We start from the raw sequence: 71,427 nt of genomic DNA on the forward strand, positions 1-71,427 counted from the left end.
TATCCATTGAAGTGTAGATACTAACATATCCTGTGCCATGGCAGTCCTTTAAACATGGAAACTGATCAACTATTGATGATGCCAAAATTGCCCTTATTCCTGAAGTTGGGCTGCAAGCAAAAACAGTTGCATTTCATAAAATTGGATAAACAAAAACTTTACTTTTCTGTAGATTTCTTGTAAAATAAACAAATACAAAGAACAGAATTTAAAAAAAAAAAAAGAAACAAAACATTTTTAATTGATCCTCTTTGTTTTCACACACACACTTTAGGAGCTGCCACTGGAATCATTTTATTTGGGCCAGGACAGCACAGTGTCGCTGACATTCTGACCAAGAAGCCCAAATGCAGCCACAGTGAAATTGACAAACAAACAAACAAACAAACAAACAAACAAACAAACAAACAAACAAACAAACAAACAAACAAACAAACAAACAAACAAACAAACAAACAAACAAACAAACAAACAAACAAACAAACACCAACAACAACAACAACAACAAAATAAAAACATGATTGATTTCATTATGTGCAAGAAATACTCACTTTTCTCCATAGCGCTGCATTAAGTTAATTTGGACCCTCCATCCTTCATGTATGGATATGTGCTGGTGTTCTTCAAGACTGGCAACCTAAGATATCCCCCCAGGTGTACCTCACGGATGTTCTAAAGTTAAATAATCAAAGTTAAAACACTTTTAATGGTCATTTTAGAATAATTGAATCTACTTGTGATGGCTGCAGTTACAGCCACGCAGTGTCAATATCTACCAAACATCAGGGCCCTGTTTCAGGAAGCCGGTTTAGTGGAAAAACTGAGTAAGTATACCCTGAGTTAACGAAAACTCTGGGTTTTCGGTTTCACAAAGCGAGTTCAGCTGCAGCCTGAGTGAGTCACTATGACGACACACTCCGTGAAGCTAACCTGCCCCCTAGCAGGTTTACTACAACTAACCCTGACTGTCTCCGCCCCTTTGTCGGAAACCTGACAGTAGGAAGTGTCGGACATGGCGTGCCACTTCCTTGAAGAGCCAGTAGATCGTGAAGCCCAAATTCTCCGCAGAGCTCTCCGCCGGGAGAGAGTGATCAGAGCGCGTTTGGACATTTTATCATTTCCTGATGATTTCCTGTGCGAACGTTACCGTTTCTCAGCACAATCTATAAGTTATGTGAATAACATCCTCAGGCCATATATTACGCATGTGACACATCGCGGACATGCTCTCAGTTCATTACATATTATTTGTATTGCACTTCGGTTTCTTGCAAACCGGAGCTTTCTGTACAATATTGGTGACGCTGAGCACGTTTCCAAGGCTACTGTCTGTCGGGCAGTCAGGAATGTTACAGTTGCACTGAAACGTCTCCTGTACTCGTTTGTGGTGTTCCCCGGTCACAGACCCACAAGATTCATCAAAGAGGGATGCCACAAAATTGCAGGTATCAGGATGAACGAAACTTAATTCATGATGTGGTGATACTTGGACTACTACTTAAATTTTACATTTATTTTCAGGGTTCCCAGGCGTGATTGGCTGTACAGATGGTACTCACATTCCAATCATTGCTCCTTCAGTAAATGAAGGAGACTATGTGAACAGGAAGTCTTTCCACAGCATTAATGTACAGGTACATAGTTCCCTGTAGCATTTCAAACTAACAAATTATTTCATCATAGTAATGGATGCTAATTTGTGTTCTCTGCACTGTGAAGATCATATGTGATGCTGCCAACATTATCACAAATGTGGAAGCCAAGTGGCCAGGCTCTGTCCATGACTCACAAATATTCCATGAATGTACACTGAGCACAAAATTTGGACATGGTGAGTTGAGAATACTTTAAAATATATAAAGACCAATTGCTTCAGGGACATTTGAACTGAAGTGTATCCTTCTGTCTTAGGAGAGTTCACTGGCTACTTGCTTGGTGATAGGGGGTATCCATGTTTACCCTATTTGCTTACCCCTTACCCTGACCCTGACCCGGGCCCACAGCAGCGATATAATCTGGCTAATTGCAGGACAAGAGCCAGAATTGAAATGACTATCGGAATGCTTAAGGCCCGGTTCCAGTGCCTGCAAAGACTCAGGGTCACCCCAGAAAGGGCATGTGACATTATTGTGGCATGTGTGATTCTTCACAACATTGCCACAATTAGAGGAGAACACTGTCCTTCTGAACCAAACATCAGCAGTGATCCAAACCATGAACATCCTGACCCTCCCACGGACATACAAGATGGAAGAGCAGTCAGAGACACCATATGTCACAATCATTTCTTTTGACCCATCACCTCAACATGTTGAAAGAAGAATAAACAGATTTTTTGTTCAACTGGCTTTATTGGTCGCCTGTATTTCCTGTACACAAAGTATTAAAAGATGTAAACCTCATAAAGTGTCTCTGTTGCTTCCTCCTCTGTAACAGCTGTCAATGTTTCTTCATTATTTTCCTGTAGTAAAGAAATAAACAACATTGCTGTTCTACTGTAAACTCATATAATCTGTGGAGTATTAAGAGTACTCACAACTGCATGTTGGTCTGGCTCAACAGGAGGCTGCACCAGATGCAGTACACCATCACCATCAACTGATAGAATATGAGGTTTATACAGGTCACTTATAACTTACAAGGGACCAAATGGCAATTAACAAACATACCAATCACCTTACACTTCATTGTCATTATGCTCTCAAAGACAACCAAGACTGAGGGAAGGCAAAATCAGTCGGAAAATAACTTCACTACAAAATAATTCATTATGGTAAAGAGTTTATCAAATGAATGAGTAGCACTGCAAAGGTGACTGTGAAGAAAGGATGTATGCACATCATGTATTATTTTGAATTTACCCCCTATGTAGGCACTTGTGTCTTGCGGGGTTACTGACTCAGAGGATGTCCCCGCAGAGATGCCTTCAGCCACAGGGCGCCCACTGTTTTGGCTGAGGGCCAACTGCTCAGCCTCTGTGAGTGGTGGTGGTGGAGGACCCCCACCTGTTTTTCGGGCCTCCGCTTTTTTTCTGTTGGCTATAACGGGCCACATTTGAGCATACAGAGTAAGCAAATATGTACTTGTAATGTGCTCAGATAATTTCAATAAGTGCTTACAGAAAGAAAATTAATGTAGCCTCTAACTGCAATTGATTTACATCGGACAAACAGACCAAGCACTATGGCTCATAATACAATTACACCTTACCTGTTTGGACTATATTTTTATATTTCATTTTTACTTGCTGCCAGGAACGTTTGGGGCCTGTTGGGTTGCACCTGCGCTCAAATCACATCACAAAATAAAATGTATAAAATAAAAAATAAAATAACATAAAATAACGTGTTAAATGGGTGGAAATCCCTAGATCAATGTTTAAATTAACACTCACGCATTGACTCTGTCGGCTTTGTTTTGCCATGCATGCTCCCTTTCTTTTGCAGCTGTGGCTGTGTTACTTTTTTCCGCGGAATTTGCATGTTATCGGCATATGCTGCCATCAGAATTTCGGCCTCAAGCGCTGTGAAATACATTGACCGCGCCTTCTTTCCCTCCGTCTCCATGGTGACTCGCTTAATCTGTGCTCCGCTTATCAGGGCTTTATGTATCCTCGTCCGCACGCTTCACTTGGGGTTAAAGCAACTCCGCGTTGACTGAACTAATTGTTATCAGCCTTTCTGAAACGGAATATTCCGAGTTGGACAGTTCGGGGTTACTCAACCCTGCGTATCGTTTTTCACTCTGAGTTTTCCAAACCGGCTTCCTGAAACAGGGCCCAGTATTACAATAGAGGCTTAACCATAACACTTCACTTACATTTTTCTTTCTTTAAATATAGGATTTAATTTACAGGAAAATAAAGAATTGGTTTTGCTGTAGAATTAATTTACTTATATAATCAAATTATACTGTATTCTAAAATAAGTGCACACATTTTAGTTTACACTGTTATGTATGTATGATTTAACCTTTCTTTGTTTTCCGAGTTACCTCAGTGGCAGCTGCTCCCAGTCCCTTGGTTGATGAGCTAAAAGTTGGAGCAAGTCTATGTGGGGACCTGCAAATTGGGTCATACCACATTTCTGGATCATCGGGGGAAATGGAATTTGTGATGTTAGTTTTAGTTGGGTTTTGTGTGTTCTACGCCTTTCTGTGTTTTTGTTGGCTGATCAGCCACTGTTTAAGTTTCCCCTTTGTCTCCTCTAGGTAGGTTAGTTTGCTTGAGTTAGTAGTATTGTTTTTTACCAGCTTTTGAGTAGAGTTCTGTTACTTTGACCTCTTTTATGGGCCCAAGATTTTGAATTTTCTGTATAATTTAACCAAGTTTGTTGTAGGGTCAAATAAAAAAAATGTTTTTTTGCACTTTAACCTGTGCCTGACGTTCCTTCACTGCTCGGTCCATCACGATACTAAAAAGTTAGCAAGGATAGCATTTCTCATTTTTAATTTTCATTAAAGTGAATGTAGATAGATATAAGTTAAAAAAATATATATATATATATATAAGCAAGTGTGATTGCACAGCTTGTGTACCCTGAACCGATCATTCGGGCAATTAAGTCGGTGACTTTCGTCTGCTTTCGCACAGTGTCATAGAGTAGCTAGCACTGCCTCCATCTAAGTGAAGAGTAGATTAGCTGTATACTGAGAGGGTCTGAATGCAGCCAACATTCTCAGCCCCGCGAGGTTAACCCTTTCACAACTGTAGTGGGATTTCTCTTTAATGTATTGTCTTAATGAAGATGCTTTGATGTCACTTGGTTTTAGGCTACGTCCACACTAGCCCGGATAGATTTGAAAACGGCGTTTTCATCTGAAAACGCTCTGCATCCACACCAGCATTTTCAGAGTTGTGTGTCCACATTGAAATGGCTCAAAACTCTTAAGATCCAGTACTGCGCATGTGTGAAACGCAAGAAGATTCGGCCTGCCTCATTTCTGTCTGCCGCTTATTTACTTTCTGGCTCGTTGAAACATCGCGGCAAAATGTTGAGGAAAAGCACCGAGTTTTTTAAATGGACTAACAATGAGGTGGAGTTGTTGCTGCGAGTAACAGAAAAGTACAAAGTTGCAAAAGCGAGTGAGAATTAAAGAATTTGTAGAAACGCTATCTGGAGCATGTACAAACTGATATTAATCTTTAATAGGGCTGTCAAAATTGAGAGCAATCAAAACAACTGCTGCATAATGCACTCCGCTATCTTTGTTTAATTGGTCACATGACTGCATCACATCAAAATGCGTCATCGTTTTAGAAAGTGTGCTTTTTCGAGTGTCCACACTGCGACGGGACAGCTCCATTTTGAAAAATATCCGTTTTCGAGAGCGTTTTCAAAACGCTGGGTTTTCCTTGGGGAAAACGCCGTCTCAGTGTGGACGGGATGCCAAAATGGAGAGAAAACGATGCGTTTTCAAACGAAAATGCATTAGTGTGGACGTAGCCTTAGTGTGTCCTGTTCACACCTTATTCATGCCGGTAAACAGATGGCGGGAGCCTGGTGAGTCCCAGGAAATGGAAGTTCATATGGGAAAGTTTGAGCCCAGAGTGGGCGAGATTCTCACAGGTGATAGAGGTTTTCTGTTTAGAGCCAAGGTGTGAACTACAACTGTAAAAAGCCTTTTGTTCCGTGACTGTTTTAAAAGGGACCTGAACTGTTCATTGTCAGAGACGACTCTCAGTGCCCCCTGACTGACGTCTCTCCTCATGCATGGGAAATAAAGGCGTAAGTTTCACAGAAATTGCTTATGTATAAAGAAGGTTAATAGTTGGTTTGGGCGTGATAATATAGGCTGTGAGCCCACGTTTAATAATCACGCTAAGAAGTTCAGTGAGCTATCTGCAAAAGCCTGGTTAGTCTACCAGCTGTACAAGGTATTTGCTATAATTGTAGTGTAATATTGTGAAAATTTGTAATGTATGGCGTTCTAATATTTTATGTTTTAATTTAGAATGCACAAGACTGTAAAGTTATTCTTCTAGGACCTCCGAAGTGGCAGGCGGCCAAAAGGTAATTTTTTATTTTTATTTTCTGTTAAAGCACAAGTGTTACTTTTAATAGACTGAAGCAAGCCTTTGTGTTTTAGGTTTGTAGTTTTCACGGTGTTCAATAAATGCAGCAAAGCGCCCATCTTGAAGAAGCCGTGCCTGTGTTGTCATTTCGGAGTTACAAAAAGTGTTGGGTTTTAACTGCTCATCATGTCTGCAGGCTTTGTTAACGAATTTCCACAACACAACTTAGCCTTGTGTGTTGACTAAGAACCAAAAGGCTTAATACAAATGATATTTAGAAGGCAGTAAATTAGTGTTTTTTTATTTTACTTTGATTACACGTAAATTTTGGAGTGGCGGACCTTAAAGCTACTGAGGTCTCAGAGTGAGGATTGAAGATGGTGGCTAAATATTGGTGGTGGCAGTATAAATACTCAGGTATGTTGCTGTTGCCATCCCAAGTGCAGGTATGCTCGTGCCTTTTGCGTGGTCTAGTGAACGAGAGAAAGAAGGGGATCAAAGTATTAGCGCAATCTATCTTTAAAAAGTCGAAATGGGACAAATTATCATTTCCTTTAAATTTTAAAATAAAAATATGTTGTTATCAACATAGAGGTCATTTAGGTTAAATTAAATAATTGAATTTAATTAAATAGTTAGACTGTGTTCCTTTTTCTTTAACCTTTCCCCCACAAATGCAACACCCAATCTCATAATTTCTTTGTTCTGTATACAGTGATCTCTAAATAATTTGTCAAACACAGCAACCTCAGCCTCATTTCAAATAATAACTTTAAAGGATGATATCAAGCATTTTTAAGTTGAAATAACTTTCTTCATCACAAGCTGGCTGGTGTAATCTGTTAAAAGACCTTTGACGAGTAGGTAAAGTTCTAGAATAAACTAATAAATTGCATTATCAACCATATGATTTTCAAACTGTTAGAATTCACCTTTTACTTACCATGTTTTATTTCATAGTAGTGGAGAAGTCCAGTGATATCTGATCAGGTCACAGTCTAGTTGAAAAAGGCAGTTTGTGAAGAATGATCTGGCTTCTTCTGAGGCTGATGTTCAACTCTAACAAATGGGTAAACTTTTTACCCAATATTTTATCAAAGCTTCCCAACCTATGACCTAACAGAATGAGTCAAGCTGTGGAATGAATTGAAGAACCCGTCACATTACTAACCCAACTCCTGAGTCATGACTTTTGAACCAATATTTGGTCACAATAACCCAACTTACAAACCTACGGCTTTTACCCCAAAGTTGAGTTATGAAAATAACCCAGCATATTTTTAGGTTTTAGTAACCAGGGCAGCACAAGCTGAGATTACTCTTGTGCCAAAGATGAAATCAGATTTTGAACTTTTCTTCCTGGATGCCATCATGAAATTCATCCATATCAGGAGATGTTCCAGATCAAAACTCTTTTTTACATGCAGATGCAACAAAAGTGCTGCAGTGACAATGTCACAGCCCGGAGGATCAGCAGGCCGCTGATTAGTAGTTTTGTCTCCCTCTCTCTCCCTCCCTCTCTTTCTCTCGCCTTCTCTCTCTCTCTCTCTCTCCAGGGCCGAACTCACTGCAGGTTCGCGCCCTCGGCTCACGCCCCTCTGAAGAGGAAACACCTGGGCCTCATTAGTGCAGCCGGCATTTAAGCCAGGGGAGTGACTTCTAGTCATCGCTGGATCGTTATGTGTGACTTGTATCCCCTGGACCCGACCTTGTGTTCCCTGAGTGGATTCCTATTTTTGTGAGTGTTTGGAGAGAGACTGATCGCGAGTGGAGACTGTCTGAAGAGGAGCAAGTGTCTTTTCCCCTACCTGGATTCCCCCGGAGCCTTTTTCACTGTCACTGCTTTAGATATAGCACCACCCCTGTACTATTTGTATATACACCTGGTGGAACTGTAATAAATACCAACTGTGTGCCTCTAACCTTCTGAGTCCTGTGTGTGAGTCTTCAAGAGAACCGTGACAGACAAAGATGGAGATAAAGATACAGGATTAATTCATCATGTAAAAGAAATACATATTTAAGATACACAGAGCAAAACATCTGCATTAAGCATTAGGGAGTACTTTAAATTGATGGAGTCAAGTGACAGTTTGGATTTATTTGTGGAAGAGAGGAAATGAAAGGGCTGTTGAAAATCTTTGAGCACTTAAGCCTGACATGGTGAAGCTCTAAACGGGGCAACCCTAATGTGTCTGAATAAATGGTGAGTCATTTAGCATAAATACCACGAGTGATGATCATTTTAATAATGAATAGATGATTTTTTTTACTCAATGTGTATTTTTAATTCTGTCTCTGTGCTTTTTGTTCTTAAGGCCTTTAGTGAGCTGTCCATGGTGCTGAACAAGCATAAATCACTATTTAACTACTTGGAATTTTCCTTTGGATTTTATCCTTGCTCATCCAGTCACTTTTAATTCCAAAACACAATAAAGTGTTACTTTTGTTAGTTTGAGGAAAGGGTAGGACTGAACTATTAAAATGAACTCCCCGATCCTCCACTGCCTGAACAGCATCTTTCCTCCCTCTGTTTTCTATCTTTGTCTCTCTGTGAGTGTGGCATTTGTGGTGTGTGTGATGTGTGTCGGTGGGGTTTGGCAGTTCTGCTGGTTCCTGCTCCTCCTCGGCTGGAGCACCTGCAGTAACTGATAATCAGTCCAGCACATCAGTTTGGAAGAATTTGACTCCATTTTTGACACAGAGCAGCTTTAATTCTGACATGTTGGATTTTCTCACATGAACTTCCAGCTCTTTCACACCATTTCTGTTGGACTCTGTTGGACTCGGTTGTTCCAAAGCTCTATTTTTAACAGCAGGCATGGACGCTGTGTGTTCCTACGAGGCTGCTGGAGCTGATTGAGGCCACTCAGTACAACACTGATGATTCCAGCAGACATGCCACAGCACATTTCAGAAGCATCCCTGAAGCATCTCTTTGCTCTGCACCACTAAAAATAACTCTGGATCTATTTTTTACAGAAGCTCCATCAAGCTGCACAAAACAGAGGAAAATGTGCAGGACAGAAGAAACAGCAAAGGAAATCCTGTCAGTGTTGAAAATAGAAGAGCCTGTGCAGACCAACATGTTTCTCTTCTAAAATACACCAGGTGTGGTTTGAAGGACGCAACAAAACCACATCAGAAAGACATCAGAGACTCATCACATCACTCGCTGGATTCACTGGATTCTTTTTCTTTCACCATTATTTGGAACAAAGAGAACAAACGTGACTGGTTTGTGTCATTGTGGTGCTGCATGGCCCACTTTCTCCTGAGATTCAGTTCACAGACAGATGTTCTGATAGTTTTCTTTACAATTTGCTGCTAGAATTCAAAATTGATTGTGTGATTAATGATGGTGAGCCAGATGGGCCAAACCATGATCCTATCAGCAGCATGTTTCATTGTAGTGGTGCATCATTGATGGGATAAATGGACTGGTGCTTATATAGTGATTTTCTATTTTCATGTGGACTAAAGTAGTGGACTGACCAACAGACTGACATTAACATCAGAGCCGTGCTGCTAGTGTGGCTAAAAGAAAAGAGAAGAAGAGACAGTCATGTTGATATGAACATTAGAGAAACACATCATGGAGCTGAAATATGATCCTGCTTCCTCATTTGGACTCATTCACCTCAGCTGACACGTTCAACAGCAGACAGGTTTTTGTAGCAGTCTGTCTCACTGTGGGAGGAACAGGCTACCTCTACCTCATCTTTGGCTCTGGAACTAAACTGTCTGTAACAGGTAAGAACAAACATTTATTTTCCTTCAGTTGTTTTATTGTAGAAGCTGAAAATGTGTTTAAAGTCAGTTTGTGCTGCTTCAGGCTTTACATGTTAGTTTTTCATCATTAGTAGAGAATTCATCTGCAGCCATTGTTACATAAGAAAAGCTCAATAATCTCTGAAAACATGTTGAAATCTCACTGAACAACTAAAGTTATTCTTTATTTCTGCAAATATTAGTGATGTTACAAATATTTAGGATTTGATCCTCTCAGTGATTCTGCTGGTTTTTAACACAAGATCATATTTGACATTAGAAGTAATCTCGAAGCAGTAAATTTGTAAATATAAATAATGCTGAAGTGAAAATGTAGACATGGTTTTTGATAATTGTCGAAGAGACATTTTCCTGGTTCAATCAGTCTTTAAAAAAAAATAAATAAATAAATAAAAAAATAAATAAAAAAAACACCCAGCGCGCCCCTGCGGGCGGTTTATCCTTCAAGCTCGGGTCCTCTACCAGAGGCCTGGGAGCTTGAGGGTCCTGCGCAGTATCTTAGCTGTTCCCAGGACTGCGCTCTTCTGGACAGAGATCTCCGATGTTATTCCCGGGATCTGCTGGAGCCACTCGCCTAGCTTGGGAGTCACCGCACCTAGTGCTCCGATTACCACGGGGACCACCGTTACCTTCACCCTCCACATCCTCTCGAGCTCTTCTCTGAGCCCTTGGTATTTCTCCAGCTTCTCGTGTTCCTTCTTCCTGATATTGCTGTCATTCGGAACCGCTACATCGATCACTACGGCCGTCTTCTTCTGTTTGTCTACCACCACTATGTCCGGTTGGTTAGCCACCACCATTTTGTCCGTCTGTATCTGGAAGTCCCACAGGATCTTAGCTCGGTCATTCTCCACCACCCTTGGGGGCATCTCCCATTTTGACCTCGGGACTTCCAGGTTATACTCGGCACAGATGTTCCTGTACACTATGCCGGCCACTTGGTTATGGCGTTCCATGTATGCCTTGCCTGCTAGCATCTTGCACCCTGCTGTTATGTGCTGGATTGTCTCTGGGGCATCTTTACACAGCCTGCACCTGGGGTCTTGCCTGGTGTGATAGACCCCAGCCTCTATGGATCTTGTGCTCAGAGCTTGTTCTTGTGCTGCCATGATTAGTGCCTCTGTGCTGTCTTTCAGTCCAGCTTTGTCCAGCCACTGGTAGGATTTCTGGATATCAGCCACCTCCTCTATCTGCCGGTGGTACATACCGTGCAGGGGCCTGTCCTTCCATGATGGTTCCTCGTCTCCCTCCTCTTTCTTGGGTTTCTGCTGCCTGAGGTATTCACTGAGCACTCGGTCAGTTGGGGCCATCTTCCCAATGTATTCTTGGATGTTCCTTGTCTCATCCTGGACTGTGGTGCTGACACTCACCAGTCCCCGGCCCCCTTCCTTCCGCTTAGCGTACAGCCTCAGGGTGCTGGACTTGGGGTGAAACCCTCCATGCATGGTAAGGAGCTTTCTTGTCTTTATGTCAGTGGCTTCTATCTCCTCCTTTGGCCAGCCTATTACCCCAGCAGGGTACCTGATCACGGGCAGGGCGTACGTGTTGATGGCCCGGATCTTGTTCTTACCATTCAGCTGACTCCTCAGGACTTGCCTGACCCTCTGCAGGTACTTGGTGGTTGCAGCCTTTCTAGCGGCCTCTTCATGGTTCCCATTTGCCTGCGGGATCCCCAGGTACTTGTAACTGTCCTCTATGTCTGCAATGTTGCCTTCTGGTAGTTCAATCCCCTCAGTTCTGACTACCTTCCCTCTCTTTGTTACCATCCGACTACACTTCTCCAGTCCGAACGACATTCCAATGTCATTGCTGTATAGCCTGGTAGTGTGGATCAGTGAATCGATGTCTCGTTCACTCTTGGCATACAGCTTGATGTCATCCATGTACAGGAGGTGGCTGACAACTGCTCCGTTCCGTAGTCGGTATCCGTAGCCAGTCTTGTTAATGATCTCACTGAGGGGGTTCAGGCCTATGCAGAACAGCAGTGGGGACAGAGCATCTCCTTGGTAGATCCCGCACTTGATGGTGACTTGTGCTATGGGCTTGGAGTTGGCCTCTAGTGTTGTACGCCACATCCCCATTGAGTTCCTGATGAAGGCTCTTAGGGTCCCATTGATCTTGTACAATTCTAGGCATTCCAGTATCCAGCTGTGGGGCATTGAGTCATAGGCCTTCTTGTAATCAATCCAGGCAGTGCACAGGTTGGTCAGTCTGGTCTTGCAGTCTCGGCTGATTGTTCTGTCTACCAGTAGCTGGTGTTTTGCACCTCTGGTATTCTTGCCAATTCCTTTCTGTGTCCCGCTCATGTATTGACCCATGTGCCTGTTCATCTTAGCCGATATGATGCCTGACAGGAGCTTCCATGTAGTACTGAGGCAGGTTATTGGTCGGTAGTTGGAGGGGACCGGTCCCTTCTTGGGGTCCTTGGGGATCAGGACCGTCCGGCCTTCAGTTAGCCATTCCGGGTGTCTCTCGTTAACTAGCAGCTGGTTCATTTGTGCTGCCAGACGCTCGTGGAGTGCAGTCAGCTTCTTCAGCCAGTAGGCGTGAACCATGTCGGGCCCTGGTGCTGTCCAACTCTTCATACTGGAGACCCTTTCTTGGATATCTGCCACTGTGATGGTTACTGGACCCTGTTCAGGGAGGTCGCTGTGGTCTGCCCTCAGATCCACTAGCCACTGAGCATTGCCGTTATGGGTTGCATCCTTCTCCCATATGCTCTTCCAGTATTGCTCCGTCTCCAGCCTTGGTGGTGCTGTTCTCTTATTGTTCCCTTGCCACTGAGAGTACACCTTTGCTGGTTCTGTGGAGAACAGCTGGTTTATTCTCCTGCCTTCTATCTCTCTGGTGTACCTCCTCAAGCGGCTGGCCAAGGCTGTGAGTCTTTGCTTGGCAGTTTCCAAGGCCTCAGGTATGGACAGCTTGCTGTATTTCTTAGGCACCTTATTTGTCGCACCTTTCTGCAACTCCGTTAGTTGGCTAACCTCCCTCCGTGCTACTTTGATCTTGCCCTCTAGCCTCCTTCTCCATGGAGGGTACTGCCCCTTGTGGCTGTTCAACTTGTAGCCAAGCATCTCACTGATCACTGCTGCCGTATTGTAGATCAGCTTGTTAGTGTCGGTAATCGTGGTTGTAGGTATTGCCCGTAGTGCTGCATTAACATCATCTAGCAGACCTTCTGAGGGTACTTCACGTAATCTTGGTAACCGGCTACGGGGGATCCAGGTTTCAAGCTTGGCCATGATCCTATTTTTCAGGTCAGCTCCTCTCGCACTCAACGATCCTTCTCCTATCGCACTTGGGGCTATGTACCCAATCTCGGGTGGGGGTGATGATATCTCCCCCCTGACCTGGCGTCCTGACTCCTCCTTGCCGTAGCATTTGTGTTGTACCTCGTCAATCTCTAGCTGTGAGAGCAGTCCCTTCTTTCGAATGTTGGAACACTGAGCTACTAGTTGTTTCGCCGTCATTGTGGATGTTGGGTATCGAAGAATCCATAGGTCCCTCATCCTATTCATGTAGCCCCTTCCGCCAGGGTTACTTGCGTAGTAGCATTCCAACAACGCCCTGTTTTCGTCCCTTGCCCACCGATGCCTTCTTGTTCCAGTAGCCCACTTTTCGTCAGGGTGCCCTGGTTCCTCAACACCTGACGCGGACCTTGTTGATCCGGGCGACGTCCGAGCCGGCATGCCTTCATATTTATCTGTCTCGCTCATGTCTGCGGTAGGCTTGCTTAGCATAGGGGGTCTAGCCTTAGGACCCTTACTGGATACAGACGCCCCAGGCAGGAATCGAACTTGCGATCCTCTGTTCCAAAGGCGTGTAGTTTAACCACTACGCTATCCAGCTGCTAAAAAAAAAAAAAAAAAAAAAAAAAAAAAAAAAAAAAAAAAAAAAATATATATATATATATATATATATATATATATATAGATATATATATATATATATAGATATATAGATATGAATATGTTAATTGTCATAAAAACTGAGACATTAAAATTTGTGTAAAATGTGATTAAAAATGCAGGATAAAATATGAGATTGTTACAGTCTTTCAGTATTTCTTGCTTGTTTGATTTGTCTTAATTGCAAAATTCAAAGATTTTGGCAGAAAACACAACTTTGTAAAATAATTTCACATTCTTTAGATATTATATCATAAACACGGATTAATAAATTTGTTTTACTCTACTATAAATTTCATATTAATTGCATTTAAATGTGTGCAGTGATACATTCACATATTTTTAAAAAGTATAGCAAAAACAAATAACTAATGTTCTGCTCTTGTCATCATTGTAATAAAATAGTTCAGAATCATTCACTTTGTAAAACAAGTATGTTATTTATTATAATATGTTTTATATATCATTTCAGTTGTATTAAGAAAAAATTATATTTATTGCCCAATAATATATAATATATATGAAATCACACCGAGAAAAAGTTGAAGAAATGTCAGTTTGGTTCAGCCGTGTCTCGCTCTTGTGTGCAGTTTCCTTATTTCCCTATATGTATTTATAGTGTGTTTTCTTGAGTTCGTCACTGGTCCGTCTGTGTTACCTCGATGTGTTATTCTGTGTTTCACCCTAGCATTATCCCGCACATCATCCTGCGCGTCATGCTGTCAGGTTTTCGTAGTTAGTACCTGTCCTTGTGTTACTCTGCATTTTCACCCAGTGTCAATAAAGCGCACTCTTCTCATCTGAGTCAGCGCCTACATCTTTGGGTTCTTCTCTCACTCCACACGGCTCGCCTTAGCTGTAACTCATTTATCAAAGTAGTTTTCTTCCAATTTTTGAACTTAAAGAATTAAAGAAAAAACAACATATGGTCTTTAAAATAAATTGTATTATACATGACAAGAATGTGAATTTTCTTGGATGAATTAAATTATGTGGAATTACTTGTTATTTCCTTGTTAGTGCAAAATATTATGAATTAAGATTAATGCATTTTTATACAGAAGAGGATCTCTGTTAGAAATCCTGTAAGGACTAATATGGAAAATACATTTTCACTTGTATAAAGACAAATATATATATTTTAAAATTGGACTGAACTAAATTTCTATAAAACAATAAAAAGCAAACACATGACGAATTAAACTGAATTTAATTTGACTTTAAAACCATGCTGAGTGTTCCTCATGTGAGCCATGATGACATGAGGTGATGACTGTGTTTGATATGAAGCTGAATCCAGTGTATGTAGTGAACTTTGTGCTGATGAGTAGTTTAGTGATCAGAGTCCATGTAGTTTCCAGGATCAGACTGAATGCAGTGCAGTGCTGGAAGCTGCTGCTGACTGTGTGAATGTGTGTCTGTGCTGCTTGTTGCTGCTGTCAAACTTCAGATGAGCAGGTAGTGAAGCCCGTGGTGAGCGTGTACCCAGCAGCATCCAGAGCCCACCTGGAGGGGAACAGCTCCCTGCTGTGTGTGGCCTCAGCCATGTTTCCTCCTCTGGTCCAGTTCTCCTGGAAAAGACAGAAGAAGAACGGCGGAGAAGCGGAGGAGCTGCCCCCTGCTGAGGGAGAGCAGCTGGAGCTCAGAGAGGCGGGACGCACCATTGCCATCAGGATGGTTGATGGGAGCCATTCTGACACATATAAATACAGCTGCTGGGTGAAGCACGAGGGGGGCACAGTGGAGGCCCGAACACAACAAGGTAATGAAGGCTTGCTGACTGTGTTCAGCAGTGATTCAGCTTCATGTGGAGATGCTGTCAAAGAGAGCAGAGCAGCAGAGGACTGACATTTCTCACTGCAGCTCCAAACATTTGACTCCTTTTCTGTTTCAGAGCTTCCAGCTCCAGCAGCCTCCTGTCCTCCAGAGAGAGAGCCAGCAGACCTGCCAGCTCTGCAGCCAGCTGACTGTAAGATCACCTGCTGCCTCTCTGCATGGACAGCTCCAATGTCCAATGAGGCAGCTGGAACAAGTTTAGGCTCTTAAAGTTGCACTAATTGATCAAATCTTCATCCAACAAGCTCTGATAAAGCCACTGTACACTAGCTGCTCAGCACCAAACAGCAGACAGACCATAATATGTCAGAGATCAGTTTGTTAGCTGCTTGTGGAGTTCTTCTGCCCCCAAGTGGACACAAACACTACATCAATTCATCCACTTGAAGAAGAAGCTGTGACTGTTTCTATTTGGACTTTTTCTCCTTGATCTGAGAGGAATAACCCGACTGTCTGTCTGTCTCTTTGTGTCTGTCTGTCCTTCAGTGTCCTTCCAGTCTCAGTGCAGGGTGAAGCTGCTCTGCCTGCTGTACACAGTGCTGATAGTGAAGAGTCTGGTGTACTGCTGTGGACTCTCTCTGCTGATGATGCTCACAAACAAGGGAGCGTCCACCAACTGCACACATGCTGACTGACTGTTTCCTGCTCGCCTTTTCTCACCATCACATCTCATCAATTCATCTCATTCATCACTTTGATCACAAATGTTAGTTATGATGTGTTGAGCTTATTTTGCCTTTTTCTTCAACAGTTAGAAGATCGTCTGAAATAAATACATCTTTACATGTATTGTTGCTCTGAGTTAGAATTCTTTTTGTGCTTATTGTGACTTTTATTGTAGTAACAAAAACCATCAGGAATATTTTTATCACAAGTTTTTGTTTGATTTTCAAATGTCAAACAGTGTAGTTGTGTTTGTGTGAACAATAAAGATTTGAAGATGAAGAGTTTGATTCTACTTTCATTGTGTGATCAACAACAACCCGTGTGAGTGAAGCACAAACTGACTGTATCCAAACTTGCTCTCCTGCAGCAGACGGGCTGTGTGGGTTTCTGCTCTGCAGCCTCCACACCGTTAGCTGTGGCTTTCACTTTAATAACACAATGACAGTTACAAGCAGGAACTCTGCTTCAAGAATGATTCCAGGAAGGATCTGTGTTCTTCACCTGTGAGAGAAACAGCTCAAATCCTCAACTCACAGCTGACAAATGAACTTTAATGGAATCAAAGGAGAGACCATGAAGCCCCTGCAGTCTGCTCAGCTCCCATTTTATTACCTGAGCTGAGTTTTTCATTCTGGATATCACACACGTAAGAACAGATCAAGTCTGAACAGCAAATGTTGGAGAATCATTTTGAAGTCTTGCTAAATGTCCTTATTATTACAAAAACTACTGAATGATTCAGAAAATCCTTTCCAACAAGCAGAAATATGCAAACAAAGTAGAAACAAGGCAACATGAGTCATTCAGATGCAGATAACATATTCTCCTTATTGTGAAGAACACAGTCATGAAATCTTTCTGTGTGTCATTCATTGAGTTGAAGTGCCTAATAGAAGAGGAAGAGCAGCAATAATCAATGATAGCTGAGACATTGAGAACATGGCTGTATGCCTGCTATCATAACAGCAAACAAAGCACACAAACAGCAAACACACAATAATGTGCTCGCAGCTTGTTGTGTGTTGTGTCATTTTTGACATTTCATGAAGTCACAAAAATGTGTGCGACTCATTAAAGGAGTGTGTACGTGTCAGTCAGTGCTCTGTATTCATGTGTTCACCTCATTAAAGTCACTCAGACACTTTTCTCCTCCAAACTTACAGCACAGCTTCATATTTCACTGACTGATTCTTTCATTACATCCATTAAGGGTCACACAGTGAAATTAGTGCAAACTTACAAATGTGTTGCAACAATTTTGGCCTCCAAACTGAACTTTGAGACAAACAGTGAAGCTGTGAGCAAAAAGAGGCTCCAGTGTGTGTCATGGTGGAGGAAACTGTTGTATTCCCACATTCAAAACATGCTGATCTTATTGGATTTGTCCCTCAAAGTCTTTTTCCTCCTTTTTCTCTTCATCCAAATGTTCTAGCAGGCTGACTGTGAGTCCCTGTTGAACCTGTACAGCAGAAAGTAACAGCAGTCAGCGGCCTCCACTTGACTTCATGACTTCAACGCCTCGCACAGTCACTTTCACTTTCTTCCTTCTGTCTTTTAGTCCTAAAATGTAGAACAACACCAGATCCAAATATTTGTGTCCTTCACTCACATCTTCAAATGATCCCTTCCATATCAGAGATGATACAAAGGCAACATTTGTCTTATTTCTCTTTCAGGAATCAAAAAGTACTTTTGTACTGTTGTGTAAATGTGTGTGTAAAGGTGGATGACTGCCTGCTGCAGATGAAATCTAACCATGGGTACAAATAAATGAAGCTGACGTGAAACACAGCCCTGTTTTTATTACTGTTTATAGATATTAGAATTGATGATCATCATTTTAATGATTCTTAAAAAGGCTTTAATGAATCCTTCAGTCTGAAACCAACTTGGAACAAAACACATTAGAAGATGTGGGAAAGAACCACAGTGTGCACATATTTAAACACACAACAGAACCACAGTGTGCACATATTTAAACACACAACAGAACCACAGTGTGCACATATTTAAACACACAACAGAACCACAGTGTGCACATATTTAAACACACAACAGAACCACAGTGTGCACATATTTAAACACACAACAGAACCACATGTGTTTGTTTCAAATAAGATTTTTACTCTAAATGTTGTTAAATCTTATTTTATTTACAATATTTTCTTTATTTTTTAATGTTTTTACAGCATAATAATGTTTTAGATTTTTCTATTTATTTGTAGTTTAGTTATATTTAGTGTTTTCATCACAGCTGTTAAACCACAGATAACAGTGTGTGTTACTAAATTCACAGCAACATGAATGTTTCTGAGTGTTTGTGCATCATGTGACCCAGATTTTTGGATCTGCTGTCAGATTGAAATGAAGACGATGAAACCACAGCAGCTTCAGCTGAGCTGTCAATCAGCAGCAGCAGTCTCATCTGTGGGCCGCAGGGGCTGATGGGAGCTTTGAGGACCTGTTAGAAACCACGTGGCCCTCGTCTGATCTCACAGCTCGTCCTTGTTTGGCCTCAGCTGCATCAGAGCGCCACTTCTCCCCAGGTTCACCAGAGGAAACACCACTGCACAAAATGCTTTTCCTCCCAGCTGCTGCTCTGTGCTGTCTGTGTTCAGGTGAGTGTTTCCAGCCAATCAGGAGCCAACAAAGTCAACCTGTAACAAACACTGTCACACTAACCTTCATCTATCTGTCTGTGTCTCTACAGCACTGGTTACCATGGCAGCAGAACAGCTGATTCAGGACGATTTAACATTGACCAGGAGAGTTGGACAAAGTGTCTCCTTCAGCTGTGGAGGGACTGAACAGTTTACATACATTTACTGGTACCAGAAGAAGGAAAAAGAAACATTCAGAGTGATTTTTGATATTAATAAAAATAATGGTAACATAGATAGAAGTTACTCTTCTCATCCTCAGAAAGATGAATTCTCTTCTGTAAATACAAATAAAGGCTGGGAGTTAGAAGTTAAGCAAGTTAAACTCGATCATTCAGCCACCTACTACTGCTCCTGTTATAAGTCTGCTCCCCACAGTGAGAAATGATCCCTGCAGCCTGAACAAAAACCAACAGATGAACAGATGTCAAACAGTGTCTGTGACAGGAAGAGAGCAGTAAACCACAGCCCAGCTTCACATGTTTCACCTCCATCTCAGAGTCACAAACATACTGAGCTCAGGGACCATTTTTATTTACTGCTGTCAGAAATTCAATTCGATTTATTTCTGTTTAAACAGATTTTTCATCCTGTTTTAAGACAGAAACAAGAGGAACAGATGACATCAAACTTCCAAATGTAAACAAATGTATCCTCAGTCCCACAAAAACATTTATTCAAAGTGAAAGAAAAACAGATTGTGTCAAACTGAGTCAAAGTCCATCCCTCATTCACAGTCTTAATGTTCTCTTCATGAAAACTCTTCCAGCAGCACTTGTTGTTTAACACCTTTCAGTACATTTAACCAGACACTTGGACTGATGTCAGGTCAGGATCTTGTCCTTCTAGCAGCGGCTCATTAGGACGCTGATGTTGTTGGACAGGTTTCCATCAGTTTCCTGTGGATGTTTATAGAGGATGAATCAGTCACGGTGCCTCATCTTTCTGTCACCTTCTTTTCTCTCTGATAGAAAAAAACACATTTTGTATCTGAATATGTCAAATCTGGAATCACAGGACAAGATTTCTGCTCTCTGTTTGTGTTTCCTGACCAATCACATTTGAGCAGCTTTGGCTGCTTCATTTCATTTCCAGCATCGCTGCTGAAGAAGAATCAGAGTCTGACTGGATCAAACACACAGATTTAACAGCAGAAAAAGTGATTCCATGTAAAACACTCTCGTTCACCAGTTTTAACTCACATAACTTCATTTCCTCAAATTGAATCTTAGTCATTTAATCACAGGAAGTTTCTGGGATTTTCTTCCAGTCCTCCTGACAGAAATGCTGGAACTGGATCAGCTTTTATGAGTCTTTGTTCAATTTTGCTTCTCTCCATGAATTTTTACTGAACTGAGATCAGATATGTGATGGTCGCTCTACTAACTTGACTTTGCTTTCTTTAAACTGCAGTTTTTGTCTATTTGTTCACTTCCTCACTCATGACCTTAGAACACATTAGTGTTCTTCTTCATGCCACCTTGTGAAGTAAACTTATACCTTGTCCTTGTTTCAGCATCTTCAGAAGCTCCTTTGCTGTTTTTCTGGGACTGATTTGCACTTTTCAAAACAGAGTCTGTCCATTTACAGGAGACTGAGCACACATTTATGATATGACGGCCATTAGCCTGTTTGTTTTGTTTGTTTGTTTATGTGCTGAGTTTATAATTCTTGTGTTTTCATTTAGTTTTGGTTCCTGTTTTGATTTTATTACTTCTTCTAATGTTTCTGGTGTCCTCAGTGTTTCCTCCAAGGTTAGCTGCACAGAGATAATATTATTAATATAATAGTAATAAACTTTATTTATAAAGCACACTTAAAAACCAAGGGTATGCCAAGGTGCTTAACAAGTAAGATAGAGAATAGGAGGAGGATAATAGAAATAGGACCAAAGCAAGTACTAAGTATGCAAGCAGGTAGCTGTCACTGATACATAGGAAAGCAACAGGTACAGAGCAAACAAGAATTTAAATGAGCATAAAAGTGCATGATATAAAATCATAAAAGAAATATTAACTAGAGGGAAAGGCAAGATTGAATAAGTGGGTTTTTAGTCGTGATTTGAACAGTGCAATGGAATCAGATGCGCGGAGGTCGAGAGGAAGGTTATTCCACAGTCCCGGGGCAGCCAGAGCAAACGCACAGTCACCCGGGACTTCAGCCGAGATCTGGGTTGGGTCAGAAGTAGTTGAGTGGCAGATCTGAGTGTTCTAGCAGGAGTATGTGATTTGAGAAGTTCACTAAGATAACTTGGCGCTAATTTATTAATAGTTTTGAATGTAAGGAGTAATATTTTAAATTGAATACGGTACTTTATGGGCAGCCAATGCAAGCTAGCTAGGACAGGAGTAATAGGGCAAAATTTCCTGGTACCAGTCCAGAGGTGGGCTGCTGCATTTTGGACTGTTTGCAGTCTAAGAAGAAGAGAAGAGGGAAGACCATAGTACAAGGAGTTACAGTAATCCAACCTGGAGGTCACAAAAGCGTGAATAAGCTTCTCCAGGTTCTCATGCAGAACATAATGCCTAGCCTTAGAGATAAGGCGCAGTTGGTGGAAGCTAGATCTCACTACAGCAGACACTTGCTTATCGAGTTTGAGCGAGCTATCCAGCAGTACACCCAAGTTACTGACATAGTCACAGGAAGAGCTAGCAAAGGAACCCAGGGCAGCACAGAGCTGGGCACGAGGGATTTTACTGTTGAACACCACAGTCTCAGTCTTCTTATCATTCAAAACAAGAGAATTACTCAGGAACCGATCTTTGACCTCCTGCATGCATCTAGACAACTAAAAGGAAAAAAAGGGAAAAAACAAAAAAAACGTAGCACAAGGATGGTTTGTATTATAGTTATGAGACCCTTCAGATTTACAGAGAATAGCAGCAACAGCCTTCACTGTTTTATAAGACACTAGTTCAGATCAGACAGACGAGCCACTCACTGTTGTCACGTTGTGTTGTGAAAGGACAGCCCGTCACATCCTCCTCTCCTGTCCACTCCACAGCCTGCCTGTTCAGAGAACCTGTAATATTATCACATGAACTATTACAGTGGAGCCTGAACCCACAGTGGGTGGAGCTCTACAGCCAGATGTGAACAGATGTGATGTTTACTGAGTGGCCCTCTGGCAACAACATATGCATCTCTTACATTTGCTCACAGTTTGTACAATGAAGGATGAAAACTAGGAATGATGTGTGCTCCTCGTGATGATAATTGTTTTTAACCATAAAAGGTGATATTGTTCAAGAGAGTAATGGAACAGGAGCGCTGAGGCTTCAGAACTATATGAATCCTCATTTTTTTAAGATTTCTTCAGCATTAAAGTAATCCAGTGACAGCTGTCAGTGCACAGCCGTCATTATCACACCTGTATTTTTCCTCCTGTGAACTAAAGACATCTGCTGTGGAAGAGGTCTGTCTGTGTCCCACATGTCTGTCTGTGACTCTCAGGTGCATCACTGTTTACAGGATCACAAGGATCCACCTGACAGCAAGAACACAGGAGATGGAGGCGAATCCATCAGCAAACCATCTAAAAATCCTTTGTGAGAAAGACGTCTTCTGCAGGTATGAATGCACACTGTAACGTGTACGTCATCACTGATATGTATCAGCTGCTTGCTGTGGTGGATGTTCTGACACACAGTAATCTGCTGCCCTTAAACGATCTTGATATATAACTTGGAATGTAATTTAGGAAAGTTTGAGCAGCATTGTCACAGCCACACTGTGCTGCTAACTTTAAATGACTGTCAGGTGATTTGTGACAGAAGGACAGCAGCAGAGTGAAAGGAAGGTTTACAGGATGTTGGTGAGAGCTGCTGTGATGTCTGGTTTGGATCCTGTGGCTCTGATAAAAAGACAGGAGGCCGAACGGAAGATGTTCAGACTTTCACTGGACACGATTAGAAATGAGTTCATCAGAGACAAAGTCAGAGAGGCTGACATCCTAATCTTTCCTGGGAATAACACTCCAGGAAATATAAATCTAATAAACTAATAGTTCATAAAGGACACAGATTCATTACTGTAAGATTATTTTTTTAATACTTTAAAATGATAAATTTAAAAAATGCTGGAGCTGCAACATGTTAACATGTAGTTAACAGATTAAAATTGAGGCTCTCATATTAACAGCTAACTTTCTATGCTGTGCTGATTTATTTGTCACAGTCTTGGTCATTTATTTTGAACTTTTTTGTGGAGGTTAAACTTTCTGTTATAAATTTACCTGTATGTGTATTTTAAATATGATCTGTGTCATTAAATGCAACAGTTTCAAATCCACCTTGAAGGCTGAGTTCTTGTTCTGAAAGATGAGGATGTGTAACTGTGACACTAGAAGAGGTGTGGATCTAATTCTCTGAACTTTCTCTAAACTTATATTTTATGTGACAGTAACTTTGTATTTTCTGTTAACAACACCAGGAGCCACTGGGATGATGTCCATTAGCTTGGATATTCTCTTCTGCCAAGACTTCTGCTGCCGTCCTTCCTCCATACCTGACAAAGACGACTGACTGTTGTGTTCTTTCTCAATCCAAGTGTCCACATTATTCAGCTCATCAACACAGAGATTTTTAAGGAGAACATCCCACAGATGATGTTCCCACATGCTGGGATTGTTGTGTGTGACCCTGGTTGGACATCCACAGAGAAAGGTGTGTGTTATTATCTTTATTATCATATCACCACCAACATCTGGTTTTTGTGATCATTAAAATCTTCTAAAATCTTTTACATACAAAACATTTTTACGGAGCAGGTCGCTATGATCAGCCAGCAAGACGCTAAGCCGACCATAGAGATGAAGGCTGTCGTGACGTGACCAAGGATCCATCCCAGAGCTGATTGGCCGCCCCACACTTTCCACAGAGGTGGAGGCCAATCCATGTTGAATTGGTAAGTCCACTGTCTGGGCAGCTGCTTGATGTCTCTGGTGTCTCTGCCAGAATTTCCAAAGGTGAATTTCTGGTATCCGATCATCTGAACTGCTCATCACACAGAACTGCTGGAAACAGAACCTGAACATCTCTGAGGCTCCAATTTATGCTCTGACAAGTGCTCACTCACCCCACCTCTCCTCCCTCTGGTAGGTCGTCACCAATCACTGTGTTTACAGAAGATCAGCAGTTATTTTACTTACTACATTTATTATTTAACATATTGATCAGGATCATACTTTGATTATAACTGTGAATAGAAATAAAGATGATTTACTACGAGCACATGGGGAAAAAGCTCTTTTCTTACAGTGATGCCACAAATCTGGGTCTAACACATGAGGCTGGATGTTAAATTCTTTTACCCGCAAAAAAGATGTGATGACAGGGGAAAGTGAAGGAGACTTCAGCCTCTCTGTCTCATTTCTTCCATCAGAAACTTTTTGTTTTTTTATTGAGCTGAGATCAGATTTGTGACGGTCACTCTGATAACTTCATGTTGTTTCCCTTAAACCATTTTGCCAAAGTTTCTGTACAACTGTGTGTTTAAACTTCAAGTTCAGCTCTTGAAGCTCTTCAGCTGCTCATGTTGCAGATCCACTGTGAGCTGAAATTCCAATGAAGCTGTTAGAAAAATCAAAGTGATGTTTCAGATTAGTCAATGAGCTCATTAGTTAATAACTGTGTAAGATGGTGTTATGGTCCCCTGATCCTCTGCTGCCTACCCACCATCGATCTTACCTTTCTTGTCATTGTGGTGCTGCATGGCCCACTTTCTCCTGAGATTCAGTTCACTGACAGATGTTCTGATAGTTTTCTTTACAATTTGCTGCTAGAATTCAAAATTGATTGTGTGATTAATGATGGTGAGCCAGATGGGCCAAACCATGATCCTATCAGCAGCATGTTTCATTGTAGTGGTGCATCATTGATGGGATAAATGGACTGGTGCTTATATAGTGATTTTCTATTTCCATGTGGACTAAAGTAGTGGACTGACCAACAGACTGACATTAACATCAGAGCCGTGCTGCTAGTGTGGCTAAAAGAAAAGAGAAGAAGAGATAGTCATGTTGACATGAACATTAGAGAAACACATCATGGAGCTGAAATATGATCCTGCTTCCTCATTTGGACTCATTCACCTCAGCTGACACGTTCAACAGCAGACAGGTTTTTGTAGCAGTCTGTCTCACTGTGGGAGGAAGATGGTACCCCATCTTTGGCTCTGGAACTAAACTGTCTGTAACAGGTAAGAACAAACATTTATTTTCCTTCAGTTGTTTTATTGTAGAAGCTGAAAATGTGTTTAAAGTCAGTTTGTGCTGCTTCAGGCTTTACATGTTAGTTTTTCATCATTAGTAGAGAATTCATCTGCAGCCATTGTTACATAAGAAAAGCTCAATAATCTCTGAAAACATGTTGAAATCTCACTGAACAACTAAAGTTATTCTTTATTTCTGCAAATATTAGTGATGTTACAAATATTTAGGATTTGATCCTCTCAGTGATTCTGCTGGTTTTTAACACAAGATCATATTTGATGTTAAAATTAAATTAATATAGATTAACAACAAATATGGTTTCAGGAAATATTTGCTTTATGTTGAGGAACAAATATTTTTTAATAGTCAAACATTCATGTAGCTGCTTCAAAAAGGTAAATAGAAGTATAAAAACAGATACTGATTAGAAAACTCAGAAATGATATGACAGATAAATTTAGGATGAATATGACATCGTTAAACTCTGATATTTATTTCTGAGATGAAGTCGTGTGTGTGGATTTGTACGTGACAATAAAAAGTTAATAATACTTAAATTTTCCAAAATACTTTTCAAGACAAATTTTTATTAATTATATTTTTTCAAATAATTTGTATTTTATGACTAAAAATATCTTGAAGTATATCTCATATTATTGAAAACGTTTTATTCAACATTTCAGTTTTAGTGTTTTAAAATAGTTGCTACAGTTTTTTATTTGAATAAAAACATAAATTAAAATAATCACTGCGTTACTTTTCCAATTTTACACAAAAATATTTAAGAATAAATTAGTCTGAAAGACAAATATGGTCTTTATGGTAAAATATATCAAAGACAAGAAGAATGGAAATTTTATCTGCTGAATTGAATTTTGTGAAATGATATTTAATTTTATTAATAGTACAAAACAATATGAAAAAAGATGAATTTATTTTTGGACAGAAGAGGATCTCTGTTAGAACTCGTGTCTAAGGACTAATAAGAAAAATACATTTTCACTTGTATAAAGACAAATGTAAATATTTTAAAATTGGACTGAACTAAATTTCTATAAAACAATAAAAAGCAAACACATGACGAATTAAACTGAATTTAATTTGACTTTAAAACCATGCTGAGTGTTCCTCATGTGAGCCATGATGACATGAGGTGATGACTGTGTTTGATATGAAGCTGAATCCAGTGTATGTAGTGAACTTTGTGCTGATGAGTAGTTTAGTGATCAGAGTCCATGTAGTTTCCAGGATCAGACTGAATGCAGTGCAGTGCTGGAAGCTGCTGCTGACTGTGTGAATGTGTGTCTGTGCTGCTTGTTGCTGCTGTCAAACTTCAGATGAGCAGGTAGTGAAGCCCGTGGTGAGCGTGTACCCAGCAGCATCCAGAGCCCACCTGGAGGGGAACAGCTCCCTGCTGTGTGTGGCCTCAGCCATGTTTCCTCCTCTGGTCCAGTTCTCCTGGAAAAGACAGAAGAAGAACGGCGGAGAAGCGGAGGAGCTGCCCCCTGCTGAGGGAGAGCAGCTGGAGCTCAGAGAGGCGGGACGCACCATTGCCATCAGGATGCTTGATGGGAGCCATTCTGACACATATAAATACAGCTGCTGGGTGAAGCACGAGGGGGGCACAGTGGAGGCCCGAACACAACAAGGTAATGAAGGCTTGGTGACTGTGTTCAGCAGTGATTCAGCTTCATGTGGAGATGCTGTCAAAGAGAGCAGAGCAGCAGAGGACTGACATTTCTCACTGCAGCTCCAAACATTTGACTCCTTTTCTGTTTCAGAGCTTCCAGCTCCAGCAGCCTCTTGTCCTCCAGAGAGAGAGCCAGCAGACCTGCCAGCTCTGCAGCCAGCTGACTGTAAGATCACCTGCTCTGCATGGACAGCTCCAATGTCCAATGAGGCAGCTGGAACAAGTTTAGGCTCTTAAAGTTGCACTAATTGATCAAATCTTCATCCAACAAGCTCTGATAAAGCCACTGTACACTAGCTGCTCAGCACCAAACAGCAGACAGACCATAATATGTCAGAGATCAGTTTGTTAGCTGCTTGTGGAGTTCTTCTGCCCCCAAGTGGACACAAACACTACATCAATTCATCCACTTGAAGAAGAAGCTGTGACTGTTTCTATTTGGACTTTTTCTCCTTGATCTGAGAGGAATAACCCGACTGTCTGTCTGTCTCTTTGTGTCTGTCTGTCCTTCAGTGTCCTTCCAGTCTCAGTGCAGGGTGAAGCTGCTCTGCCTGCTGTACACAGTGCTGATAGTGAAGAGTCTGGTGTACTGCTGTGGACTCTCTCTGCTGATGATGCTCACAAACAAGGGAGCGTCCACCAACTGCACACATGCTGACTGACTGTTTCCTGCTCGCCTTTTCTCACCATCACATCTCATCAATTCATCTCATTCATCACTTTGATCACAAATGTTAGTTATGATGTGTTGAGCTTATTTTGCCTTTTTCTTCAACAGTTAGAAGATCGTCTGAAATAAATACATCTTTACATGTATTGTTGCTCTGAGTTAGAATTCTTTTTGTGCTTATTGTGACTTTTATTGTAGTAACAAAAACCATCAGGAATATTTTTATCACAAGTTTTTGTTTGATTTTCAAATGTCAAACAGTGTAGTTGTGTTTGTGTGAACAATAAAGATTTGAAGATGAAGAGTTTGATTCTACTTTCATTGTGTGATCAACAACAACCCGTGTGAGTGAAGCACAAACTGACTGTATCCAAACTTGCTCTCCTGCAGCAGACGGGCTGTGTGGGTTTCTGCTCTGCAGCCTCCACACCGTTAGCTGTGGCTTTCACTTTAATAACACAATGACAGTTACAAGCAGGAACTCTGCTTCAAGAATGATTCCAGGAAGGATCTGTGTTCTTCACCTGTGAGAGAAACAGCTCAAATCCTCAACTCACAGCTGACAAATGAACTTTAATGGAATCAAAGGAGAGACCATGAAGCCCCTGCAGTCTGCTCAGCTCCCATTTTATTACCTGAGCTGAGTTTTTCATTCTGGATATCACACACGTAAGAACAGATCAAGTCTGAACAGCAAATGTTGGAGAATCATTTTGAAGTCTTGCTAAATGTCGTTATTATTACAAAAACTACTGAATGATTCAGAAAATCCTTTCCAACAAGCAGAAATATGCAAACAAAGTAGAAACAAGGCAACATGAGTCATTCAGATGCAGATAACATATTCTCCTTATTGTGAAGAACACAGTCATGAAATCTTTCTGTGTGTCATTCATTGAGTTGAAGTGCCTAATAGAAGAGGAAGAGCAGCAATAATCAATGATAGCTGAGACATTGAGAACATGGCTGTATGCCTGCTATCATAACAGCAAACAAAGCACACAAACAGCAAACACACAATAATGTGCTCGCAGCTTGTTGTGTGTTGTGTCATTTTTGACATTTCATGAAGTCACAAAAATGTGTGCGACTCATTAAAGGAGTGTGTACGTGTCAGTCAGTGCTCTGTATTCATGTGTTCACCTCATTAAAGTCACTCAGACACTTTTCTCCTCCAAACTTACAGCACAGCTTCATATTTCACTGACTGATTCTTTCATTACATCCATTAAGGGTCACACAGTGAAATTAGTGCAAACTTACAAATGTGTTGCAACAATTTTGGCCTCCAAACTGAACTTTGAGACAAACAGTGAAGCTGTGAGCAAAAAGAGGCTCCAGTGTGTGTCATGGTGGAGGAAACTGTTGTATTCCCACATTCAAAACATGCTGATCTTATTGGATTTGTCCCTCAAAGTCTTTTTCCTCCTTTTTCTCTTCATCCAAATGTTCTAGCAGGCTGACTGTGAGTCCCTGTTGAACCTGTACAGCAGAAAGTAACAGCAGTCAGCGGCCTCCACTTGACTTCATGACTTCAACGCCTCGCACAGTCACTTTCACTTTCTTCCTTCTGTCTTTTAGTCCTAAAATGTAGAACAACACCAGATCCAAATATTTGTGTCCTTCACTCACATCTTCAAATGATCCCTTCCATATCAGAGATGATACAAAGGCAACATTTGTCTTATTTCTCTTTCAGGAATCAAAAAGTACTTTTGTACTGTTGTGTAAATGTGTGTGTAAAGGTGGATGACTGCCTGCTGCAGATGAAATCTAACCATGGGTACAAATAAATGAAGCTGACGTGAAACACAGCCCTGTTTTTATTACTGTTTATAGATATTAGAATTGATGATCATCATTTTAATGATTCTTAAAAAGGCTTTAATGAATCCTTCAGTCTGAAACCAACTTGGAACAAAACACATTAGAAGATGTGGGAAAGAACCACAGTGTGCACATATTTAAACACACAACAGAACCACAGTGTGCACATATTTAAACACACAACAGAACCACAGTGTGCACATATTTAAACACACAACAGAACCACAGTGTGCACATATTTAAACACACAACAGAACCACAGTGTGCACATATTTAAACACACAACAGAACCACATGTGTTTGTTTCAAATAAGATTTTTACTCTAAATGTTGTTAAATCTTATTTTATTTACAATATTTTCTTTATTTTTTAATGTTTTTACAGCATAATAATGTTTTAGATTTTTCTATTTATTTGTAGTTTAGTTATATTTAGTGTTTTCATCACAGCTGTTAAACCACAGATAACAGTGTGTGTTACTAAATTCACAGCAACATGAATGTTTCTGAGTGTTTGTGCATCATGTGACCCAGATTTTTGGATCTGCTGTCAGATTGAAATGAAGACGATGAAACCACAGCAGCTTCAGCTGAGCTGTCAATCAGCAGCAGCAGTCTCATCTGTGGGCCGCAGGGGCTGATGGGAGCTTTGAGGACCTGTTAGAAACCACGTGGCCCTCGTCTGATCTCACAGCTCGTCCTTGTTTGGCCTCAGCTGCATCAGAGCGCCACTTCTCCCCAGGTTCACCAGAGGAAACACCACTGCACAAAATGCTTTTCCTCCCAGCTGCTGCTCTGTGCTGTCTGTGTTCAGGTGAGTGTTTCCAGCCAATCAGGAGCCAACAAAGTCAACCTGTAACAAACACTGTCACACTAACCTTCATCTATCTGTCTGTGTCTCTACAGCACTGGTTACCATGGCAGCAGAACAGCTGATTCAGGACGATTTAACATTGACCAGGAGAGTTGGACAAAGTGTCTCCTTCAGCTGTGGAGGGACTGAACAGTTTACATACATTTACTGGTACCAGAAGAAGGAAAAAGAAACATTCAGAGTGATTTTTGATATTAATAAAAATAATGGTAACATAGATAGAAGTTACTCTTCTCATCCTCAGAAAGATGAATTCTCTTCTGTAAATACAAATAAAGGCTGGGAGTTAGAAGTTAAGCAAGTTAAACTCGATCATTCAGCCACCTACTACTGCTCCTGTTATAAGTCTGCTCCCCACAGTGAGAAATGATCCCTGCAGCCTGAACAAAAACCAACAGATGAACAGATGTCAAACAGTGTCTGTGACAGGAAGAGAGCAGTAAACCACAGCCCAGCTTCACATGTTTCACCTCCATCTCAGAGTCACAAACATACTGAGCTCAGGGACCATTTTTATTTACTGCTGTCAGAAATTCAATTCGATTTATTTCTGTTTAAACAGATTTTTCATCCTGTTTTAAGACAGAAACAAGAGGAACAGATGACATCAAACTTCCAAATGTAAACAAATGTATCCTCAGTCCCACAAAAACATTTATTCAAAGTGAAAGAAAAACAGATTGTGTCAAACTGAGTCAAAGTCCATCCCTCATTCACAGTCTTAATGTTCTCTTCATGAAAACTCTTCCAGCAGCACTTGTTGTTTAACACCTTTCAGTACATTTAACCAGACACTTGGACTGATGTCAGGTCAGGATCTTGTCCTTCTAGCAGCGGCTCATTAGGACGCTGATGTTGTTGGACAGGTTTCCATCAGTTTCCTGTGGATGTTTATAGAGGATGAATCAGTCACGGTGCCTCATCTTTCTGTCACCTTCTTTTCTCTCTGATAGAAAAAAACACATTTTGTATCTGAATATGTCAAATCTGGAATCACAGGACAAGATTTCTGCTCTCTGTTTGTGTTTCCTGACCAATCACATTTGAGCAGCTTTGGCTGCTTCATTTCATTTCCAGCATCGCTGCTGAAGAAGAATCAGAGTCTGACTGGATCAAACACACAGATTTAACAGCAGAAAAAGTGATTCCATGTAAAACACTCTCGTTCACCAGTTTTAACTCACATAACTTCATTTCCTCAAATTGAATCTTAGTCATTTAATCACAGGAAGTTTCTGGGATTTTCTTCCAGTCCTCCTGACAGAAATGCTGGAACTGGATCAGCTTTTATGAGTCTTTGTTCAATTTTGCTTCTCTCCATGAATTTTTACTGAACTGAGATCAGATATGTGATGGTCGCTCTACTAACTTGACTTTGCTTTCTTTAAACTGCAGTTTTTGTCTATTTGTTCACTTCCTCACTCATGACCTTAGAACACATTAGTGTTCTTCTTCATGCCACCTTGTGAAGTAAACTTATACCTTGTCCTTGTTTCAGCATCTTCAGAAGCTCCTTTGCTGTTTTTCTGGGACTGATTTGCACTTTTCAAAACAGAGTCTGTCCATTTACAGGAGACTGAGCACACATTTATGATATGACGGCCATTAGCCTGTTTGTTTTGTTTGTTTGTTTATGTGCTGAGTTTATAATTCTTGTGTTTTCATTTAGTTTTGGTTCCTGTTTTGATTTTATTACTTCTTCTAATGTTTCTGGTGTCCTCAGTGTTTCCTCCAAGGTTAGCTGCACAGAGATAATATTATTAATATAATAGTAATAAACTTTATTTATAAAGCACACTTAAAAACCAAGGGTATGCCAAGGTGCTTAACAAGTAAGATAGAGAATAGGAGGAGGATAATAGAAATAGGACCAAAGCAAGTACTAAGTATGCAAGCAGGTAGCTGTCACTGATACATAGGAAAGCAACAGGTACAGAGCAAACAAGAATTTAAATGAGCATAAAAGTGCATGATATAAAATCATAAAAGAAATATTAACTAGAGGGAAAGGCAAGATTGAATAAGTGGGTTTTTAGTCGTGATTTGAACAGTGCAATGGAATCAGATGCGCGGAGGTCGAGAGGAAGGTTATTCCACAGTCCCGGGGCAGCCAGAGCAAACGCACAGTCACCCGGGACTTCAGCCGAGATCTGGGTTGGGTCAGAAGTAGTTGAGTGGCAGATCTGAGTGTTCTAGCAGGAGTATGTGATTTGAGAAGTTCACTAAGATAACTTGGCGCTAATTTATTAATAGTTTTGAATGTAAGGAGTAATATTTTAAATTGAATACGGTACTTTATGGGCAGCCAATGCAAGCTAGCTAGGACAGGAGTAATAGGGCAAAATTTCCTGGTACCAGTCCAGAGGTGGGCTGCTGCATTTTGGACTGTTTGCAGTCTAAGAAGAAGAGAAGAGGGAAGACCATAGTACAAGGAGTTACAGTAATCCAACCTGGAGGTCACAAAAGCGTGAATAAGCTTCTCCAGGTTCTCATGCAGAACATAATGCCTAGCCTTAGAGATAAGGCGCAGTTGGTGGAAGCTAGATCTCACTACAGCAGACACTTGCTTATCGAGTTTGAGCGAGCTATCCAGCAGTACACCCAAGTTACTGACATAGTCACAGGAAGAGCTAGCAAAGGAACCCAGGGCAGCACAGAGCTGGGCACGAGGGATTTTACTGTTGAACACCACAGTCTCAGTCTTCTTATCATTCAAAACAAGAGAATTACTCAGGAACCGATCTTTGACCTCCTGCATGCATCTAGACAACTAAAAGGAAAAAAAGGGAAAAAACAAAAAAAACGTAGCACAAGGATGGTTTGTATTATAGTTATGAGACCCTTCAGATTTACAGAGAATAGCAGCAACAGCCTTCACTGTTTTATAAGACACTAGTTCAGATCAGACAGACGAGCCACTCACTGTTGTCACGTTGTGTTGTGAAAGGACAGCCCGTCACATCCTCCTCTCCTGTCCACTCCACAGCCTGCCTGTTCAGAGAACCTGTAATATTATCACATGAACTATTACAGTGGAGCCTGAACCCACAGTGGGTGGAGCTCTACAGCCAGATGTGAACAGATGTGATGTTTACTGAGTGGCCCTCTGGCAACAACATATGCATCTCTTACATTTGCTCACAGTTTGTACAATGAAGGATGAAAACTAGGAATGATGTGTGCTCCTCGTGATGATAATTGTTTTTAACCATAAAAGGTGATATTGTTCAAGAGAGTAATGGAACAGGAGCGCTGAGGCTTCAGAACTATATGAATCCTCATTTTTTTAAGATTTCTTCAGCATTAAAGTAATCCAGTGACAGCTGTCAGTGCACAGCCGTCATTATCACACCTGTATTTTTCCTCCTGTGAACTAAAGACATCTGCTGTGGAAGAGGTCTGTCTGTGTCCCACATGTCTGTCTGTGACTCTCAGGTGCATCACTGTTTACAGGATCACAAGGATCCACCTGACAGCAAGAACACAGGAGATGGAGGCGAATCCATCAGCAAACCATCTAAAAATCCTTTGTGAGAAAGACGTCTTCTGCAGGTATGAATGCACACTGTAACGTGTACGTCATCACTGATATGTATCAGCTGCTTGCTGTGGTGGATGTTCTGACACACAGTAATCTGCTGCCCTTAAACGATCTTGATATATAACTTTGAATGTAATTTAGGAAAGTTTGAGCAGCATTGTCACAGCCACACTGTGCTGCTAACTTTAAATGACTGTCAGGTGATTTGTGACAGAAGGACAGCAGCAGAGTGAAAGGAAGGTTTACAGGATGTTGGTGAGAGCTGCTGTGATGTCTGGTTTGGATCCTGTGGCTCTGATAAAAAGACAGGAGGCCGAACGGAAGATGTTCAGACTTTCACTGGACACGATTAGAAATGAGTTCATCAGAGACAAAGTCAGAGAGGCTGACATCCTAATCTTTCCTGGGAATAACACTCCAGGAAATATAAATCTAATAAACTAATAGTTCATAAAGGACACAGATTCATTACTGTAAGATTATTTTTTTAATACTTTAAAATGATAAATTTAAAAAATGCTGGAGCTGCAACATGTTAACATGTAGTTAACAGATTAAAATTGAGGCTCTCATATTAACAGCTAACTTTCTATGCTGTGCTGATTTATTTGTCACAGTCTTGGTCATTTATTTTGAACTTTTTTGTGGAGGTTAAACTTTCTGTTATAAATTTACCTGTATGTGTATTTTAAATATGATCTGTGTCATTAAATGCAACAGTTTCAAATCCACCTTGAAGGCTGAGTTCTTGTTCTGAAAGATGAGGATGTGTAACTGTGACACTAGAAGAGGTGTGGATCTAATTCTCTGAACTTTCTCTAAACTTATATTTTATGTGACAGTAACTTTGTATTTTCTGTTAACAACACCAGGAGCCACTGGGATGATGTCCATTAGCTTGGATATTCTCTTCTGCCAAGACTTCTGCTGCCGTCCTTCCTCCATACCTGACAAAGACGACTGACTGTTGTGTTCTTTCTCAATCCAAGTGTCCACATTATTCAGCTCATCAACACAGAGATTTTTAAGGAGAACATCCCACAGATGATGTTCCCACATGCTGGGATTGTTGTGTGTGACCCTGGTTGGACATCCACAGAGAAAGGTGTGTGTTATTATCTTTATTATCATATCACCACCAACATCTGGTTTTTGTGATCATTAAAATCTTCTAAAATCTTTTACATACAAAACATTTTTACGGAGCAGGTCGCTATGATCAGCCAGCAAGACGCTAAGCCGACCATAGAGATGAAGGCTGTCGTGACGTGACCAAGGATCCATCCCAGAGCTGATTGGCCGCCCCACACTTTCCACAGAGGTGGAGGCCAATCCATGTTGAATTGGTAAGTCCACTGTCTGGGCAGCTGCTTGATGTCTCTGGTGTCTCTGCCAGAATTTCCAAAGGTGAATTTCTGGTATCCGATCATCTGAACTGCTCATCACACAGAACTGCTGGAAACAGAACCTGAACATCTCTGAGGCTCCAATTTATGCTCTGACAAGTGCTCACTCACCCCACCTCTCCTCCCTCTGGTAGGTCGTCACCAATCACTGTGTTTACAGAAGATCAGCAGTTATTTTACTTACTACATTTATTATTTAACATATTGATCAGGATCATACTTTGATTATAACTGTGAATAGAAATAAAGATGATTTACTACGAGCACATGGGGAAAAAGCTCTTTTCTTACAGTGATGCCACAAATCTGGGTCTAACACATGAGGCTGGATGTTAAATTCTTTTACCCGCAAAAAAGATGTGATGACAGGGGAAAGTGAAGGAGACTTCAGCCTCTCTGTCTCATTTCTTCCATCAGAAACTTTTTGTTTTTTTATTGAGCTGAGATCAGATTTGTGACGGTCACTCTGATAACTTCATGTTGTTTCCCTTAAACCATTTTGCCAAAGTTTCTGTACAACTGTGTGTTTAAACTTCAAGTTCAGCTCTTGAAGCTCTTCAGCTGCTCATGTTGCAGATCCACTGTGAGCTGAAATTCCAATGAAGCTGTTAGAAAAATCAAAGTGATGTTTCAGATTAGTCAATGAGCTCATTAGTTAATAACTGTGTAAGATGGTGTTATGGTCCCCTGATCCTCTGCTGCCTACCCACCATCGATCTTACCTTTCTTGTCATTGTGGTGCTGCATGGCCCACTTTCTCCTGAGATTCAGTTCACTGACAGATGTTCTGATAGTTTTCTTTACAATTTGCTGCTAGAATTCAAAATTGATTGTGTGATTAATGATGGTGAGCCAGATGGGCCAAACCATGATCCTATCAGCAGCATGTTTCATTGTAGTGGTGCATCATTGATGGGATAAATGGACTGGTGCTTATATAGTGATTTTCTATTTCCATGTGGACTAAAGTAGTGGACTGACCAACAGACTGACATTAACATCAGAGCCGTGCTGCTAGTGTGGCTAAAAGAAAAGAGAAGAAGAGATAGTCATGTTGACATGAACATTAGAGAAACACATCATGGAGCTGAAATATGATCCTGCTTCCTCATTTGGACTCATTCACCTCAGCTGACACGTTCAACAGCAGACAGGTTTTTGTAGCAGTCTGTCTCACTGTGGGAGGAAGATGGTACCCCATCTTTGGCTCTGGAACTAAACTGTCTGTAACAGGTAAGAACAAACATTTATTTTCCTTCAGTTGTTTTATTGTAGAAGCTGAAAATGTGTTTAAAGTCAGTTTGTGCTGCTTCAGGCTTTACATGTTAGTTTTTCATCATTAGTAGAGAATTCATCTGCAGCCATTGTTACATAAGAAAAGCTCAATAATCTCTGAAAACATGTTGAAATCTCACTGAACAACTAAAGTTATTCTTTATTTCTGCAAATATTAGTGATGTTACAAATATTTAGGATTTGATCCTCTCAGTGATTCTGCTGGTTTTTAACACAAGATCATATTTGATGTTAAAATTAAATTAATATAGATTAACAACAAATATGGTTTCAGGAAATATTTGCTTTATGTTGAGGAACAAATATTTTTTAATAGTCAAACATTCATGTAGCTGCTTCAAAAAGGTAAATAGAATTATAAAAACAGATACTGATTAGAAAACTCAGAAATGATATGACAGATAAATTTAGGATGAATATGACATCGTTAAACTCTGATATTTATTTCTGAGATGAAGTCGTGTGTGTGGATTTGTACGTGACAATAAAAAGTTAATAATACTTAAATTTTCCAAAATACTTTTCAAGACAAATTTTTATTAATTATATTTTTTCAAATAATTTGTATTTTATGACTAAAAATATCTTGAAGTATATCTCATATTATTGAAAACGTTTTATTCAACATTTCAGTTTTAGTGTTTTAAAATAGTTGCTACAGTTTTTTATTTGAATAAAAACATAAATTAAAATAATCACTGCGTTACTTTTCCAATTTTACACAAAAATATTTAAGAATAAATTAGTCTGAAAGACAAATATGGTCTTTATGGTAAAATATATCAAAGACAAGAAGAATGGAAATTTTATCTGCTGAATTGAATTTTGTGAAATGATATTTAATTTTATTAATAGTACAAAACAATATGAAAAAAGATGAATTTATTTTTGGACAGAAGAGGATCTCTGTTAGAACTCGTGTCTAAGGACTAATAAGAAAAATACATTTTCACTTGTATAAAGACAAATGTAAATATTTTAAAATTGGACTGAACTAAATTTCTATAAAACAATAAAAAGCAAACACATGACGAATTAAACTGAATTTAATTTGACTTTAAAACCATGCTGAGTGTTCCTCATGTGAGCCATGATGACATGAGGTGATGACTGTGTTTGATATGAAGCTGAATCCAGTGTATGTAGTGAACTTTGTGCTGATGAGTAGTTTAGTGATCAGAGTCCATGTAGTTTCCAGGATCAGACTGAATGCAGTGCAGTGCTGGAAGCTGCTGCTGACTGTGTGAATGTGTGTCTGTGCTGCTTGTTGCTGCTGTCAAACTTCAGATGAGCAGGTAGTGAAGCCCGTGGTGAGCGTGTACCCAGCAGCATCCAGAGCCCACCTGGAGGGGAACAGCTCCCTGCTGTGTGTGGCCTCAGCCATGTTTCCTCCTCTGGTCCAGTTCTCCTGGAAAAGACAGAAGAAGAACGGCGGAGAAGCGGAGGAGCTGCCCCCTGCTGAGGGAGAGCAGCTGGAGCTCAGAGAGGCGGGACGCACCATTGCCATCAGGATGCTTGATGGGAGCCATTCTGACACATATAAATACAGCTGCTGGGTGAAGCACGAGGGGGGCACAGTGGAGGCCCGAACACAACAAGGTAATGAAGGCTTGGTGACTGTGTTCAGCAGTGATTCAGCTTCATGTGGAGATGCTGTCAAAGAGAGCAGAGCAGCAGAGGACTGACATTTCTCACTGCAGCTCCAAACATTTGACTCCTTTTCTGTTTCAGAGCTTCCAGCTCCAGCAGCCTCCTGTCCTCCAGAGAGAGAGCCAGCAGACCTGCCAGCTCTGCAGCCAGCTGACTGTAAGATCACCTGCTGCCTCTCTGCATGGACAGCTCCAATGTCCAATGAGGCAGCTGGAACAAGTTTAGGCTCTTAAAGTTGCACTAATTGATCAAATCTTCATCCAACAAGCTCTGATAAAGCCACTGTACACTAGCTGCTCAGCACCAAACAGCAGACAGACCATAATATGTCAGAGATCAGTTTGTTAGCTGCTTGTGGAGTTCTTCTGCCCCCAAGTGGACACAAACACTACATCAATTCATCCACTTGAAGAAGAAGCTGTGACTGTTTCTATTTGGACTTTTTCTCCTTGATCTGAGAGGAATAACCCGACTGTCTGTCTGTCTCTTTGTGTCTGTCTGTCCTTCAGTGTCCTTCCAGTCTCAGTGCAGGGTGAAGCTGCTCTGCCTGCTGTACACAGTGCTGATAGTGAAGAGTCTGGTGTACTGCTGTGGACTCTCTCTGCTGATGATGCTCACAAACAAGGGAGCGTCCACCAACTGCACACATGCTGACTGACTGTTTCCTGCTCGCCTTTTCTCACCATCAGATTTCCTCCAGTCAGCAGTCAGAAATGTAAATTAACTTCTGGTTGGTTCAATGTTTCATTACTGAGCATTTGACCTTTTCTCATTTAATCATCTTAAACTGTGTAACATAAATTTACAGATAAACATGTTTGATGTGTTTGTAAAAGTGTAGATTCTTTATGTGAAGATTTCTTTTGTACATCTCTGCAGAAAAACTGATGCATTCAGATCCCACCATAACAAAATAACAGTGTAGTTATTTGTCTGAAGTAAAAATAAAGATTTGAATGTTAAGAATATGCTTCTCATTTCTTCTGTGATACATAACCTGTGTGACTGCAGCATTCACAGATCATAAACTTGCTCTCCTGCAGCAGACGGGCTGTGTGGGTTTCTGCTCTGCAGCCTCCACACCGTTAGCTGTGGCTTTCACTTTAATAACACAACGACAGTTACAAGCAGGAACTCTGCTTCAAGTTGTTCAGGAAGCATCTGTGTTCATGTGTGTGAGAGAAACAAAGTGTGAACTCAGAGCTGTTACACAGTTGATGTTTAGTACGATCACAAAAGACAAATACAAGATGAAGTCTGAACATTAAATCCCACAGAACTCAAGTTGAACCGTTATGATTTAAAAACACTGAAAAAGGGAATAAATTAAGACAAGATTTGTAAAAACAATTTCACAAAACACCATCAGTTCAGATGGATGTTGAGCATCTTTCCATCTTTTTCTAATAATCATAAATATGTAAAATGTTTAATCAAAATGTGTCATTGATTAATCAGCTTAATTATTCAGACTAGTGCAATTTATACAAATAATATAATTGAAATAAAACATAATTATTATAATTAAGAGCAGCACAGAGAAACCAACTCAAACAAAGAACATTCATCAATTTGATGATTGAACCAGTGCTGAATATTTATTAAGTTCACCCACGCTGTGCTGTAAATTCTGTTGATATGAATATTAAGATTTAACCCTCATAATGTCGTCCCGATTTCCACACACCTGTGGTCCTCAGGGTCACAAATGTCCCCACTTCATTTCAGTGTTTTTAAAGTATAAATTGTCGATCAATTCAGTGTAAAAAATACATGAAATGATCAGTTATTGTGATCATTGTTTCACAACCAGAGTCGGTCGCTTTAACAGATGATCACAGACGGCTTTATGTCAAAGTTAATGTAGGAAGCTGTTTTTAAACGACTTCAAGTTTTTTACTGGCAGCAAATAATCAGGTTTTCCTTTGGGCTCAAAAATGACCCCGTCTGCTTTGACTGTTTATAAATGAAAGGTATAAAATATCATCCATCTCTGTGTTTCAAGGTTTGATTCAACTTTATTCCAACTCATTGCCTGACATGTGTCTGTATGTTGGCATGGTAGGAACAGCAGGGCATGGGTCTGAGTGAAGGCAAACCTTCATGAGGACAAAGGCGTGTCCATATTTGACACAAGTGCAGGAGGACAAATTAGAAATTCGCTGAACTTTAGTGACGCTTTTAAAGAATCTGTGATTTTAAAATCTTAGATGCAAATATAAAATCTGATGAGATTTATTCCACAGATTTGTGTTTTATGTCAGGGTAAATAAAATATGAATTATCTGATTATTTACTATGAAGTGAAAAAGAGCAAATATGAAACAGATGTTGTCATGGAGGAGTGGACTCAGGCGCAGACAAACTCAGACGCTCGATGGCGAAGAATTAAGTGAAGTTTGTTACAGGAGGTTCGGTGTGACGACAACGAGTGATGAAAACAAACATGAACTAAAGGCGAGAGCCTAAAAATCGGCTCTGAGGTAAATGACTCATTTACAAGGTGTCACGTATCACAGCACGCTGTGAGACGCTGTCAGCAGCACTGAAGGAAACACTGTGAACAGTGTTGAGACCACACCAGCCTCTCCCATCCTTTTGTCTTATAGAGATCACAGAGATGTTTCCAAATATTCCTGCTTTTGTACTGTTGTGTAAATGTGTGTGTAAAGGTGGATGACTGCCTGCTGCAGATGAAATCTAACCATGGGTACAAATAAATGAAGCTGACGTGAAACACAGCCCTGTTTTTATTACTGTTTATAGATATTAGAATTGATGATCATCATTTTAATGATTCTTAAAAAGGCTTTAATGAATCCTTCAGTCTGAAACCAACTTGGAACAAAACACATTAGAAGATGTGGGAAAGAACCACAGTGTGCACATATTTAAACACACAACAGAACCACAGTGTGCACATATTTAAACACACAACAGAACCACAGTGTGCACATATTTAAACACACAACAGAACCACAGTGTGCACATATTTAAACACACAACAGAACCACATGTGTTTGTTTCAAATAAGATTTTTACTCTAAATATTGTTATGTATGATTTTATTTTTAACTACTTTGTGCGCAATTTATGAACTTTTAAAATATTTAACCATATTATCTTTTTTTAGATTTTTCTATTTATTTGTAGTTTAGTTATATTTAGTGTTTTCATCACAGCTGTTAAACCACAGATAACAGTGTGTGTTAGTAAATTCACAGCAACATGAATGTTTCTGAGTGTTTGTGCATCATGTGACCCAGATTTTTGGATCTGCTGTCAGATTGAAATGAAGACGATGAAACCACAGCAGCTTCAGCTGAGCTGTCAATCAGCAGCAGCAGTCTTATCTGTGGGCCGCAGGGGCTGATGGGAGCTTTGAGGACCTGTTAGAAACCACGTGGCCCTCGTCTGATCTCACAGCTCGTCCTTGTTTGGCCTCAGCTGCATCAGAGCGCCACTTCTCCCCAGGTTCACCAGAGGAAACACCACTGCACAAAATGCTTTTCCTCCCAGCTGCTGCTCTGTGCTGTCTGTGTTCAGGTGAGTGTTTCCAGCCAATCAGGAGCCAACAAAGTCAACCTGTAACAAACACTGTCACACTAACCTTCATCTATCTGTCTGTCTCTACAGCACTGGTTACCATGGCAGCAGAACAGCTGATTCAGGAGGATTTAACATTGACCAGGAGAGTTGGACAAAGTGTCTCCTTCAGCTGTGGAGGGATTAATAAGTGTGATGATGACTGGATATACTGGTACCAGAAGAAAGAAAAAGAAACATTCAGAGTGATTGGGTATATGCCTAAGAGAGGTAGCTGCACGCTTAACAAAGGTTACGGTCATCCTCAGAAAGATGATTTCTCATCCATGAATACACAGAACAGCTGTGAGTTGAAGATAAATAAAGTTAAACGCGATCATTCAGCCACCTACTACTGCTCCTGTTTGAAGAGAGCTCCCCACAGTGAGAAATGATCCCTGCAGCCTGAACAAAAACCAACAGATGAACAGATGTCAAACAGTGTCTGTGACAGGAAGAGAGCAGTAAACCACAGCCCAGCTTCACATGTTTCACCTCCATCTCAGAGTCACAAACATACTGAGCTCAGGGACCATTTTTATTTACTGCTGTCAGAAATTCAATTCGATTTATTTCTGTTTAAACATATTTTTCATCCTGTTTTAAGACAGAAACAAGAGGAACAGATGACATCAAACTTCCAAATGTAAACAAATGTATCCTCAGTCCCACAAAAACATTTATTCAAAGTGAAAGAAAAACAGATTGTGTCAAACTGAGTCAAAGTCCATCCCTCATTCACAGTGTTAATGTTCTCTTCATGAAAACTCTTCCAGCAGCACTTGTTGTTTAACACCTTTCAGTACATTTAACCAGACACTTGGACTGATGTCAGGTCAGGATCTTGTCCTTCTAGCAGCGGCTCATTAGGACGCTGATGTTGTTGGACAGGTTTCCATCAGTTTCCTGTGGATGTTTATAGAGGATGAATCAGTCACGGTGCCTCATCTTTCTGTCACCTTCTTTTCTCTCTGATAGAAAAAAACTGATTTTGTATCTGAATATGTCAAATCTGGAATCACAGGACAAGATTTCTGCTCTCTGTTTGTGTTTCCTGACCAATCACATTTGAGCAGCTTTGGCTGCTTCATTTCATTTCCAGCATCGCTGCTGAAGAAGAATCAGAGTCTGACTGGATCAAACACACAGATTTAACAGCAGAAAGAGTGATTCCATGTAAAACACTCTCGTTCACCAGTTTTAACTCACATAACTTCACATTTCCTCAAATTGAATCTTAGTCATTTAATCACAGGAAGTTTCTGGGATTTTGTTCCAGACTGTATATTTATTAATAGATTTTTCTCTACTGAATTTGTTTGAAATATTCAGGTTTAAAATCAGTCTGATGTATTCTTAATGAGTCTTGTTCACAAAGTTACATGTGCAGTACTCTGTACATCTTCCATCCTTAGAGATCAATAATATATGTTGTCCAATACTCAGCAGACTGAACCAGGACTGGAAACCTGCTCATCATCTCATCTTTGAGGTCTCCATTTAAAAGCAGCAATGACTCGAAGGTAAATATTATACTGGATAATGTGTTAGTATATAAGACTGTCTTTTTTAACAAACAGCTCATCTATCAGCTGTCAGCAGAACTGTAGAACTTCAGATCCTGAAGTGTGTGAGGACAGAGAAGAGTCAGCTTTACTTCAGGTTTGATGGATAAACTTTCACAGTTTGTGATGATTCTGCTCTCTTTGTGATTTTAGGAGCTGCCCTCAGCACCACCCAGTGACATCACACACATCATCCTACATGTTCACTCTTTGTCAGTGGAAGCTGCAGCTGTTTGATTGATAAAGTTAAAGACAAGAAGTCAAAGGGATTAATCATCCATGTAACTGTGTCACTATATAGGAGCATAAATATTAACTCAGTTTGGTGTTTCAGAAAGCTGCTGATCTCAGATCTGCACAGCTTCTGTTTTAAACACTGAATGTCGTCAGCTGCATGAAGTGAGATTTTCTCTGACACAATTAAGTAAAACCTGATGAAGGTCAAAGGTCACTTGTCACTTTTATGTTGAACTAAAAACTTTAATCTGGAATTCACTCACACTGTGTTTTGCCAATATTGTGTTTTTTACCATGAAGTCATTCAGAGTCCTTCATACCAGAGTAACCAGAAAGGATAATATATATTTTAAATAACTTTCTACAGGACTGAATATAACATCATTATGTAAAAGTCCAGAGTCTCTGTGCTTCATCTGAGGATGATGTGAAAACTTCTAACATCACACAAAGTAAAGGTCTCTATCACACTGCTCATGAAATGCAGATTTGTCCATCTTCTATTTTGGGCGTCTAGTGGAGGTCTGAAGATTTCCCTCTGAGGAAGCTGCTGGTGAAGATTGCGAGTTCTGCTTGATCCCTGCGGTGACCTTCAGTTCCTGATGTTTCTGAAATGACACATCAGGAGTCTTCCTCCGTGGGTCAACAGAAGCTGTGATAAATGAAAGGGAGGACATTTCTCAAACCTCTGGACCCAGGAAACCCAGCGTGGTCCTCATGGTCACCTTCACTTGTTGTTCCCCAGGGTGAATGTAGCTGTTGATAATGATGTGGATCCAGGAGATTTTTATTTTTTTTCTCCCCCCCTTTCTCGCTGTCCCTCTCCCCTTCTGTTTTTCCTTTCCTTCCTCTTTCTTTCTCCCTTTCCTATCCCTCACTGATGTCTGTCCCGTCTGTAACATCTGAAAATAAAATATAATAAATAATAAAAATAAAGATCGACCAAATGGACCAATACGGCAATGCCACGATGATCCATTTGGCAAAGTAAATCCATTGGGTATCCTTGTTGGTCTTCAGACAACAATTCTGATGGCCAAAGAACCGAATGGGACAGGCAGAAAAAAAAAAAAAAAAAGATAATGATGTGGACTTTGGACCCTGTTATTAAATGAAAAGAACAAATTACACTTCTATCAAACCTTTTGTCAGTGTGCTTTATTTCATTTAAACTTTCCATGTTAGCAGGCTGTAGAGCGCTCTGTGTGAACTGAATCTAAAACTGTTTAAATCCATATAATTCAGATACTAACAGTAACTCTGGGTCTCTGTGGAGTCTGCTGCTGATGTCATCTCTGTCTAAAACAGGATAAGAAAAAATGAGACCTGTGGAATCATTGAAGCATAAAGACTACGGGAGTAACAGGTGTGCAGCATCGCTAGCTAGCAACAACCCTCTAATACCGTGTGGCTAATCTAGCTAATGATCGCTTACAGTTACAATGACAGAGATGACATTTTGTATAAAAACTGGTAAAACTGTTTCACAGGTTGTTGATCCTGTCGTGTTCTTTGTGTGTTTGGCAGCCATCATGAAGCTGTACGTGTCCATCACTGCTGTCAGTGTGAGAGCAGGACTTCTGTGTATTCTGGCTATCAAACAGCTCTACAGAGCACACTGTTTGTTCTTTAAAACATTTATTTAATCACAGTTCAGTGGCCGTGATATCACCGCTGTTCTCTGTAGTTCCACTTCTAAATCACAGAATTTCACCTTGGATGTCAGGTTGTGTTTTTGTGCCAGCAAACATTTTAAAACTGTTCTGACTTCAGTTCTTCTCAGACTGAACCATCAGGAGGATTCATACCTGCAACACCTGGAACCAGTCAGCTGGAGGCAGCAGCAGTTTGTCTCAGAACAACTTTATGAACAAAAAAAAGTAATCTCAGAGAGATAGATACCAACCTCTCAACATGGATTCAAACCAATAACCTTCATCTGATCGACCTTTCAGGCTACACCTGTTATTTGTAGCTGTCCACTGTAACACAGCAGGCTGAAACTGACTCTGATCCACAAAGCAGGACCTCTGCTAACTGGAATGCAGCCGTCATTATCACACCTGTATTTTTCCTCCTGTGAACTAAAGACATCTGCTGTGGAAGAGGTCTGTCTGTGTCCCACATGTCTGTCTGTGACTCTCAGGTGCATCACTGTTTACAGGATCACAAGGATCCACCTGACAGCAAGAACACAGGAGATGGAGGCGAATCCATCAGCAAACCATCTAAAAATCCTTTGTGAGAAAGACGTCTTCTACAGCTATAAATGCACACTGTAACGTGTACGTCATCACTGATATGTATCAGCTGCTTGCTGTGGTGGATGTTCTGACACACAGTAATCTGCTGCCCTTAAACGATCTTGATATATAACTTGGAATGTAATTTAAGCTTGAGCAGCATTGTCACAGCCACACTGTGCTGCTAACTTTAAATGACTGTCAGGTGATTTGTGACAGAAGGACAGCAGCAGAGTGAAAGGAAGGTTTACAGGATGTTGGTGAGAGCTGCTGTGATGTCTGGTTTGGATCCTGTGGCTCTGATAAAAAGACAGGAGGCCGAACGGAAGATGTTCAGACTTTCACTGGACACGATTAGAAATGAGTTCATCAGAGACAAAGTCAGAGAGGCTGACATCCTAATCTTTCCTGGGAATAACACTCCAGGAAATATAAATCTAATAAACTAATAGTTCGTAAAGGACAAAGACTCATTACTGTAAGATTAATTTTAATAGTTTAATTGATAAATCAATAAATGCTGGAGCTGCAACATGTTAACATGTAGTTAACAGATTAAAATTGAGGCTCTCATATTAACAGCTAACTTTCTATACTGTGCTGATTTATTTGTCACAGTCTTGGTCATTTATTTTGAACTTTTTTGTGGAGGTTAAACTTTCTGTTATAAATTTACCTGTATGTGTATTTTAAATATGATCTGTGTCATTAAATGCAACAGTTTCAAATCCACCTTGAAGGCTGAGTTCTTGTTCTGAAAGATGAGGATGTGTAACTGTGACACTAGAAGAGGTGTGGATCTAATTCTCTGAACTTTCTCTAAACTTATATTTTATGTGACAGTAACTTTGTATTTTCTGTTAACAACACCAGGAGCCACTGGGATGATGTCCATTAGCTTGGATATTCTCTTCTGCCAAGACTTCTGCTGCCTTCCTTCCTCCATACCTGACAAAGACGACTGACTGTTGTGTTCTTTCTCAATCCAAGTGTCCACATTATTCATCTCATCAACACAGAGATTTTTAAGGAGAACATCCCACAGATGATGTTCCCACATGCTGGGATTGTTGTGTGTTACCCTGGTTGGACATCCACAGAGAAAGGTGAGTGTTATTATCTTTATTATCATATCACCACCAACATCTGGTTTTTGTGATCATTAAAATCTTCTAAAGTGTTTCAGTTACAGTGAGAACATTTGCACTAATACTGAACCATTCATTAAAATCTTTTACATACAAAACATTTTTACGGAGCAGGTCGCTATGATCAGCCAGCAAGACGCTAAGCCGACCGTGGAGACGAAGGCTGTCGTGACGTGACCAAGGGTCCATCCCCAGAGAGGATCGACTGTTTCCACACACAGGGGAGGGGGGCAGGGGGCGTAGCCAGCTGGGAGGTGGGGACCATGCTGGGAACGCGACCCAAGGGTCTGTCCCCAGAGATGACCAGCCGCCCCACGCTGTCCACAGACAGGGGAGGGGACTGTTGCTCTAGTCCGTGGAAAAGTCATGAGGGAGGGGGCCTGACCTCCAACTGCATCTCCTCCCAGTTTCTCCTGCATGCCGGCGTTATTTCTGCGAAAGGCCTCCAGCTGGGCCCTGAGATCCCCAGGGCTCCAGGCCTCAGGAGCAGACTGAAGCGTGGAAACCCTGGGCTTCCTAGCGCTTACAGAGCATGCTGCAGGAGTTGGGTTTCCCTGAGCCGACAATGGCTGCTGGTAGGTAGCCTTGTCAGGCAGCCCTGGTGATCATTTCTGAACCTGGGACTTGGCACATTTCTGCACTTGACTGGACAGGTGACACAGGTAGAGGGACAAAATGGATGCTGTATTGGCTAGACAGGCCTGGGTAGACATAACCCTGTGCAGTCTAGCCAGCAGGGAGTTCATAATATTACAGTCCTTGCTAGGCATGCAACCAACAGGGCAAGAGTCTGATTCACTGGGGAAAGCAGACCACAGGTCTGTTCCTGCCTCTGCATGTTATAAAATATCTTGCAGGCAGAGGATCACCTGCGCACAGCACCAGGGGAGGCAAACTGCCTGCACACCAGGTCCTTAAAATCAGGCAGCAGCGACACCAGTGCCAAACCTGGAGGTCACCGTTGCCAGGTCCTTGGGGAGGGCAATATCCAGAGTTGTGAATGCCCTGTTCATCCCCTCAAAAAACATGACCCGGCTGCCCATAGGACAGGTAGCAGCCTGCGGAATAGAGGATGGACTCAGCCTCAAAGTCCTCTTGATAGCTGTCTCCAGTAGCCCCTGGCTGGTGAGAGAGGGAGCTGGCTACACAGCAAACTGTGGACACTCTACAATTGCCTGTGAGGCATCCACCTTCCCTACATTAACCTTAGGCATGTCGGGAAGTCGCTGGCTGGTGCGCTTAGAGAATAAAAGCGAGCACGAGCCTCTCCGATATGTGCTGGCAATATGAAACAATCTATGCAGGACTGTGGAGCTTCCCTTCTCTGCATGACATGTTCCCAGAGGGAACACAGCTTACAACAGCGAGCATGGAGAGGGCACCGAGCACGAACTCGTGAGACTGTGAGAACAGCTCCATGTCCACCAGAGAACTCCCACACACTGGGCAGGTGATCCTCAGCAGGACCTACTAGATACGTGAATCTGCGAGGCCACAAGCAATACTCCAGGAGAATGCTGGCTGCAGGACCCTCGGCAAGCGCCGAGTGTGCGATCTTCGAGACATGTCGCCAGCAACTAGTCACCGCAGGAGAGCTTTTCCATTTTGGATCTGGACAAAAGAAACCTGGGAGACTTCGGAGAAAGGTCTTGATGCATGCTCAATCATCCAGGTAATTAAATCTCCAAAAGTTGATTCTGTTCATCTGGACGTAGCGTTTTCAGTGGGAGAAACGTTTCGTCACTCATCTGAGTGACTTCTTCAGTCTCAGCTGACTGCAGGTTTCCCCAAATCTTATAAACAGTAAATTTGCATAATGACTGAAACCAGCCCACTGAGGGAACATTGGCCTTGGAGGTAAGTTCATCATGATCATGCAAATTGTCATGACCATTGATCAGTGGTCAAGAGCACCATTCACAGAGAGTTGGGGAATGGCTGCAATCACAGCATTGTAAGATGGCGAAACATGTACACTTAGACCCTGTTACGTGCCTGTGTTGGTGGGTTATCTGTTTCTTAATGTGTGTATGCAAATTCACCTGTGCAGGGGCTCGACTGTGATTGGTGGACCTAAGGAGCGGCCTGATGTAACTGGTTCCTGCTGTGGACATGGACTATAAAAGGGCGACCAAACAGCTGCGGCGCGGGGGGTGTGGCAGACTTCCCGTTCACTTGCCTCAGGTCCAGACGGAGCAGCCGTAGCAATAGCTATTTGGTTAAAAGGTCGGGCATGTGTGTGAAGTGCGGAGCAAGTAGGGGTGAGCTGCCGATTATTTTGGGAAGCCTTCTTTTCTCCTGTGTTTGTAGACCAGGGAGGTCAGACTGTGTTGTTTCTTTCTTTTCTTTTCCATAAACAGGTCAGAGGGGAACCGAAGATTAGGTTGAGTTTTGTTTGTTGTGTTGGCCTTAGCTCACCCCGAAATTATACACTCCCACTACTGTGAGTGCCATTGTTGTCAATAAACTATTGTTAAAAGTCCGATGCTGTGGCTGTGTCTGTTTTTTTTTTTTTTTTTTTGCCTGTCCCATTTGGTTCTTTAGCCGTCAGAATTGTTGTCTGAAGACCAACAAGGATACCCAATGGATTTACTTTGCCACATGGATCATCGTGGCATTGCCGTATTGGTCCATTTGGTCGATCTTTGTTTTTATTATTTATTATATTTTATTTTCAGATGTTACAGACGGGACAGACATGAGTGAGAGATAGGAAAGGGAGAAAGAAAGAGGAAGGAAAGGGAAAACAGAAGGGGAGAGGGACAGTGAGAAAGGGGGGGAGAAGAAAAATAAAAATCTCCTGGATCACCTGTTGAGAGAAGAATAGAAAACAAGCAAAAAAAACAAAAAAAACAAAGCAACATACTAAACACAACACCATCGCATTAATCTAGCTAAGTGTAAACAGCAGTAAATACTAAATATTCAATGTTGTTGTGCAGCACGCAGGACAGATGTGCTTCGAAGTAGTAGCCAAGAAAGGTGTAATTTAAGTCTACGAGCAGTGAACACCCGTGTCCATACCTGTGTGGATCAGCGCACTTGTATTCCAAAGGTTGGCTGTTTGGGCGTGGGAAGTTACGGGACACCCCGCTCTTGTTACGGTCATTTTGAGCTGGGTCGTAACATGATTTGGGGGCTCGTCCTTTTTGTCTTGTTTTTGTGGTCTGTGGTTTGTTCGGTCTGCTTTTCTTTTGTGTGTGGGGAAGAGTGAGGTGCGTGGGAGGATGGAGTTTTCTTTAGATGACTTTGTTACCTCGCCTTCTTGGGATAAGATAGAGTTGTGTAGAAAGGCGGATTTGCTTATTATAGCAAGTTTTTTTGATATCAAAGTGTCCTATAATGCCCGTAAAGCGGAGGTGAGGGATGCTTTGTGTGTAGGCTTGGTGGAGCGGGGCATTCTCCCTTCCCCGACGGCAGCTGTAAAGCGGCCTGGTAGGGGCGGCGTGGAGGTGGCTCCGGAGGCTGAGCCGGAGCCAGATGCCAAAGGACCCGTTGGCATGTTGGCTGAGGTGGAGCCTGATGCGGATGAGGCGGGGTCGGATGTGGCAGAGGTGGGGTCTGGGGCGGCTGAGGAGCCTCAGGCAGTAGGGTCTACGGAGGACCTCTGTTTGACCCTCCGTATAAGGGAGGTAGAGGTTCGCGCTAAAGAGCTTGAGGTGCAAGCTATGCACCTCCGGGTCAGAGCGTTGGAGTTGGAGCGTAAGCCCGCCGCTGTCTCGACACCTGTTTCCGCTGCCTCCACACCTACCTCGAGTCGCCCTGACACATCCACAGTTGCTTCACCAAGTTTTGACATCACCAAACATGTTAAACTAGTACCTCCGTTTCGGGAGTCCGAGGTTGATTCCTATTTTAACGCTTTTGAGCGTATAGCAGCTGCATTGAGTTGGCCTAAGGAGTTCTGGGCGCTGCTACTCCAGTGTAAGTTAATCGGCAAGGCTCAGGAAGTATGTACTAGCCTTTCCGTTAACGAAAGCCTCCAATATGATATCGTAAAAAAAATCAATTCTGCACGCGTATGAATTAGTTCCTGAAGCTTACCGTCAGAAATTTCGTAAAAGTAAAAAGACCGCTGAACAAACCTTTGTGGAGTTTGCCCGTGAGAAACATCACTTGTTTGAACGCTGGATGCAAGCCAGCAAAGTGAAGGATATTGAGGGATTGAAGGAGTTGGTTCTTTTAGAAGAATTTAAAAAGTCTCTCCCGGATCAGTTGGTAGTTTATCTAAATGAGCAGAAGGTGATGTCCCTGGCAAAAGCAGCAGTTTTAGCAGATGAATTCACCCTCACACATAAAATCATTTTTCCATTTTCAACCGGGGCAGGACGAGAAGTGAGGGGAGAGCAGGAGAAGAGACAAAAATCTCCTAAACAGACCCAAAGGGCGATACAGGAGGAAACTGAAAGGCGGGAATGTTTTTATTGCCGTGAGTCTGGTCACCTGATCGCCAGTTGTCCTGCGCTGCGGAAGAAAGAGCAGCGCAGAGGGTCTAAGGGACCCGTGGGGCTCATTAAAGTAGTTTCCCCACCTATCGGTCCTGATCAGACGCAGGGGTGTGACCCAGAGATGGAGGTAGAGTCCCCTTTTAAACCTTTCCTTTCCCAAGGCTTCGTTTCGGTGGCAGGAGAAGAGAAGGACAGGGTTCCTATCACCATTCTCCGAGACACCGGGGCACATCAATCTTTTATGTTAGATGATGTGTTGCCACTGACGGATAAAACCGCCTGCCACACGGATGTGTTGGTGTGGGGAATTGAAATGAGTGTTCTTCAGGCGCCCCTTCACAGAGTATATCTACACTCACCTATCACAACTGGACCTGTGAAGGTCGCCATAAGACGACAGTTGCCGTTCAAAGGTGTGTCGTTTATCTTGGGCAACGATTTGGCCGGGGGGAAAGTGTTTCCACCGCCTGAAGTGATGGATACACCTGTTGCAGCTGATCCAAAAGCGACAGTTTTTCCCGTTTGCGCTGTTACGCGGGCGCAAGCGTGTAAATTTGCTGATGTGGCTGGGGAGCAAAAACCTTCTGTACGGGAGAAAGACAGTGTGGGGGATGTTAAGGTTCAAAAATTGAGGAAGGAGAGTACAAACAACCATGGTCCAAGAGCTTGGTCAAACAATTGATTTTAATGAATACACGCGTGGGAAGACCACTCTGTACGCAGACAGGGATTGATCTTCGACTTAATCAAAGCATACACAGATTTTTATAGCATCAGGGTTTGAATTAATGATGCCCCTTCATACGTCACAGACAGAATATATACATACGTCAAATCAAAACCACAATGACTTTTAACACAGTTTAAAAAAACATCATCTTCTATTTTCATGGCCGATTCCTCCAGTCAACCTTTTGACTTCCTGTTCAGCCACTCATCGTGCAAGACCTCGTTCCTTATTTTCAGAGACAACAAGGAACGGTTCCTCTTTTACCGAGACAATTTCGTAGTTACAACCAGACATGACTAACCTCTCACCTATAAATAAATCTAACTAATGTGTGTGTGTATGTGTTGACCTCACTCAGCCTCTATGTCACCTCTCGCCTACTAACTGTCTGTGTCTCGTCCTTAAATGCTCTCTCATCTCACCCGTTGCACTTCTGACCTTTCACCAGAACAGAGGCTCCTCCTTATGTACAATAACCTAACTGAAACTACATGTACTATGTTGAATAAATGTTTTAATCAAGAACCTCTAATGAAAGCTTAATAAAAGAATATAAAAGTATAACAGACAATTTGAATAACCTAGTAATTCAAATAGCCTCGTCTAGCCAGCTCCTCAGAATAACTTAGACTCTGCTTTCACTTCTGCAAACTCTCTGCAAACCTGCAGCTTCCTGTCAGCCTGTGACTTTAGTCTTTCTGAAAGACACACTGTTTAAACCTCTGAATGCAATATACTAAAAGCTTAATATAAAAATGACCTGATATAAGTGTTTTGTAAGCATGTATTGCAATTCCTTCTATGTTCTAATTTCCCTCAGCATGTATCACCTGGACAGTCATGCCAGTGAAGCTTAAGACCCTTAATGAACCGAACATCAACTCAAAATAAGCACAGATATGCAATATGTATAAAATAGTTAAAACTGCATCTGGAATACAAGGTTAATATGATAACCGTATGCATAAACATCTTAAGGCCATCTTAAAGCTATCTGTTACATTGTTAAAGCAATGATCATACTACAGATTATATTATTAATGCAATGGTAATGATGATGATTATTTAACAATAGCAGTAAAATAATTTCCCTGCTCCACAGCGATAAATACAGTGTGCTAAACTTAATACCGGCATTGAGCGGCGATGTGAATAAAGACGCTTTGGTAAGCGCTCAGGAAAACGACAAGTCTTTGAGTTCCTGTTTTGCAGCCGTTGTCACGGCTGGGGAAAGCACCCTTCCCCGTTTTTTCCTGCAGGATGGCGTGTTAATGAGGTGGTGGTCTTCTGATCAGAGTGGAACATCAAGTGTTACACAGGTGCTGGTACCATCTCAGCATCGTGATCAGGTGCTAAGCTTAGCACATGATGCCGGCATGGCTGGGCACCTCAGAATAAATAAAACTTATTACCGAGTGCTGGGCAATTTCTTTTGGCCTGGCTTAAAAAAACATGTAGCTGCTTACTGTCGATCTTGTGCCACCTGCCAGTTGGTGGGCAAACCCAATAAGCCCATTCCACCTGCGCCATTAACTCCTATTCCAATAATGAGTGAACCTTTTGAAAAGGTAATACTAGACTGTGTGGGACCGTTGCCGAGAACAAAAGCCGGTCATCAGTATATTCTTACTGTAATGTGCTCAGCAACGAGATTTCCGGAAGCCATTCCGCTGCGTACGGTGAAAGCCAAAGCAGTAATTAAAGCTTTGATTAAATTCTTTTCTGTGTTTGGGCTGCCGAAAATCATTCAAACGGACCAAGCCACCAACTTCATGTGCAGAATCTTTGCACAGGTTGTTAAAGAACTACATGCTAAGCATGTTACATCCAGTCCATATCACCCTGAAAGTCAAGGTGCTTTGGAAAGGTTCCACCAAACTCTCAAAGTTATGTTACGTAAGTTCTGTTTGGAGTCTGGTAAAGAGTGGGATGAGGGGTTGCCCCTATTGTTGTTTGTCATTAGGGAGGCTAAACAGGAGTCGCTGGGATTTAGCCCCGCGCAGTTGGTTTTCGGACATGTGGTCCGAGGCCCTCTCCGACTTTTGAGGGAAAAATGGCTGTCGGAGGCCCCAGAGGAGCCGTGTAGTGTACATGACTATGTGAGTCAGCTTCGAGGTAGGCTTCGCCTAGCGTGGAAAATAGCCGGGGGAAACTTAAAGCAAGTGCAAACTAAAATGAAGGCTCGTTTTGACAAAAAAGCTGTGGATAGAAGTTTTCAACCAGGGGAGAAGGTGTTGATGTTACTGCCTGTGGTAGGGTCCAGTTTACTAACACAGTTTGCTGGTCCTTACAGTATGGAATATAAACTCGACAATAACCATTATGTGATTCGCACTCCAGATCGGCGGCGAAAAACCAGGGTTTGTCATGTGAATACGTTGAAACTGTTCTATCCCCGTAAGCAAAATACAACAGTGCCCCCGGTGTGCGCTGTTGCCATCCTCCCCGCCTACAAACTGTCGGATGACGGATTATCTGGGAGGGATGATGCTGCATTAGGTAGTGGGCTGAAAAATTCAGTAATTTTAAATGATCTTGAATCACTTGTTGCTGATTTACCTGAAACTGCTCAAACTGATATCATTACTCTGATAAAAAATAACTTGTCACTTTTCTCTGATCACCCGCGCCAAATGACTGTCTTAAGTCATGACATTGATGTGGAGGGGCATAAGCCAATTAAACAACATGCGTACCGGGTGAATCCAGTAAAAAGGGAAATAATGCAGAGAGAAGTCAATTACCTCCTTGAGCATGGCTTAGCCGTTCCAAGTGCTAGTGCATGGAGCTCCCCATGTGTGTTAGTGCCCAAATCTGACAATACTCCTCGATTCTGCACGGATTATCGAAAGGTGAATGTGGCCACTAAAGCAGACTCTTTCCCATTACCTAGGATGGATGACTGTGTTGATCGGGTGGGATCCGCTACTTATGTGACCAAATTGGATTTATTAAAGGGATATTGGCAGGTCCCTTTAACTGCAAGAGCGTCTGAGATCTCTGCATTTGTTACCCCCGATCACTTCCTTCAGTATACCGTGATGCCCTTTGGCTTGCGTAATGCACCAGCGACATTGGCTAAGGTTTTGGCCGGGGTCCCTAACTGTGAGGCCTACTTAGATGATGTGGTCATTTATTCTGTTTCCTGGAGCAATCATCTCCAAACCCTCTTAACTGTTTTTAAGCGTTTCGAGGAAGCATCGCTCACTGTAAATCTGACCAAATGTGAGTTTGGAAAAGCCACCATCACCTACCTCGGAAAGCAGGTGGGTGATGGTGGCTGTGTGCGACTCATGCGCTGGTCCCTCCTTTTACAAGACTTCAACTTACAAATTAGCCATAAAAAGGGCCTCGATAATGTCCTCGCTGATGCCCTATCTAGAGCAGTGTAAACAGGTAGGAATTAAACATGCAGTGGATGTTTAATTCTTATGGTGGGGGGTGTTACGTGCCTGTGTTGGTGGGTTATCTGTTTCTTAATGTGTGTATGCAAATTCACCTGTGCAGGGGCTCGGCTGTGATTGGTGGACCTAAGGAGCGGCCTGATGTAACTGGTTCCTGCTGTGGACATGGACTATAAAAGGGCGACCGAACAGCTGCGGCGCGGGGGGTGTGGCAGACTTCCCTTTCACTTGCCTCAGGTCCAGACGGAGCAGCCGTAGCAATAGCTATTTGGTTAAAAGGTCGGGCATGTGTGTGAAGTGCGGAGCAAGTAGGGGTGAGCTGCCGATTATTTTGGGAAGCCTTCTTTTCTCCTGTGTTTGTAGACCAGGGAGGTCAGACTGTGTTGTTTCTTTCTTTTCTTTTCCATAAACAGGTCAGAGGGGAACCGAAGATTAGGTTGAGTTTTGTTTGTTGTGTTGGCCTTAGCTCACCCCGAAATTATACACTCCCACTACTGTGAGTGCCATTGTTGTCAATAAACTATTGTTAAAAGTCCGATGCTGTGGCTGTGTCTGTTTGGGCGTGGGAAGTCACGGGACACCCCGCTCTTGTTACGGTCATTTCGAGCCGGGTCGTAACAGACCCCTTCCTCGATTCAAAGGAAGGGGCCTATATTACAAAAATATTTCCCATCAGTGTTAAATGAATTAATATTACTGCTGCATATGTTTAAGGTAGATCTAATTTTAAATACATTCTGTTTAATATCCAGCATCATATTCTATAAATCACATGTTTGTAATAGCTGCCCTGTGAGGACCAGATAGAAGACCTGAGCTCAGAAACACAGGGTTACATCTGGATTTTTAAAAAAACATTTAAAATATTTGAATGACAAAAAAATCGGCTGAATTAAAAGTCTGGAGCAGTGTGTGACATCGATAACTATATGAAAAGAATGAATGATCAGTGATGAATTATGGTCTTTGATCAGTGGTTGTTGATCAATGGTCATGAGAATTATGATGAAAGAACTGACCTCCCAGCCCATTGTTCCTTCAGTGGGTGTCACGGTTGTTAAAGAGTGGACTCAGGCGCGGAGCTCAGAAATAAAGACAGTGCGTTTATTTACAGTGCAGCAAGGTGACAGCAGTGACAACAGATTCTGGGCTGGTTTCAGTCATTATGAAAATGTACTGTTTATAAGACTGGGAAAACCTGCAGTCAGCTGAGACTGAAGAAGTCACTCGGATGAGTGACGAAACGTTTCTCCCACTGAAAACGCTACGTCCAGATGAAGAGAATCAACTTTTGGAGACTGTCGAGAAAGGCTCCCCACCACAAAGGTAACAAACTCACCCCAGCCACATAAGTACCACACACAAGCATGCACACAGTAAAAAGTGGAGATGCAACGATCACCAGTTTCACATCTGCACAGCTGATTTATAGTTAAGCTGGTCTGTAGAGTTCACATGGAGCCGGTGTGGGTGAGGGGACTCGCCCAGCTCTAATGACCAAAGTCCAGGTGTTGTCCCTCTGTCCACTGACAAGAAACAAAGAGCTGAGTAGCCTTGCAGGTCAAATCCTACCAGTCCCCTCAGTATGACAGCCCCCCCCCCCTAGATCGTGGAACTTGTTAGTAACAGGGTTGATGTCAGAGGCCTGAACAGTCAGTCCCAAGAGAGAGTTTGTGGTGGGGCGTGGTCTGCGGTGCCGTGCGGACGCACCTGCACGGCATCCGCAATCACGCCCGCCGTGTTAAAACACGGGGACTCAGGGGTTGGTGTGTGTGTGGTGTGACGTGAATTAAATAAAGTTGGCTCTGAACGTTGCTCCGTGGTCCCGCCGTGCCTTATTCACGCCACAGAGTTATATTTAAAGGCCCGGAGTAACCTCTAAGAACTGTTTATAATAAAATGATTAATATTCTTATATTAGTTTTACTATTTCACAAAGGTTTAAAAAGGGTATGTCCACAATTTAGACTGTAATTACAGGATATTTTACTTTATTTGGCAGGAGAGAAGCAGAGGCAGAATTAAATGATAATAACAGTCACAAAATAATAAGAAAATCACATCAATAATACTTATCTCATTAACCTACTCTGAGCTAATGCTGATTTTAAAGGATGAGGGAGGTTGGAGGAGAGAATGAGCAGATCTTGTGCTGAATTTTGTTTCATCTCAGTGTTTTGTGCTAATGGAAACAATCCAACAGGAAAGCAGGAATCCTTGAATATTCAATACTTCAGGAAAACAGCGAGACCCCAGATCTTCTCAGTGTTGGGAGAAGCTGCAATCCACCAGGAAAATGATGGGAGTCCAAACCGTTAGAATTATAATCCAACAGAGCAAAGATGATGATGATGATGATGATGATGATGATGATGATGATGAGCAGAGATGGAGTCAAATCCATGATGAATTTGTAAGTCCACTGTCTGGGCAGCTGCTTGATGTCTCTGGTGTCTCTGCCAGAATTTCCAAAGGTGAATTTCTGGTATCCGATCATCTGAACTGCTCATCACACAGAACTGCTGGAAACAGAACCTGAACATCTCTGAGGCTCCAATTTATGCTCTGACAAGTGCTCACTCACCCCACCTCTCCTCCCTCTGGTAGGTCGTCACCAATCACTGTGTTTACAGAAGATCAGCAGTTATTTTACTTACTACATTTATTATTTAACATATTGATCAGGATCATACTTTGATTATAACTTTGATGAAAAATAAAGATGATTTACTACGAGCACATGGGGAAAAAGCTCTTTTCTTACAGTGATGCCACAAATCTGGGTCTAACACATGAGGCTGGATGTTAAATCCTTTTACCCGCTCAAAGATGTGATGACAGGGGAAAGTACTTCAGCCTCTCTGTCTCACTTCTTCCATCAGAAACTTTTTGTTTTTTTATTGAGCTGAGATCAGATTTGTGACGGTCACTCTGATAACTGGATGTTGTTTAAACCATTTTGCCACAGTTTCTGTACAACTGTGTGTTTAAACTTCAAGTTCAGCTCTTGAAGCTCTTCAGCTGCTCATGTTGCAGATCCACTGTGAGCTGAAATTCCAATGAAGCTGTTAGAAAAATCAAAGTGATGTTTCAGATTAGTCAATGAGCTCATTAGTTAATAACTGTGTAAGATGGTGTTATGGTCCCCTGATCCTCTGCTGCCTACCCACCATCGATCTTTCCTCCCTGTTTTCTATCTTTGTCTCTCTGTGAGTGTGGCATTTGTGGTGTGTGATGTGTGTCGGTGGGGTTTGGCAGTTCTGCTGGTTCCTGCTCCTCCTCGGCTGGAGCACCTGCAGTAACTGATAATCAGTCCAGGACATCAGTTTGGAAGAATTTGACTCCATTTTTGACACAGAGCAGCTTTAATTCTGACATGTTGGATTTTCTCACATGAACTGCTCGCTTCCAGCTCTTTCACACCATTTCTGTTGGACTCTGTTGGACTCGGTTGTTCCAAAGCTCTATTTTTAACAGCAGGCATGGACGCTGTGTGTTCCTACGAGGCTGCTGGAGCTGATTGAGGCCACTCAGTACAACTCTGATGATTCCAGCAGACATGCCACAGCACATTTCAGAAGCATCCCTGAAGCATCTCTTTCCTCTGCACCACTAAAAATAACTCTGGCTCTATTTTGTACAGAAGCTCCATCAAGCTGCACAAAACAGAGGAAAATGTGCAGGACAGAAGAAACAGCAAAGGAAATCCTGTCAGTGTTGAAAATAGAAGAGCCTGTGCAGACCAACATGTTTCTCTTCTAAAATACACCAGGTGTGGTTTGAAGGACGCAACAAAACCACATCAGAAAGACATCAGAGACTCATCACATCACTCGCTGGATTCACTGGATTCTTTTTCTTTCACCATTATTTGGAACAAAGAGAACAAACGTGACTGGTTTGTGTCATTGTGGTGCTGCATGGCCCACTTTCTCCTGAGATTCAGTTCACAGACAGATGTTCTGATAGTTTTCTTTACAATTTGCTGCTAGAATTCAAACTTGATTGTGTGATTAATGATGGTGAGCCAGATGGGCCAAACCATGATCCTATCAGCAGCATGTTTCATTGTAGTGGTGCATCATTGATGGGATAAATGGACTGGTGCTTATATAGTGATTTTCTATTTCCATGTGGACTAAAGTAGTGGACTGACCAACAGACTGACATTAACATCAGAGCCGTGCTGCTAGTGTGGCTAAAAGAAAAGAGAAGAAGAGACAGTCATGTTGATATGAACATTAGAGAAACACATCATGGAGCTGAAATATGATCCTGCTTCCTCATTTGGACTCATTCACCTCAGCTGACACGTTCAACAGCAGACAGGTTTTTGTAGCAGTCTGTCTCACTGTGGGAGGAACAGGATGGGGCTACTTCATCTTTGGCTCTGGAACTAAACTGTCTGTAACAGGTAAGAACAAACATTTATTTTCCTTCAGTTGTTTTATTGTAGAAGCTGAAAATGTGTTTAAAGTCAGTTTCTGCTGCTTCAGGCTTTACATGTTAGTTTTTCATCATTAGTAGAGAATTCATCTGCAGCCATTGTTACATAAGAAAAGCTCAATAATCTCTGAAAACATGTTGAAATCTCACTGAACAACTAAAGTTATTCTTTATTTCTGCAAATATTAGTGATGTTACAAATATTTAGGATTTGATCCTCTCAGTGATTCTGCACCATCTGCTGGTTTTTGATGTTAAAAATTGACATAGTAGTAAATTTGTAAATATAAATATGTTTTTTTTAATAATCGCCAAAGAAAAATTTTGTTGGTTCAAATAGATTTTTTTAAATGCATGAATACAGTAATTAATGTAAAATGTGATCACAGATTTTGAAAATCTGTCTATAATGTGATTTAAACTTTCGTGTAAAATATGACATCGTTACAGGCATGTATGTATATCTTACTTTTGCTAATAGCAAATGACAATAAAAAATTCATAAATGTTAGCAGTAAACAAAACTTTCTGAAATATTCAAAAGTGCATATGATGTATCACATTCTTTAGATTTGATATCCTAAAATTAATTCATATTAATCCATAATAAATGTAATTTATACATTATACAGTAAAACCAAATAATAGATGCACTGCTCTCTAATTATTGTAATGAAATATTTTATATTCATGAAGTTTGTAAAGTATGATTTATTATCAGAGAAGAAAAACTGTAATTTTATGAAGAAAAAAATCAATATTTTGAAATAAAACCAAGAAAAAAAAGAGAAGAAATACATTTTATTTTATGATGTAAAATCATGCTGAGTGTTCCTCATGTGAGCCATGATGACATGAGGTGATGACTGTGTTTGATATGAAGCTGAATCCAGTGTATGTAGTGAACTTTGTGCTGATGAGTAGTTTAGTGATCAGAGTCCATGTAGTTTCCAGGATCAGACTAACAGATTAACAACAAATATGGTTTCAGGAAATATTTGCTTTATGTTGAGGAACAAATATTTTTAATAGTCAAACATTCATGTAGCTGCTTCAAAAAGGTAAATAGAATAATAAAAACAGATACTGATTAGAAAACTCAGAAATGATATGACAGATAAATTTAGGATGAATTTGACATCGTTAAACTCTGATATTTATTTCTGAGATTAAGTCGTGTGTGTGGATTTGTACGTGACAATAAAAAGTTAATAATACTTTAATTTTCCAAAATACTTTAACATACAAATTTTTATTAAATATATTTTGTCAAATAATTTGTATTTTATGACTAAAAATATCGTGAAGTATATCTCATATTATTGAAAACGTTTTATTCAACATTTCAGTTTTAGTGTTTTAAAATAGTTGCTACAGTTTTTTATATGAATAAAAACATAAATTAAAATAATCACTGCATTACTTTTCCAATTTTTACACAAAAATATTTAAGAATAAATTAGTCTGAAAGACAAATATGGTCTTTATGGTAAAATATATCAAAGACAAGAAGAATGGAAATTTTATCTGCTGAACTGAATTTTGTGAAATGATATTTAATTTTATTAATAGTACAAAACAATATGAAAAAAGATGAATTTATTTTTGGACAGAAGAGGATCTCTGTTAGAACTCGTGTCTAAGGACTAATAAGAAAAATACATTTTCACTTGTATAAAGACAAATGTAAATATTTTAAAATTGGACGGAACTAAATTTCTATAAAACAATAAAAAGCAAACACATGACGAATTAAACTGAATTTAATTTGACTTTAAAATCATGCTGAGTGTTCCTCATGTGAGCCATGATGACATGAGGTGATGACTGTGTTTGATATGAAGCTGAATCCAGTGTATGTAGTGAACTTTGTGCTGATGAGTAGTTTAGTGATCAGAGTCCATGTAGTTTCCAGGATCAGACTGAATGCAGTGCAGTGCTGGAAGCTGCTGCTGACTGTGTGAATGTGTGTCTGTGCTGCTTGTTGCTTCAACAATATTTCAGCGCCACATAGACTCCACGTCGATGCGGACAGCTCCCTGCTGTGTGTGCCCCCGTTCATGTTTCCATCTTTGGTTCAGCTGACTTGTAATACACAGAAGAAAGATGATCTGGAGGAGCTGCCCACAGATGTTGGAAAGCAGCTGGAGCTGATCCATGAAGAAGAGAGCAGCACATATACATGCAAATGCTACATCAAAAATGTCAGCAACAACACAGTGGAGGCCCAAACACAACAAGGTAATGAAGGCTTGGTGACTGTGTTCAGCAGTGATTCAGCTTCATGTGGAGATGCTGTCAAAGAGAGCAGAGCAGCAGAGGACTGACATTTCTCACTGCAGCTCCAAACATTTGACTCCTTTTCTGTTTCAGAGCTTCCAGCTCCAGCAGCCTCCTGTCCTCCAGAGAGAGAGCCAGCAGACCTGCCAGCTCTGCAGCCAGCTGACTGTAAGATCACCTGCTCTGCATGGACAGCTCCAATGTCCAATGAGGCAGCTGGAACAAGTTTAGGCTCTTAAAGTTGCACTAATTGATCAAATCTTCATCCAACAAGCTCTGATAAAGCCACTGTACACTAGCTGCTCAGCACCAAACAGCAGACAGACCATAATATGTCAGAGATCAGTTTGTTAGCTGCTTGTGGAGTTCTTCTGCCCCCAAGTGGACACAAACACTACATCAATTCATCCACTTGAAGAAGAAGCTGTGACTGTTTCTATTTGGACTTTTTCTCCTTGATCTGAGAGGAATAACCCGACTGTCTGTCTGTCTCTTTGTGTCTGTCTGTCCTTCAGTGTCCTTCCAGTCTCAGTGCAGGGTGAAGCTGCTCTGCCTGCTGTACACAGTGCTGATAGTGAAGAGTCTGGTGTACTGCTGTGGACTCTCTCTGCTGATGATGCTCACAAACAAGGGAGCGTCCACCAACTGCACACATGCTGACTGACTGTTTCCTGCTCGCCTTTTCTCACCATCACATCTCATCAATTCATCTCATTCATCACTTTGATCACAAATGTTAGTTATGATGTGTTGAGCTTATTTGGCCTTTTTCTTCAACAGTTAGAAGATCGTCTGAAATAAATACATCTTTACATGTATTGTTGCTCTGAGTTAGAATTCTTTTTGTGCTTATTGTGACTTTTATTGTAGTAACAAAAACCATCAGGAATATTTTTATCACAAGTTTTTGTTTGATTTTCAAATGTCAAACAGTGTAGTTGTGTTTGTGTGAACAATAAAGATTTGAAGATGAAGAGTTTGATTCTACTTTCATTGTGTGATCAACAACAACCCGTGTGAGTGAAGCACAAACTGTGTGTGTGTGTGTGTGTGTGTGTGTGTGTGTGTGTGTGTGTGTGTGTGTGTGTGTGTGTGTGTGTGAGGTCAGAACTGCTTGTTCAGCTTCTTACTATCGCTGTGGGAAGATTCAGATAAAAATATCAGAACAAGTTTTATAAAGATCAGTTCTAAGCAAGGAAAAGGTCATCATGCAGTATTCTATCACATGTAAACTTATATCATTAAAAGCTTATACTGACTACTAAGTACAATTTTCCATTGACAATACCAAACCAAAATGTATATAACTGCTACCTACTGTATAAATAATTGTAATAGGTTATGATTGTTGTATATATTAGAGCCAATAAAAACACAATGTAGTGTGTTTATTCTTCTTAACACTGGCATTTAGTTGCAATTAACCATTAACTGAGTGGTGAATGATTTTTATAATGTCAATGACAATACTACAATACACACATTTTGTTATTTTAGATTTTCATTACTTGTAGTTAGTGGAATGCATTTGGATTGTTAATGTTTTCAGGTGAGTATTAGATTTGTATAGTGCTTTACTTAGTCCCTAAGGACCCCAAAGCGCATTACACTACATCCACCCATTCACGCACACATTCACACACTGGTGATGGCAGCTACATTGTAGCCACAGCTGCCCTGGGGCGCAGTGACAGAGGCGAGGCTGCTGGACACTGGCGCCACCGGGCCCTCTGACCACCACCAACAGGCAAACATGGAGTTAGTATCTTGCCATGCAGCCAGGAGGCAGCCTGGGATCGAACCACCTTCTGATTAGTGGCTGACCTGCTCTGCCACCTGAGCTACAGCCACCCTATTAGAAAAACATAAGACTGTCAGATAGACTCATGAATAAAATTTCCTTTGAAAGAAATCTGATTGAGAAACTTTTTACTAAAAGTAACCCTAACACAAGTAAGTTGTGACGCCAAGAGAGCAACACAAAGTCACTGAATGTCTGGCCAAAAGAGCACAAAACACACAGCGACAGAAACACAAACAGAACAAACACCAGCACATCATTATTTTAGTAGTGCAGTCAAAAAGTTTTCAGACATGTCAGAGGAGTCTGTGCACAAGTTTGATTCTTTCAAACTGTGGCCAATAAGTTCAAACACTAGTAAACTATGAACAATCAAATATCTTTGAGACATTTCCAAGCTGAAAAAAACAACGAAAGTAGACTGATTCTTACTTAGTACAGTTCTACTCTCCCAGAGCACTCAAAGTGTTCATACAACATGATACATTCACATAAGCACTTTCATCTGTGTTTTAAGTGCTTACTAGCTAACATTTGCATTCCAATAGATGTATTGGAGAGCAACATAGGGTTAGTGTCTTCCCCAGAGATGTGAGAGATGTGCAAAATAAAGACACTTCAAAATAATAATACAATTAACTGGTCAAAAGAAAAAAAGGCAATACAATAATAAAACAGAAAAAATCTGAAGCTTTAACACTTTCAAGCCCAGCATATCGTACTTCATGCATCTGTTTTTGTGAGTTTCTGAGACTTCCACATCATCAACGTGGCTTTTTTTTTTTACCCTCAAAAAATGATAAATAGCATGACACATTTTTAAGGACTAAATTGCCAAAATATAGTTAATGTAGCAAATTTGATACAAATTAGAAACTCATATATATGCAGATTAAAATTTTATATATTTTATATATATTTTGTCTAAAGGTTCAACAAAAACTCCATTAAAGATTTCAGGCAGTTATTTCATGGTTCAGGTTTTAAAGGGTTGAAAAAAAAGAAAAGTGACTCTCTTACTGAGTTTAAAACCACCGAATAGCAAAACGTGTCCATATTAGGGCAGACTGCATGTAGTTTAACTGTAGAAGCAGGCAAACTCACAAAGGCGCAATAGCTTCCTTTAAACGTGTCTAATGTGCCCACTGCAGGGGCTGATGGGAGCTTTGAGGACCTGTTAGAAACCACGTGGCCCTCGTCTGATCTCACAGCTCGTCCTTGTTTGGCCTCAGCTGCATCAGAGCGCCACTTCTCCCCAGGTTCACCAGAGGAAACACCACTGCACAAAATGCTTTTCCTCCCAGCTGCTGCTCTGTGCTGTCTGTGTTCAGGTGAGTGTTTCCAGCCAATCAGGAGCCAACAAAGTCAACCTGTAACAAACACTGTCACACTAACCTTCATCTGTCTGTCTGTGTCTCTACAGCACTGGTTACCATGGCAGCAGAACAGCTGATTCAGGAGGGTTTAACACTGACCAGGAGAGTTGAAGAAAATGTTTTCTTCAGCTGTGGAGGGACTGAACAGTGTAGTAGCTATGTGTTCTGGTACCAGAAGAAAGAAAATGAAACATTCAAAGCAATTCTGCGTATTAATAGGAGAGATGGTGCAGTTTCTTCAGATTTCGGTCATCCACAGAAAGATGATTTCTCAGCAGTGAATAAACAGAATGGCTTTGTACGCTTGAAGATAGACAATGTTAAACTCGCTCATTCAGCCACCTACTACTGTTCCTGTTACAAAGCAAGTTCCCACAGTGAGAAATGATCCCTGCAGCCTGAACAAAAACCAACAGATGAACAGATGTCAAACAGTGTCTGTGACAGGAAGAGAGCAGTAAACCACAGCCCAGCTTCACATGTTTCACCTCCATCTCAGAGTCACTTTTTTCTTTTTTACATTTAAAGGTTTAAAAGAAATCACAGAAAAAATTCTAGATATCACAAAGGTTTAGAAATTAATGAATTTAGGTTTGTAAGTTTTTGGACAATGCAGGATTGATTCTTTCTGGCTTCTATCCCATCGAAATCCATGGCATGTTTTTATTGAAAGGGAACAAAGTAATTAAGCAATAAACAATTAACCAATGCCCCTGGTACCAGAGACAAAGGGGAGAACATCTGGTTTAATGGGATGTAATACCAGATCTCTTATTTAAATATAGACACATGTGGTTCCACAAAATGTCAGAATCTCAGCTAAGAGCTCACAAAACTATTTCAACAACAGCTGAAACAGCTGTTTGTTGTTGTAGCTGATTAAAGAGCAGGTAAACTGATTCCGTAAAAACATATAAAAACAAAGTGCGGATTCCCCCATTAACCCGGCAGAAAACACACAGACATGCCGACAGGTGCCTAAAGCCAACGTCGCACAGATCCCAAAACTTTAGGTTTCGTTATTCTTCCACCAAAATTCACTGAACCAGCAGCAGAACATTATAGAACTGTGCTTCACATTTGAAAAACATTGTAAAGACTTCCCACTTACTTTTGCTGTCTTGCTTCCATCACAATAAAATTCCACTTCCTGCACATTTCTGTGTGCTTGTCTTGTGTTTTTTTTGTATTACTTTTCCCTGAACACTCTCTCACAGTGTGTTCTCTAAAACCTAAAAGAGGAATTATGGATTTGATCAACTGGTCTCTGAATGCAATTGACACACCTTTCTCAACGAGAAGTCTGGGCTCGGGTGAGCCCGAGTGCCCTGGAGGGACTTTCCCTGCCAGAACTGGAGGATCATGTGCCTGGCGGGACTGTCGATCGAGGACGCTGAAGATATCTACCTATTCGGAACCATGGTAACAGGGTTCTTGCTGATCGGAGCTGGCTTGGCCCTGACTTATCGAAGAATTAAGGAAGCGGAACCGGCTGTTCAAACCCCCACAAGGCTGCCCGCTGGGATTGAAATGATGGGACGAGGCGTGAGTTTCTCAAAATGGGCTCATTGAGTCAGCACGGAAAAGATCTTGGAGAACGCACGGCTGCCGTGAACACTCAGAACAAGACCTCTGAGTGAAAAACTGGATTACATCTGGAGGGGCTAGCTCGAACAACACCTTTGAGCGCAAATTCGATCACATCTTGGAGCAGCTCACTGCGGTCGTGAGTTCTCAGAACCTGCTCTTTGAGCAAAAAGAAAGCTCATGGCTCTCCAACAGGAGATTGAGAGACCAGTGTTGGACTGTTAGAACAGCTTTGAAATTCATATGAGTTGTTCGCACTAAAGTAAAAACTATCATCACTTCATGCGGAGACCCCTTTGGCGCCAGCTGCGGCCTCGAGGATGGAACTGAACAAAACACCCTGATAACGACTGAGTTTAGACTGTTCCCCCCATTCCATGCAAGGCCACCTGGGTTGGCTGGAAGACTGTTTACTTAGCCTGGCGGGGCGAAGGACACTGTCTCAGCTGAACTCTGGACACACACACACACACACACACATACACTGATATGCACACACTGACCCCCCCTCCCTTTCCAAACGCCTTCGATGCTTGTGCCCTACCGGGGAAGATGGTGGTCGGCTCAACAGAGCAACAAACATCATCAAAGACAGTTACCACCCTGGTGCTCTGTATCTCATTGTACATCTGTATAGTGACAATGAAGGCATTCTATTCTATTCTATCCATCCATCCATTCGCTTCCGCTTATCCTTTTCAGGGTCGCGGGGGGCGCTGGAGCCTATCCCAGCTGTCATAGGGCGAGAGGCGGGGTACACCCTGGACAGGTCGCCAGTCTGTCGCAGGGCCAACACACAGGGACAAACAACCATTCACACTCACATTCACTCGCACATTCACACCTAGTGGCAATTTGGATTATCCAATTAACCTATCCCCACATCTTTCTTCAAAAGATGCTTTATTGCACACACTTTGACAGATGATTATTTTTGGGCTTCTTCTCTCAGCAGCTCCATCCACTCTGCCACCAACTCAGACTCCTCTCTTCACACACAATCCTTACTAGGGATGGGTATCGAAAACCGGTTCTTGTTGAGAATCGGTTCCCACTGTTTCAATTCCTTGGAATTGTTTGCCATTTTTGCAAACGATTCCCTTATCGGTTCCAGTCGCCCTGAATGACGTCACCACGTTGCGGAGCGTCATTTACCTGGCAGGAAACACGGCGGCTCAAACGCTAAAAAGTTTGGTCATACTTTACAAGAATGGATGACAACAGGGCAACTTGCAATACTTGCAAAGTAGATACTTCATTTAAGGGAGGAAACACTACGAATATGCAAAAGCATTTGCACACAAAACACGCGATGACCTTAAATGAATGTCGTGTTTTTAATTCCGCTCCGGACTCGTGAATCTCAACCCAGCAGCAGCGGTAACGTTTGCACGTCCTCTCCCGTTAATGCGGCAGGTAAATAATCAGCTAACAGTGCATATTATGTTAGCGCGATCTGCCTTATCCGCCATTACTGTGCGTTTAGGTGACCATGATGGGAGAGACAGAGTCTGGCTGGCGCTTGCTGGCAGTTCTCGCTGCAGTCTACCGGTAGCGTCTCCTTTCAAGCCAGGATAGACTAATGTTACCGAGCAGAGACTAAGTTTGTGGTAAAAGGCTTGCACCCATTTGCCACAGCAGATGCCCCCGATTTTCGGTAAGTGAATGTGTTTAATTGTAGGCAGGGACATTGCTGGATATTCTTGTGTAATTGCTACAGAATAATTTATGTTATACTTTGTTATTGCTACAGAAGAATATTTATTTTATTATTTTACATTTGCAATTTTTTTCCCCGGGGTCCCTGTGACACCCCATTGAAGAGCCATAGGCTGGATCTCTTAAGATCTCACTGCTGGGTTTGTAAGGCCATGTTACTCCTAAATTTCTATCTTGTTCAAAGAGAAGATATAATACAAAGTTCTAAGCTAATCGACCTTAGTGTTCTCCTTTTTTAAAAAGAATCGATAAAGAATCGAGTCGTTAAACAGAATCGAAAATGGAATCGGAATCGTGAAAATCTTATCAATACCCATCCCTAATCCTTACTGAAAAAAATATAGGAGAGACCTAATTTGGTCATCACTGCAAGCCACCCTTCCCTGACACTGCCCCACTGTACCATCCCTCCCCTATAGCTGAGGCACAAACCACAACCTGCCATCCCAATTACATTTTAAATACGTATACAATTGTGCTATGCTAATTTTACTCTTTAGGAATGGTAGCACAAGCATATTTTATTTAGAAAGAAGAAGAAGACTAAGATCATTTTGCCCCAAAAAATGTTGATGATGGATATTCGTCACCAACAAATCATAAATTTCTAGTGATATAAAATATAGACATGTCAACATTGATAACACCTTAACCTGGTATCCCAAAAGTTTGATTCGTTTTCAGCGGGAGAAACGTTTCGTCACTCATCCAGGTGACTTCTTGCAGTCTCAGCTTTCCCCAACCTTATAAACAGGACATTTGCACAATAACTGAAACCAGCCCACTGAATGAACAGTGGGCTGTGAGGTCAGTTCCTTGATCATTAATATGCAAATTGTCATGACCATGGATCAACAACCTCTGATCAAAGCCCACTGATCAATGTCCATGAGTACCATTCACAGAGAGTTGGGGAATGGCTGCAATCACAGCATTGTAAGATGGTGACAGATGTACCCTTAGGCCCCTCCTCGATTCAGAGATGGTCTTTCCCTTTTCACGTAAATGGCCTCCTTGACTCCGCCCTCAAACCAGCGTTCCTCCCTGTCCAGGATGTTACATCCTCATCATTGAAAGAGTGTCCACTGGCCTGTAGGTGTAAATAGACTGCAGAGTCCAGGCCTGACGAGGTGGCTCTTCCATCCTCTTTGCCAGAGATTGTTTGGTTTCCCCGATGTATAAATCCTGGCAATCCTCCTGCACTTAACAGCGTACACTATGTTACTCTGTTTGTGTCGGGGACCCGATCCTTGGGGTGGACCAATTTTTGGCACAGTGTGTTTTGGGGTTTAAAAGCCACAGAGACCCGGTGTTTAGAAAAAATGCATCTCAACTGTTCCGATACTCCTGACACGTACGGGATCACTACAGGTTTTCGCTTAGGCAGCAGTTGTCCTTCTCTCCTTTCTTTAGGCCCCTTCCCAGCTTTGACAAATGTCCAGCTGGGATAACCACATTTACTCAGGGCCTTCTTGATGTGATGTTCTTCTGCTCCCTGGCCGCTGTGTCTGTGGGGATGGTGTTCGCGCTGTGTTGTAGCGTCCTGATGACACCCAGCTTGTGCTCCAGTGGATGATGAGAGTCAAACCTTAAATACTGATCCGTAGGTTTACGGTACGCATCAGCTTTTAAATGTCCCCTATTACTGATGGAAATCTCACAGTCTAAGAAGGCTAACCTGCCACTTTTCATATCCTCCCTGGTGAATTTGATGTGTCGATCCACCGAGTTAATGTGATCCGTGAATTGTGGTACGTCCTGAGATTTGATTTTCACCCAGGTGTCATCCACATATCTGAACCAATGACTTGGTGGTGTTCCAGGGTAGGATAGCAAAGTACATCATATGAGACCATTATTTCATCTGCCTCCATAATGACATCTCTCACCTTCTCAACAAAATTGAAGGTGTTCTGGATGTGGTGTTCAGAGCTGCCAACGTGTTGAGGATCGAAGCCAGAAACTTAGAGATGTTATAGGTGACCGAGTTGATCATGCAGACAATCTTAAAGGTGCACCCTGCGTATGTATCTTCGGTAAACCATACAGATCTGGTGTATAGTTCTGTATGGGTATAGCCTGTGGTATGAGGTCCAGTCAATAGCATTCACTTGTTCTAACTGCTTCAGACAAAATTTTGTCAGAACAGTGACAACATTTTCTTATGATAAGTCTTTCTGATTTAGCAAAACCGGATAATTTCCTGCTCTATAAAATCAAAGTTAGCATGCTCAGTTCAGATGGCAATGAAAAATCAATGATTTGCAAAACTAATAAACGCATATTTTATTCATAACAGAACATCCAAAACATATCTAAGATGTTTTATTCAGTTGTGTTGTTGACCTTTTGCCAGTTAATTTCATTATTTGCAAAATATTCCTCTACATTTTTTAACCACTTTCTTTTCCCTCTTTTGTGCCTTTTCCCAGTTTTTTTTAACATATGCTGCTGCCATCAAATTCAAAGTAGGTCAGTATTTTTCATGAAATTGTACATTTTCTCAATGTAAACTCTATGTTCTGTGGTGAATAAAATATCTTCATTTTATCAGATTTTGAAATCATTGCAACCTGTTTTCATTTATGTTTTACACGGCTTCACAACTTTGTTGGAATTGGGGTTATACATTAAATAACTCCTGTTGGGTTTTAGCTAATTGCTATTAATTCATAAATTCAATTTAGCAGGAGCAAAGCAAAATCCACACCAAGTGATAATAAGTAATAAAAAAATAATAATCACATAATCACTTTTTGTAATCCCAAAACAAAAAAAAGCAGCGGAAAAACTGAGGAAAAATATCTAAATCCACTTT

The 71,427-nt window shown here is 41.3% G+C and overlaps 4 protein-coding genes and 1 gene segment (V, D, J or C); all 5 read left to right on the forward strand.

The window, feature by feature from the left end:
* The first annotated feature begins 8,811 nt into the window (after positions 1–8,811).
* Positions 8,812–16,494, forward strand: LOC146552877 (uncharacterized). Its single transcript, XM_085254403.1, has 4 exons — positions 8,812–9,766; positions 15,164–15,475; positions 15,608–15,682; positions 16,036–16,494. Exons 1-4 carry the CDS (start codon positions 9,622–9,624, stop codon positions 16,182–16,184), a joined length of 681 nt encoding a protein of 226 aa, XP_085110529.1. The 5' UTR covers positions 8,812–9,621; the 3' UTR covers positions 16,185–16,494.
* Positions 16,495–24,934: 8,440 nt separating this feature from the next.
* Positions 24,935–27,748, forward strand: LOC146552878 (immunoglobulin lambda-1 light chain-like). The gene is made up of 4 exons (XM_085254411.1): positions 24,935–25,073; positions 26,424–26,735; positions 26,868–26,942; positions 27,290–27,748. The coding sequence occupies exons 1-4, from the start codon at positions 24,935–24,937 to the stop codon at positions 27,436–27,438; spliced, it is 675 nt and encodes a 224-aa protein (XP_085110537.1). The 3' UTR covers positions 27,439–27,748.
* An 8,440-nt stretch (positions 27,749–36,188) lies between these two features.
* Positions 36,189–38,969, forward strand: LOC146552879 (immunoglobulin lambda-1 light chain-like). Its single transcript, XM_085254406.1, has 4 exons — positions 36,189–36,327; positions 37,678–37,989; positions 38,122–38,196; positions 38,550–38,969. The coding sequence occupies exons 1-4, from the start codon at positions 36,189–36,191 to the stop codon at positions 38,696–38,698; spliced, it is 675 nt and encodes a 224-aa protein (XP_085110532.1). The 3' UTR covers positions 38,699–38,969.
* Positions 38,970–40,746: 1,777 nt separating this feature from the next.
* On the forward strand, positions 40,747–45,672 carry LOC146552880 (T-cell receptor gamma chain V region V108B-like). The segment is given in 5 exon segments: positions 40,747–40,750; positions 41,407–41,586; positions 41,677–42,009; positions 44,955–44,992; positions 45,574–45,672. Coding segments are annotated over 5 exon segments (654 nt in total).
* A 13,866-nt stretch (positions 45,673–59,538) lies between these two features.
* On the forward strand, positions 59,539–63,100 carry LOC146552881 (uncharacterized). Its single transcript, XM_085254427.1, has 4 exons — positions 59,539–59,814; positions 61,851–62,087; positions 62,220–62,294; positions 62,642–63,100. The coding sequence occupies exons 1-4, from the start codon at positions 59,670–59,672 to the stop codon at positions 62,788–62,790; spliced, it is 606 nt and encodes a 201-aa protein (XP_085110553.1). The 5' UTR covers positions 59,539–59,669; the 3' UTR covers positions 62,791–63,100.
* Positions 63,101–71,427: the final 8,327 nt, after the last annotated feature.

The sequence above is a fragment of the Mchenga conophoros genome, linkage group LG18 (genome assembly GCF_057382185.1).
Source record: "Mchenga conophoros isolate Kocher_MC1m ecotype Shallow Benthic linkage group LG18, M_conophoros_male_GT1.1, whole genome shotgun sequence".
Classification (NCBI taxonomy): Eukaryota; Metazoa; Chordata; class Actinopteri; order Cichliformes; family Cichlidae; genus Mchenga; species Mchenga conophoros.

Excerpts from the sequence above, each read along its gene's own strand:
- LOC146552877 (XM_085254403.1), top strand. The coding sequence starts at position 9,622 with ATGATCCTGCTTCCTCATTTGGACTCATTCACCTCAGCTGACACGTTC. Across the intron at positions 15,476-15,607 it reads GGAGGCCCGAACACAACAAG|AGCTTCCAGCTCCAGCAGCC; the intron begins GTAATGAAGGCT and ends TTTCTGTTTCAG. Across the intron at positions 15,683-16,035 it reads AGCTCTGCAGCCAGCTGACT|TGTCCTTCCAGTCTCAGTGC; the intron begins GTAAGATCACCT and ends TCTGTCCTTCAG.
- LOC146552878 (XM_085254411.1), top strand. The coding sequence starts at position 24,935 with ATGATCCTGCTTCCTCATTTGGACTCATTCACCTCAGCTGACACGTTC. Across the intron at positions 25,074-26,423 it reads AACTAAACTGTCTGTAACAG|ATGAGCAGGTAGTGAAGCCC; the intron begins GTAAGAACAAAC and ends GTCAAACTTCAG. Across the intron at positions 26,736-26,867 it reads GGAGGCCCGAACACAACAAG|AGCTTCCAGCTCCAGCAGCC; the intron begins GTAATGAAGGCT and ends TTTCTGTTTCAG.
- LOC146552879 (XM_085254406.1), top strand. The coding sequence starts at position 36,189 with ATGATCCTGCTTCCTCATTTGGACTCATTCACCTCAGCTGACACGTTC. Across the intron at positions 36,328-37,677 it reads AACTAAACTGTCTGTAACAG|ATGAGCAGGTAGTGAAGCCC; the intron begins GTAAGAACAAAC and ends GTCAAACTTCAG. Across the intron at positions 37,990-38,121 it reads GGAGGCCCGAACACAACAAG|AGCTTCCAGCTCCAGCAGCC; the intron begins GTAATGAAGGCT and ends TTTCTGTTTCAG.
- LOC146552881 (XM_085254427.1), top strand. The coding sequence starts at position 59,670 with ATGATCCTGCTTCCTCATTTGGACTCATTCACCTCAGCTGACACGTTC. Across the intron at positions 62,088-62,219 it reads GGAGGCCCAAACACAACAAG|AGCTTCCAGCTCCAGCAGCC; the intron begins GTAATGAAGGCT and ends TTTCTGTTTCAG. Across the intron at positions 62,295-62,641 it reads AGCTCTGCAGCCAGCTGACT|TGTCCTTCCAGTCTCAGTGC; the intron begins GTAAGATCACCT and ends TCTGTCCTTCAG.